The following is a 60,246-nucleotide window of genomic DNA, read 5'->3' as shown; positions in this document are numbered from 1 at the left end:
AATTTTTTTGCATAACAATGTGAATATAATTAACACTGTTGAACTGCACATTTAAAATTTATTAAGAAGGTAAAGTTTAGGGGCTGGGTTGTGGCTCAGTGGTAGAGCACTTGCCTGGCATGAATGAGGCCCTGGGTTCGATCTTCATATAAATAAATAAAAGATCCATTTACAACTAAAAAAAAAAGGGCTGGGGTTGTGGCTCAGCAATAGAGCACTCATCTAGCAGGTGCGAGGCCCTGGGTTTGATCCTCAGCACCACATAAAAATAAACAAACAAAATAAAGGTGTTGTGTACAACTAAAATAAATATTTAAAAAAAAAAAGAAGGTAAAGTTTATGGGCTGGGATGTAGTTTAGTGGTAGAGTACTTATGTGTGAGGCCCCGAGTTTTACCTCCAACGTTGTAAAAGTTGACAAATTTTATGTTTTATTTTTACCACAATTTTAAAATAAACTTAAAAGATGGGGAGAGGGGAGAGTCCATGAATAACCCCTAGAGATATTTCCTTTTTTTTTTTTTTTTTTGGTACTAGGGCTCAAACCCAAGAGTGAGCTATACCCCTCTGAGCTATACCCCCCACCTTTTTATTTTTTATTTTGCCACAGTCTTGCTAAATTGTTGAGACTGGCCTTGAACTTGCAATCCTGCCCCAGCCTCCTATGACGGTGGGATTACAAGTGCGCATCCTCAAGCCCAGCACCCCCTAGAGATCTTAAAATATTTCCACCTAAAAGGATCCACAGTTCCTTGGAAAATTTGTCATTCCAGGTTTGGGGCAGAAAATGTACAAAATGAGCCAGGAACATTTTATCTTATTAGTAACCAATTTAAAGATACTCTCCTAACCAAAGATGAGTGTTATTAGTTTCCTACTGCAGCAATAATGAATTTAGTGGCTTAAAATGATACAAATGTATTCTCTTACAGTCTGGAAATCAGAAGTCCAAAATCAGTTTCACTGGACTAAAGTCCAAGTGTTGATATTGAGCCAAGGCTGGCTATCAGAGGCACATGTAAGTCAATACTATGGCATCAGTTTTGCAAAAAGAAAACAGTTTATCGTAGGTCCTACAAGGTGACAAGAGTCGTGCTCATATCTGCTTCCCTTATTGGCCCACAGAGAAGGAATTCTAAAGGTTGGGGCCTAGTTAGTTTTAACCCTGAGTCCTGGTGGAGTCCTGGTGAAATAGTCCTCCTATATCCAGGTCCAGGAACTTGTGGATACTTTGTAACTGGAAGTTTCTGGTCTCTCCATTATTTTGGTTGATCCTGCAACTGCTGATGGCCCTGGCACGGGTCTTCTAGGTCCTGTGCTTGTTCCTCAGTTTCCGCTCACTGGAGACTTGATTCTGCCAGACTCTCAAGGTCATTTTAGATCAGGTCCTAGAGTTCAGCCCCTGGGTCCTGGAATAGTGAAGTTGCCATGTTACGGCCCTGTTTCAGTGTCAGCCGAGCTGGTTCCTTCTGGGCACTCTAGGGGGAGGATCTTTTTCTTTGCCTTTCTCAGCCTACAGTGCTGCAGTCCTTGTATACCCCTCCATCTTCAAAATTCATTCATCCTATTTGTGCTTCCATCAGGCCATTGGCTTCTCCTCTGATCCCCTGCCTCCCTCTTATAAGGACCTTGGATTCCAATGGACCCAGCAGGATGATCCAGTATAACTCAACTCAAAATCCTTAATGTCATCATATCCATAAAATTATTTATTTTATAAAATTATTTTTGTCATATAAAGTAACATTCACATTTTATGGTGATAAGGGCATGAACATCTTATGACATCATTAAATAATCAACCTGTATGACTCTAAATACACACACACAAACACACACACACACACACACACATATACCACTACATATACCATATAGTATATATGCCATAAAGTATACCTATATGAATAAATAAACACTAATGTTTATATAGATAATGTAAGTTAGATAATATAATATCTGCAATAAATTGAAATGCAATCAAATACATTTAAATCCACAACTTCATAGCATAATTGTTTTCTAATTATTATTAGATAGGAAAACAATTCTATTTTTTTAATATTTATCTTTTAGTTTTTTAGGTGGACACAATATGTTTATGTTTATTTTTATTTTTATGTGGTGTTGAGGATCGAACCCACCAGTGCCCTGTGCATGCCAGGCGAGCGCCTACCACTTGAGCCACATCCCCAGCCCAATTCTATTTTTGAAACTAGTAAATAAAGGGAGAGAATCAAGCACTTAGCCTGACTTTTCTATACAAAATGAACTACTGAGTAACCAAATAAAGAATACCAAGTTTTTCTTAGTTTCTTGTACTCTTTTCTCTACTTTTGGGGGTATTTCTACTAATACATGAAAAAAGGAATACTAGAATATAATCATTTTGGACTAGGGTTGTGCCTCAGTGGTAGAGTGCTCACCTAGCATATATGAGGCCCTGGTTCAATTCTTAGAATCGCAATAAATAAATAAATAAATAGCAGATGGATTTAAAATTTATATATATATATATATATATATATATATATATATATATATATATATTCATTCTTTTGCAACACCTTAGTGAATTAGTGCTTTTAGGCATTGAGCATCGGTGATTGCTAACAACACAGAGCAAGCTTAAAAAAAAAAGTTAATGGGGGTGGGGCTCAGTGATAGAGCACTTGCCTCACACATGTGAGGCACTGGGTTCAATTCTCAGCACCACATATATTTATATGAATATATTTATATGAATAAAATAAAGGTTCAACAACAACTAAAAAAAAATTAAAAAAAAAAAACATTAATGGAAAAACATTGTGGTAGCCAGCCTCCCAGTTGGCTCTCAATGAGCCTCACCTCCTGGTAAGCACATCAAATACTGAATAAAGTTGACTGTAACCAATAAAGTATCATGCAATGAAAATATCATGCAAGACCTTGTAGTTTCCACCTTGTGCTCTTGGTTCACTTACTCTGGAGGAAGCAAGAAGCCCTAAAGAAAGATCCATGTGATAAGAAACTGAAGTATCTTGCCAAAAAGCTAGCACCAATCAGTCATGTGAGTAAGCCAGTCCTTTCTGCTCCAGGCCAGCCCCCAGATGACAGCAGCACCTGCTATGTTGATGGCAATCTCATGAGAGAACCTCTCCGCTAAGCCACTCCCCAATTCCAGACACAGACACCAGGGCAATTTTTTGCACAAAAATAAATAACTCATACAATCATCTATGAAGTCATCCAAGCTAATCAAATCTCTCTGATGACACTTTAAGATCCAACTACCAATTTATGGAAAAAACAGAAGACAGGGAATCATACTAAAACATGCCTCCCAGGATATAATCAGAAAATCTAAACTATAAGAAGATCTAAAGGACAAATAACTTAGTTTCTTCAAGAGATAATTCACAAAGGGGAAAAAAGGAGCAAAAGAAATGAAGGGACCCATAAGAGTCTTAAAAGGCATTTCAGAAGGGCACAGTGGTGACACTTGTAATCCCAGTGATTTGGGAGGCTGAGGCAGAAGGATTATAAATTAGAAGCCAGCCTGAGCCATTTAGTGAGACCCTCAGCAAATTAGCAACACCCTGTCTCAAAATCAAAGATAACAAGGACTGGGGATATGACTCAGTAATAAAATGTCCCAATACCAACAATTGGTATGAATAAAGTATGAAACTTATTTAGATCTCAATCCAAGTAAAATGAAACAATTAGAATTTTAAATAGATTGAATATTTGACATTAGGGTTGTTTTTGTTTTATAGCTATGATAACAGCATTATGGTTATAATTTTTTAAGAAGTCCTTATTTTGTAGTTACAAAATTGAAGATTTAAGAGAAGAAATGTCAGACTTGGGGTATGGTTCAGTGGTACATATGTATATATATATATATATATATATGTGTGTGTGTGTGTGTGTGTGTGTGTGTGTGTGTGTGCAAGCACACCTGCATATCCTAATATGGCAAGTGGTCACGGTCTAGATGAGACAATACTGACTGTAAATTGGTCATTGTTAACTATGGATGATAGAACACTGCAAGTTCATTGTACACTTCTGTCTACTTTTTAAAATATTTTTTTAGTTGTAAATGGACACAATACCTTTACTTTATTCATTTATTTTTATGTGGCGCTGAGGATCAAATCCAGTGCCTCACTAGATGCTACGCAAGCACTCTACCACTGCGCTGTAACCCAGTCCCTTCTGTCTATTTTTGTATGTTTGAAATCTGCAATAGAAAGAAAAGCAACAACAAAAGTGCAAGGTATTCTGAAATAATTTGAATACTATTTTAGCAAATACATCCAAACTAAGGCTATCTTTTATATCTAATAGCCGTTTTGTTACTTTTTTTTTTTTTTTTTTTTTTGGTACTGGGGAGTGAATATAGGGGCATTTAACCACTGAGCCACATCCCAGCTCTACATTGTATTTTATTTAGAGACAGGGTCTCACTGAGTTACTTAAGGCCTCACTAAATTGCTGAGGCTGGCTTTGAACTGGTGATCCTCCTGCCTTAGCCTCCTGAGCTGCTGGGATTACAGGTATGCGCCACCACGCCTAGATCATTTTGTTACTTTTGCATCTCAAAATAGAGGGTTTTCAGTACAATGAAATCTACATTCAGGAAAAGGATTGCAATGATATATATTTTTGTGAATAGGCTTATTATCTGAAATACCCCCAGATGTTAGCTGGAATCACCCAGCCTTTTGAGATTCAAATACAACGGACTCACCACCCTTCCCCCTGGACAATAGCAGACTCTTACCTCCCCAGTCTTTCTGAGATTATTTCGCCTGGGTGAGGGTAGAAAAGTCATATAAAAAAGTACATAATATTTCTCCTTCCCTCAGCCTGAGTTCTTTCTGCTGACTTATTTTGATGAACTGTCATGCTCTTATACATACTGATCCTTTCTATGTTCTGTTCTCACTCCAGACCAGGCTCTTGAAGTCACCCATTTAGCCTAAGCTTTTTTATTTTCCCCTCCCAAACAAGTTATCTTCTTAATTATTCTGACAGCAACTAATAAAACTGTTTTTCCCTGATAGCAAAAAAAGATCACATGAGTGTAGGGTGTTTAAAGTTATATTCACACCTTGCCAGAGTGTGAGATTGTAAATCACCTATTATTTTATTGTTGTTGTTATACTGGGGATTGAACCCAGGGATGTTTTACCACTGAGCAAAAACTCCAACCCTTTTTGTTTTTATTTTGAGACAGGGTCTCACTAAGTGGCCTCAAACTTTTGATTTTCCTGCCTCAGCCTCTCCAATTCACTGGGATTACAGGCAGGTGCCTCTGCGTCCAGCTTTCATGGAGTTCTTTTGCTCAATCCAAAATAGAAAATTACAAAAAGGGGCTGGGGATGTGGCTCAAGCGGTAGCGCGCTCGCCTGGCATGCCTGTGGCCCAGGTTCGATCCTCAGCACCACATACAAACAAAGATGTTGTGTCCGCCGAAAACTGAAAAATAAATATTAAAAAATTCTCTCTCTCTCTCTAAAAAAAAAGAAAATTACAAAAAGGTAAAAGTACAGCTCTTTTTGATTTACCAGATCTTAGTTTTACCAGTTCAAAGGCTCTTTGACTCAATTTGGAAAAGAAATTGCAGAGGCAAGTAATACCATCTGAACAAGGCTTTATTGGGGTTTTGTGCTTGAGCACAAGGTAGAGAGTACATGGATTAGGGGTCCCTAGGTTGCTAGTTAAGAAATATGATATGGGGCTGGGGATGTGGCTCAAGTGGTAGCGCGCTCACCTGGCATGCGTGCGGCCCGGGTTCGATCCTCAGCACCACATACCAACAAAGATGTTGTGTCCGCCAAGAACTAAAAAATAAATATTAAAAATTCTCTCTCTCTCTCTCTCTCCTCTCTCACTCTCTCTTTAAAAAAAAAAGAAATATGATATGTCAAGAGTTTGGTAATGTTTTCAACAACAACAAAAAAAGAATACAAGGAGTAAAGTTTATCCAGACCAAAAAACAAAACAAAACAATAACAGGGAGGGGAGGTTATGCGGGCACACAGTCAGCTGTTGCACATGTCAGGATTTCTACACACCTATCTCATCAGTTCTTTGTTTGCACTTGACTTGTTGATTGACACTTCTGCATTGGGTTCCTCTGCACTAGAGGTGCTCACTACCGCCACCCCAAGAAGGTCACATACTGGTCAAGTTCAGGCTTATTTTACTGTGTGTGGACTGTGGGAAAGCTTGAGGGAATGGTCATCAGTTCCTGAACTACTGTCATTGGGAGAAACAATATTCTGAAAGTAACTTGCATTAGACAGGAAACCATGAGGGAATCAGGCCCTCCCTGTTGTCAGTTCCTTGCAGTTCACTTCATGATGGACACTTACAGAATAGTAGTGTGTCCAATGAATGTTTCCTGGTTTTGTATCTTGTGAAATGTGTCTTTGCATTTTTGTTGAGGTAAATATAAATGTTTACATTTGTATAAATTATAAATATCTTGGGTTTATTACAGTAAAGGTTTTTGTACCAATTGAGAAATTTGGTTCTCAAAACAAGTTGAGAGGAAATCAAGAAAACCTTAAAATGTTAACCAATTTTCCCCCTAGGTGGAAGTAGGAATGATTTGGGGGTTTGTTATTGTGGCAGAGGTGTGTGTTTTTGTTTGCTTTCTAGTATATTCACAATGAACATATGATGATGGCATATTTTTATAGAAAGATACCCCATTATCTGCTAGATTAAGAACAAGCATCTATCTAGGCCACAAAGGACTGAAGAACAATCAACCAGAGGCCCAATGTGAGTACAAGATGGCACAGAGGACTAGGGTGTGGGGGATTTTGAATCTGATGAGCTGGCCAATTCTAATACATGGCAGGCTCTAGGTCACAGAAGGATGACTTTTCTGCCTCAAGCTATTCATTCCCTATGAATAAGCTTCTGGCAACCTGAGATTTGAAAGAATTTTTTCTTGAACTAGTTATGCCTAGTCCTGCTGCCCCCATCAACCTCCCTCATACACATGCCAGGCATAGTTTTTTTTCCAATACTGGAAATGAAACTCAGGGGTACTTCACCACTGAGCTACATCCCTAGCCTTTTTTATTTATTTTGAAAGAGGGTCTCATTAGTTGCTGAGGCTGCAATCCTCCTGCCTCAGCCTCCTGAATCACTGTGAATAGTTGTGCACCACCACACCTGGCCAAGATTCAATTTAAATTTACTATCATGGTTGACCAAAAGACAGCTGTTAGCCAACTCCATAAAGATACACTGAGTGTTTTGCTCCTGTTACTCTAGTATCTAGCAAAGTACCAGGCACATTCTAGGCACTTAAACATCTACCTACCTAAATAGCATGGTTTGAAGCCTCTTGTTCCTTGATGAATCCTTTGCAAGAAATATCTTCCATTTTACCATTAGAGATAAAAATCTTAAAATGCAAATTCTAGATAAAGTTAGCATAAATTGCTTTTATAGAAGGTATTGTCCCTCTATTTAGTATCAATGATTTTTCCATTCTGATAGTGTGCCAAGGAAGAAGAACACATGCGGAAAGACAGATGGCACTGAAGACAGCCCTACTTAAGGTTGCGATTTGGGAGCTGACCACAAACTCAACAATTCATGGACGCTCATGATGGGCTACCATGGAAAGGGAAGCAAAAACCTGTATTCTGGACATGAACATGGAGATTCCAACATGGCGGCGGGCGCGGAGAGATCAAGTCTCTGACCTCTTCAGCTGTGCGGGCATAGGGAGTCGTAAACAATCTAAATTCTGTTTGCTCAGGATCACTAGGCAATGCTGAGCTGACATGGATCTGGGACAAACAGTCTGGGCCTCTCAGAACACACACTAAGCCCGGATCGGCTGAATTCAAGCTCCCGTTCGTCTGCTTCCCACAGACAAACAGCTGTGACTCAGCACTAATCCATCTGGCTGAAACAACTGGTCAGCCCTTCTGATCCTACGGAGGTAAATGCCAACCGAGCCTTCATAGGTAGTGGCCACAGGTTTGAAACGGGGCTTGGGAGAGACAGTAAGGACACACCCGTTGCATTGGTCACCCAGCAAAGGGAAACGAACTGTCGCCATTTGCAAGAGATACCACTATGGCAGAGAACTGACGTCACCAGACTGCGGCGGAGGAGATAACTTCATTGAAACCTGCGGCTACAGGTGTGTAATTCCCTAGCCTTCCCTCTCCACACATCGGGGAAACCTTAAGGGCCCCCCCCAGCTCTCCCTTAAGGGCCCCTCCCAGCTCTCCCGTGAGCGCGATAGCCAGACGGAGGGAATCAGACGTGGCGGGGGACCCGCGGCGCAGAACTCCCGGCTACCGCTCCCACCAGTGCTGACAACTGAGGTCTCTTGCACCAGCTACCGGGGGCGTGGCTACCGGAGGGCAAGTAAAATTCGCTGAGGATTCTCAGCCCCAAGCTCTACAAACTTAGGGTCTGAGGGAATGGCAAACAGGGAGAGTGTGCCCAGTCGTCCATGAAAACAGGGCTCCCGGGAGCAGCAGACCTGGCATGTAGCCAGTATTGTGGTGAGCGGCACCCGTGAGAGGGGCCTGGCTAGAGGAAAAGTGGGGAAGTGACTAGACGCAAGAGGAGGCCTAGGCACTCAGGATTGGAGACTCGCCCAGTCTGGGAGGAGGAGGTGCTGCACAGTGATTGGTTCCCGCGTATTGACAGGAGAAACTTGGCCTGGTGGGCACAGCGCCACCTACTGAAAGAGAAGTTAATCAAACTCTAAGACTGCATTTATTAGGTTTTTTTTCTTTTTTTTTTTTTTTTTTGATTTGGGTTTTTTCTTTCATTTTTCTTTCTTGTTGTTTTTTCAATTTTTTAAAAAATTTTTTCTTTTAATTTTAATTTTTATTTATTATTATTATTATTTTTTCTTTTTTTCTTTTCTATTTTTTTTCTTCTTTTGTCTTTTCATTTTTTTTCAATTTTCTTATTCCCCCTTCCTTGAATTCTACCTGCTTACTCTCCTTCTCTTTAGTGACTTCTTACCTTCCCTTCTAATACCTTTCCTCCCAAGCATCAAATAAATCTATAGGAGTAAACAGTAACTCAGCAGTCAAACAGAACAAGAAGTAACATGAGCAACTGGAAAAAGCAAGGAAGAAAAGGAGTACAAACAATGCAGGACAGCCTAAATATTCAGGAGGATGTAGAGTCATCAGAAAAATGGTCATATAAAGAACTCAAGGAACACCTTAGACAGATGGAATGGAACCTTAAAGAGGATACGAGACAGCAAATTCAAGCAGTGAAAGAACACATTGAGAATGAATTACATAAACAGATAAAAAGAAGAAGTTAAGCATCTTTATCAGGAGATAGAGATTATAAAAAATAATCCAACAATAATTCTAGAAATGAAGGAAACGATAAACCAAATTAAAAACTCAATTGAGAGTATCACTAACAGAGTGGAGCAAGTAGAAGCCAGAATGTCAGATAATGAAGACAAAATATATCATCATGAAAGGAGTCTTGCCAACTCAGAAAAGCTGGTAAAAATCACAAGAAAAACATCCAAGAGTTATGGGATAACATAAAAAAAACCAAACTTACGAGTCATCGGGATAGAAAAAGGTACAGAGATTCAAACCAAGGGAATGAGTAATCTGCTGAATAAAATAATTACATAAAACTTACCAGAAATAAAAAAGGAAACAGATATACAAATTGAAAATGCATACAGGACACCGAGCACACAAAATCACAGTAGACAAACGCCAAGACACATTGTTATGAAGATATCCAATATACAGAACAAAGAGAAAATATTAAAAGCTACAAGAGAAAGGAGGCAGATTACATTCAGGGGTAAACCAACAAGGTTAACAACGGATTTTTTATCACAGACGCTAAAAGCAAGAAGGTCATGGAACAATGTATTTCAAACACTGAAAGACAATGGATGCCAACCAAGAATTCTGTATCCAGCAAAATTAAGCTTCAGGTATGACAATGAAATAAAAATCTTTCATGATAAACAAAAGTTAAAAGAATTAGCATCCAGAAAACCAGCATTGCAAAGCATTTTGAGCAAAACACTACACGAGGAAGAAATGAAAAACAATAACCAAAACCATCAGTGGGAAGTGCCTCGGTAATGACAGAGGGCGGGGGGGGGGGAAGCTAATCATGGAGAAACAAACTAAATTTAAAAAAAAAAGGATAAATAATCAAACATGGCTGGAAGTACAAACCATATATCAATAGTAACTCTAAATGTTAATGGCTTAAACTCTCCAATAAAGCAACATAGGCTGGTATCATGGATTAAAAAAACAAATCCAACAATATGCTGCCTCCAGGAGACATATCTGATTGGAAAAGACATACACAGACTCAAGGTGAAAGGTTGGGAAAAAATATACCACGCACATGGTCCTCATAAGAAAGTGGGGGTGGCCATCCTCATATCGAATAAAATCGACTTCAAGAATACGTTAATCAAAAGGGATAAGGAAGGACATTATATACTGTTAAAAGGAACCATTCAACAACAAGACATAACAATTCTCAATATTTATGCACCAAATAATGGTGCTGCGACATTCATAAAACAAATTCTCCTCAAGTTCAAGAATCAAATAGACCACAACACAATAATTATGGGTGACTTCAACACACATCTCTCACCATTGGACAGATCCTCCAAACAAAAGTTGAATAAAGAAACTATAGAACTCAATACCACAATCAATAACCTAGACTTAACTGACATATATAGAATATATCAACCATCATCAAATGGATATACTTTTTTCTCAGCAGCACATGGATCCTTCTCAAAAATAGACCATATATTATGCCATATGGCAACCCTCAGTAAATATAAAGGGGTGGAGATAATACCATGCATTTTATCTGATCATAATGGAATGAAACTGGAAATCAATGATAAAAGAAGGAAGGAAAAATCCTACATCACATGAAAAATGAACAATATGTTACTGAATGATGAATGGGTTACAGAAGACATAAAGGAGGAAATAAAAAAATTCTTAGAGATAAATGAAAATACAGACACAACATATCGGAATCTATGGGACACAATGAAAGCAGTTTTAAGAGGGAAATACATAGCCTGGAGGTCATTCCTCAAAAAAAGAAAAAACCAACAAATAAATGAGCTCACACTTCATCTCAAAGCCCTAGAAAAGGAAGAGCAAAACAACAGCAAATGTAGCAGAAGGCAAGAAATAATTAAAATCAGAGCGGAAATCAATGAAATAGAAACAAAAGAAACTATTGAAAAAATTAACAAAACTAAAAGTTGGTTCTTCGAAAAAATAAATAAGATTGACAGACCTTTAGCCATGCTAACGAAGAGAAGAAGAGAGAGAACTCAAATTACTAACATACGGGATGAAAAAGACAATATCACAACAGAAGCTACAGAAATACAGAAGACAATTAGAAATTATTTTGAAAACCTATATTCCAATAAAATAGAAGATAGTGAAGACATCGATAAATTTCTTAAGTCATATGATTTGCCCAGACTGATTCAGGAGGATACACACAATTTGAACAGACCAATATCAATGGATGAAATTGAAGAAGCAATCAAAAGACTACCAACCAAGAAAAGCCCAGGACCGGATGGGTATACAGCGAAGTTTTACAAAACCTTTAAAGAAGAATTAATACCAATACTTTTCAAGTTATTTCAGGAAATAGAAAAAGAGGGAGCACTTCCAAGTTCATTCTATGAGGCCAACATCACCCTGATTCCGAAACCAGACAAAGACACCTCAAAGAAAGAAAACTACATGTTGAGAGCCACAGCCAAAGGGGCCCCAGCAAACTTCCAGCTGCCAGCAAACTTCCAGCTGCCAGCTGATGATTGGCTCACAGTGGCCCCAGCAACATCTAGCTGATTGGCTCCTCTGTGGTGATGTTCATTGGGCTGTTTCCCTGCCCTTCAGACTGCCAACTGATGATTGGCTCACAGCACACTGTGGTCCTCAAGCACCCTTCACTGTAAGCTTGGTCGAATCCATTAACAACTTGAACATGACACCAGCAGATTGGGCTAAAATGTGTAAAGCTGTGCTAAATGGAGGTCAATACCTGTTATGGAAGGTTGCCAATGAGGAATTTTGCAACGAGACGGCTAGGTGAAATGCAGCAGCTGGTTATCCTCAGAGAAATCTAGATATGTTGTTAGGAAAGGGACCTTATGAGGATCAGCAGCAACAAATTGCATATGATCCTGACGTATACTCACAAATTGCTGCAGAGGCGATTAGGGCATGGAAGACTTTACAAGGACATGGAGGTTTACAAGGTCAATTATCTAAGGTAATAGAAGGAGCTAATGAACCTTACGCTGAATGTGTAGATAGGCTTATTCAAACAGCTACCAGAATTTTTGGGAATACAGAACAAGCAATGCCACTAATAAAACAACTGGCTTATGACCAAGCGAATCGTTGGTGCAGAGATATCATTAAACCAGGGAAACAGGAAGATTTAAACACATATATTAAATTATGTAGAGACATTAATGAACAAGAGCAAGTCATGGCAGCTACAGTAAAACAGGCTTTAGATGCCAGACACATTAATGAACAAGGGCAAATTGTGGCAGCTGCAGTAAAACAGGCTTTATATACCATGCCAAGAACATGCTACAATTGTCAACAAACAGGACATTTTAAAAGGAATTGCCCCATAGGAGGAGGGTTTAACAAAACTAGGTATCAAAGGAGTAGAATACCGGGTATTTGCCCACGATGCCGTAGAGGGAGACATTGGGCTAATGAATGCCATTCTCAAACCACCATAGAGGGTACTCCATTACATTGGGCTAATGAATGCCATTCTCAAACCACCATAGAGGGGACTCCATTATCAAAAAACGAACAAGGACAAGGTGTTTATCCACAATATCGTGGACAAAGGCATCGGGCTCCGTTGCCAAAAAATGGACAGGGGGCCCCAATGCTCCGGGGCCCCAAACCACAAATATACGGAGCACTGGGGGAACCCAGCAACCCCATCAGGGTAGTGACCAGGACACATTGTCCATCAGATCCCTCATCAGACAAACCAGAGGGAGCACAGGGTTGGACATCTGCGCCTCCACCAGATCAGTACTAACTCCAGAGATGGGAGTTCAAATCATTCCCACAGGGGTAAAAGGACCTCTTCCCAAAGGAACAGTAGGCTTATTATTGGGACACAGCTCTTCTACTCTAAAAGGACTTTTGATAAGTCCTGGGGTAATTGATCCCGATTATGAAGGTGAAATAAAAATTATAGCCAGTTCTCCAAAGGGTATATCAATAATTTCACCAGGAGATAGAATAGCACAGTTACTAATAATACCAAGCCTACATGATAAATTTTCCAGTCATGCTGTAGAAAGAGGTTCCAAGGGATTAGGCTCCACAGGTGTAGATTGGGCTATGCTTTCTTTAAATTTAGATTCTCGCCCCATGCTAAAACTAAATATTCAAGGACATGAATTTAATGGGCTACTGGATACAGGTGCAGACCTTAGCATCATCTCTCCTCAAGAATGGCCAAAACATTGGCCATTACAACAAGCCACTCAAACGCTTCGAGGCCTAGGAGTGGCGACTAATCCCCATAGAAGTGCAATGGTATTAGATTGGAAGGATCCTGAAGGATGTGAAGGAACTATACAACCATATGTATTGGATCATCTTCCTGTAAATTTATGGGGACGAGATGTCTTAGATCAATTAGGTTTGACATTAACAAATAACATCAATCAAAATGCACCCACTATTATGGCTAGACAAGGTTTTAGGAAAGGAAAAAGATTAGAAAAACAAGAACAAGGTATAGCAGCACCAATACAAATAGATCAAGGAACAGATAGACATGGGTTGGATTTTCACAAAGGGCCACTGAGACAATAAAAATTACATGGAAATCAGAAAGACCAGTATGGGTTCCTCAGTGGCCCTTGACTAAAGAAAAGATACAAGTAACCCATGATCTGGTCAAACAACAATTAGCGGAAGGACATATACAACCTTCTGTATCTCCCCATAATACTCCCATTTTTGTCATCAAAAAGAAATCTGGTAAATGGGATTATTGCAAGATTTAAGAGCCATTAATAATGAAATGGTCATTATGGGACCTGCTCAATCGGGGATTCCTCAATTGTCTGCTTTGCCAAAAACTTGGTATGTTTTAGTTATAGATATTAAAGATTGTTTTTTTTCAATTCCAATTCATCCTGATGATAGTCCACGTTTTGCATTTACTATCCCTGCACTGAATCATGAAGGTCCTGATCAGAAATATGAATGGAAAGTACTCCCTCAAGGGATGGCTAACAGCCCAACTATGTGTCAAATTTATGTTAACAAAGTAATCCAGCCACTTAGAAATCAAAATCCTGAACTACAAATATTTCACTATATGGATGATGTATTATTAGCACAGAAAGCTAAAAACACATTGCTAGAATATTATGCCACACTCACAAACTTATTAAAAAATTATAATCTAGAGATAGCAATAGATAAAGTACAATTAAATTTTCCAATTAATTATTTAGGAGTTCTATTATCCTCCAACCATGGTCCATCCACCAAAAATTCAAATACGAGTAGATCAACTCAAATCACTTAATGACTTTCAAAAGTTATTAGGAGACATAAATTGGATAAGGCCTTATCTAGATATACCAACAGGAGAGTTGGGACCTTTATTTGATATCCTAAAAGGTCCATCAGATCCAAATTCACCCCGAATGTTAACGCCTGAAGCAAGAAAGGCATTAAAAATCATTGAAACATATATGGAAAATATGCATTTGGATAGAATTGATATAAGTTTCCCTTTATTATTTATTGTACTACCAACAAAAAATATTCCTACAGGAGTATTTTGGCAAGAAGGTCCATTATTGTGGATACATTTATCTTATTCTCCTAACACTATTCTTACTAGATATCCTGAGGCTGTAGGACAATTAATACTCAAAGGAATAAAAGCAGCAAAGTGAGTATTTGGAATTTCTACCAATAAAATTATTACTCCATATACTATGAATCAAATTGATGAATTAGCTAATGAGTTAAATACTTGGGCAATAATCATGTGCAACTCTAATGTTTCATTTGATAACCACTTGCCATCTAATACTTTATTGTCTTTTTGGTCATTGCATCCTATAGTTTTTCCAAAAATTACAAGAAAAACACCTATCATGAATGCTCCAAATATATTCACTGATGGGTCAAATAATGGTACAGCAGCAATAGTTACACCTGATCAAACATTTACATTTTTAGTACCCAAACAATCAGCTCAAAAGGTAGAGCTTAATGCAGTATTACAAGCTTTTGTGATGTTTAAAGATTCTGTATTTAATTTATTTTCTGATAGTCAGTATATAGTTAATGCTATAGTATCCCTTGAAGATGCTGGTAGGATTTCCCCTTATACTACTGTTTTCTCTTTGTTTTCCACTATACAAAGTTTAATCTGGGACAGAAAAGATTCATTCTTTATAGGACATATCAGGGCACATACAGGATTGCCTGGAGCCCTTAGTTTGGGCAATGATTTAGCAGATAAAACTACACATGACATACATATTTTCTCTATACTAGAAGAAGCTATAAATTTTCATAAAAGGTTCCATGTCAATGCTAATACTTTACAAAAGCGTTTTAAAATAACTAAGCAACAAGCTAGACAAATAATAAAACAATGTCAAAATTGTGTGAACTTTTTACCACAAGTTAATCTTGGAGTCAATCCTAGAGGATTGATACCTAACCGTATTTGGCAGATGGACGTCACACATTTGCCAGAAATTGGAAAATTAAAATATTTCCATGTTACAGTTGATACTTTTCTGGATTTTTGATGGGCTCCCTTCATGCCGGAGAAAAAACTAAAGATGTTATAGCTCATTGCTTACAAAATTTTGCCACTGTGGGCATTCCAAAACAGTTAAAAACAGATAATGCCCCTGGTTATACTTCTACCTCTTTTAAACAATTTTGTTCATCATTTGGCATTACTCATATAACAGGAATCCCATACAATCCACAGGGACAAGGCATAGTTGAAAGAGCTCATCAAACTATTAAAATGTACTTATTAAAGCAAAAAGACGGAATTGGGAAGGGGTATATATTCCCCAAAGATAAACTTAAAATAACCCTTTTTACTCTAACTTTTTAAATTTGGATTCATCAGGACTTAGTGCTGCAGAAAGGCATATGTGTCCAAAAAATGTACATAAGCCCAAGGTACTTTGGAAAGATATTCTAACAGGACAATGGAAAGGTCCTGACCCAGTAATTGTCTGGAGTTGGGGGTCTGTTTGTGTGTTTCCACAGGAAGAACAGCAGCCGATTTGGATTCCAGAGAGATTAACCAAGATCCTGACCCAGTGATTGTCTGGAGTCGGGGGCCTGTTTGTGTGTTTCCACAGGAAGAACAACAGCCGATTTGGATTCCGGAGAGATTAACTAAAGTCCTGACCCAGTGATTGTCTGGAGTCGGGGGCCTGTTTGTGTGTTTCCACAGGGAGAACAGCAGCCGATTTGGATTCCAGAGAGATTAACTAAAGCGATTTCTACAGACCAAAAAAAGATGATTTGGCTCAAATCCATAACAGCTGATATCCATAACTCCAATTTGGCTATCCTTACATCTGCAATAGAACCAGGATGCTTTTTTCAATATCTATTTTATTATTGCCCTTTCCCATATCATGAAGTTCTATTTTGTTTTTTGAGCTCATACAGACCTAAGTTAATGTTTTGCTGATCAGTTCTATTTTTTTTTTTTGAGTATAGTTTTTAAACATTGCAATGGAGATTTCACCTGTAAAAAGTTATAAGGCCTTTACTATTATGTGTTGTATGTATTATATGTGCACACTTGTGTTTTGTGTTATATGTTTGAATGTACGTATGTCCATATATCATATATGATGAGTGCTCATGAAAAAATGGATCCAAATATTTTTTTATTCACGTGATTTAAATGGTTTAATTTAAATTGGGTAAATAACTATTAAGAATTGTTTTAATATGTAAACAAAAAAAGGTTAACAGATCTGTTTACTTTCACCTTTCCTTTTCATTATATCTAATAATTCTCTTCAAGATAATGTAAATTGTTAAGAAAATTGTTTTCTTTTAGTGCCTTCTGGAATGTTACATAATTTTTTCTTTAGCCATTATTGCCAGAATTCCTATCTTCATCCCAGTGCCGGTGAAGACAAAGATAAAACTAATCTACAGTTTCTGCAATAGCCATCACTGAACTGCTTGCAGAACTTGCCTAAACTATGTGTCACTTGTATGCATTGTGAACTCACTTGTATGCATTGTGAACTATCTGTTGGTGCAGCGACTTGTGGTAGTGTTGGGGTATTTTTGCTGATGATGTCATCAGTGGTACAATTTTTCCAACAAGAGCCATCAATCGGCTTGGTGTATCTTCCTCCCTTCTGCTTGTCATGACAAAGACCTCTCCACAGGTGTGGCTGTATACTCGACTGGTAGTCAATGACGGGTAAGATCCAATTACAATGGTACCAACCTAAGACAGGAGGCTGACGCCCTGAGGTCAGCTCATCCGAAGACGGGTAAGGACCATATGTAGTATTGGACAAACTAAGGCAGGCACGGTCCCCAAGACACATGCTTGTTGTTTAAACAGAGAGGGGGAGATGTTGAGAGCCACAGCCAAAGGGGCCCCAGCAAACTTCCAGCTGCCAGCTGATGATTGGCTCACAGCGGCCCCAGCAACATCTAGCTGATTGGCTCCTTATTGCTTTTGACATCTGATTCCCCATTTAGAGGCAACCTCATATGATCCATGTATACATCAATAGGTACATAAATATTCACATTTTTCCCTCCATTACTGGGGACTGGACCCAGGGACAGTCTATGATTGAGCTATATCCCCAGTCTCTCTCTTTTTAAACATTCTATTACTAAATTGCCTAGGCTGGCTTTATACTTATGATCCTTCTATCTCAGCCCCCAGAGTAACTAGGATTACAGGAGTACACCACCATATCCAACAAATATTCACACTTTTTAAAACAAAAATGATACTCTGCTTTGTTTTACAAACATAGCTTATTTTATTATAAAGGAACATCATTCTCTGAAAATTAGAATCTGATAGTTCTAAATTATTTTGAATAATCACTAACAACACAAAAGTAAAGACAATCTTATCATACAATGAAACAAAAATCACACTTAAGCCCAAACATAAAACAACAAGCTCATTTCTCATCCTCAAACTGCTTCTTTTCATTGGTTTCTTCTGTGTCAAAAGTGAATGGTTTGTCATAACCCATTAGATGGTTATAGTCTTCAGGGTTTGGAAACAGCCCTGGATTAACTAACAATGATTTTGTTTTAGCATAAAATGTGGTAAAAAGATGTGTGCTGTCTGGAATCTTCACATCATTCTGGTGAAATACCATACTCTTTTCTGAAAGCACAACGCTGTAAGTAATGGCTTTGTAAGTGTCTGTCGTGGCCTCATGGTATAGCCGAATAACATAGCCTTTTGTAACAAAGTGAAGCAGCACTGGAGTGATCACTGTAAAGCTTCCTATGATGCCATAAAATAAGATTTGCAAAGGCAGACTTCCAAATATAATATTATTTTGTGCTAAAATGTATGGTAGAAATGCAAGGCTGAGCATACTTGTAGAATAAGAGAAACATTTCACACCTAAATGGAAAAAGAAAATGGGAGAGGATTAATACATTTAAATTTTATAAAAGAATCAATCTATCCTAGTAATTCTTCTACCTTTTCTTCCTATATCACCACTGAAACATCAACAAAATCAAAGTACAAACATAGTGCTTATTTTATGATGGGCTCTGTCTGAACACTTTATAGATTTTTCATTTTTTATTCATGAAATTCACAGAAAAGCCCCATAAGATGGATGTACAATTGTCATTATCAGCCCATTTAAAAAATATATTTCTGAGGTCGTAGCTCATGGTAGAGTATTTGCCTAGTGCATGTGAGGCCCTGGGTTGATCCCCAGAATTGTGAAGAAAATAAGTAAGATTTAAAAAAAATGAGAAAGATGAGCCACTTCTGCAATGATATATAGCTATGAAGTACCTGGACTGGGATTCAAACCGAATCAAGTTGACTCTATAGTCCATACCATTGGCCATTATAACGCACTGCCTCATCAGGTAAGAAATCTGCTTTAGGGTTATATAGCCTCAACCATTAAAAGATTTAATTTTCCTCAAAGAACTGTTTTACACTATAAAAGTTGATTCAGACAGCAGGTTTTCAAATAAAACTCTACTAACAAGTAACACAAAAATTTTTAACCTGGGCAATTCTATCAAGCTACCTGCCTCTTCTTCCTGTATCATAAACATATGATTACACCTGTAATCCCAGCAGACTGGAAGGTTGAGGCAGGAGGATCATGAGTTTAAAGCTAGCCTCAGCAAAAGTGAGGCACTAAGCAAGTCAGTGAGACTCTATCTCTAAATAAAACACAATATAGGTCCGGGGATGTGGCTCAGTGGTCGAGTGCCCCTGAATTCAATCCCCAGCACCAAAAATAAATAAATAAACAAACAAAAATACCACTAGGGTTTAAGAAACATATTGGCCTGAGCACCGTAATACACACCTGTAACCCCAGCTACTTGGAAGGCTGAGGCAAGAAAATTTCTAAGTTAGAGGCCAGAAACTTAGCAAGACCCTGTCGTAAGAAAAAAAAGGGCTGGATGTAGCTCAGTGTAGAGTGCCTCCAGGTTTAATTCCAAGTACTGCCAACACAAAAACAAAAATCATACAGTAAGATACTGTTTTGGGCTGGGGTTGTGTCTCAGCAGTAGAGCACTCATCTAGCATGTGCAAGGTGCTAGATTCGATCCTCAGCACTACATAAAAAATAAATAAAGGTATTGTGCCCAACTACAACTAAATATATATATATATATATATATATATATATATATATACACACACACACACACACATATACATAAATATATGTATATATATATATATATATATATATATATATATATACACATATATATATGGGTTAAACAGTTGCCCACCAACACCACCACCATATTCATGTCCACCCTGAACTTCAGAATGTGACCTTATTTGAAAATAAGGTCTTTGGAATTTTAAAGATTGAGATGAGATCGTGTTAGACAAGGGTGGGCCCTAAATCCAATGGCAGTGTCCTCCTAAGGACAGAAAATGATGAACAAGGGACAGAGAAAAGGCTGTCATGTGAAGACCAAGGCAGAGAGGAGGTATGCTGAGAGCCATTGCCAAGTACGAATGACGCATCGAACTTTCCTTGCCAGGGTACCCCATGTTGCTTAGAGGAAGGACTCGTGGAAATGGACTTGCCTTGGACAAGTGACATTGCATGTATGCTTGAGAAAGGTGACCCTGCTCAAGGACCAGGGTGGATCCGGGTTTGAGGAGGATCCTACTGGATTAGGGCAGATCAGGTTTTAGGGAGTATCCCGCTCCTTGGGTTTAGGGAGTTCCCAGTTTAGAACAATCTGGGTTTAGGGCGGTTCCAGGTTTAAGGTGATTCCTGCCGGGAATAGGGCGTATCCTGCTGCCTCAGGCACGCCCTATCCTTGAGTTCCCTTTGAGTTCTCCTGGGATTGAAAAAGTATTTGGGATTCTAAGCCTGGTGGAGTATGTGAATTTTGCAGCAGAACTTGGATTTCCCCAGAACAGGTTTGTAGAGGGCCATGTGAGTTCAGGAATAAAGAATTGCTGTTTGAATCTACAAAACTGTGAGTGGCTCGTGATTCTGTGCCCAGCCAGACTGTGGCAGAGGTACACAGCTACAAGCCAAGGTATGCTGCGATGCCAGGAGCCGCCAGGAGCCGCCAGAAGCTCGAAGAGGCAAGGAAGAATTCTTCCTTGGAGCCTTAAAGAGAGCAAGGCCCAGCCAATACCTTGATTTTATTTCTAGCCTCCAGAACTAGAAAAATAAATTCCTGCCGTTTTTAAATCATCATGGTTTTGGTAATTATGAAAGTCCAAGGAAACTAATACACATGTTTACTTTATTTTGTAGGAATGAAGTAATTGCTATTTTCTAAATATATTCTGGCTTTCCCACTTTTGTACCTTTGCTTGTAATACTTCTGAGCCTGGGATTCCCCCCTTTCACAACTCTTCATATTCAAATTTTACTTGTCTTAAAAGACCCAATTGGAATTCCATCTTGATTAAGTTCTTTCTGTTATATTCTTCTTCAGTCTTTTTTTTTTTTTTTTTTGAGTGGGGGATGGTATTAGGGATTATAGTCAGTCACTCTGTCACTGAGCTACATCCACAGCCCTTTTGTTTCATTTGTGGAACTGAGATTGAACTCAGGGGAGCTCTAGCACCGAGTTACATCTCCAGCTCATTAACAATAACTGAGAACTAAAATGTCCTTCAAGCCAGGCATAGTGGCACACGCCTGTAATCCCAGCGACTTGGGAGGCTGAGGCAGTAGGATCAAGAGTTCCAAGGCTTGCAAGGCCCTAAGAAACTAAGCGAGACTCTCTTTCTAAATAAAATACAAAAAAGGGCTGGAGATGGCTCAGTGGTTAAGTGCCTCTGGGTTCAATTCCCAGTTCCAAAACTAAATAAATTAAATAAAGGTATTGTGCCCTTCAAGTGTCTACATTTAGAAGTTTAGGAAACCTTCAAGAATGGTACCGCAACCTGGCATGATGGTGCATGCCTATAATCCCAGTGACATGGAACACAGAAGCAAGAGGATCACAAGTTAGAAGCCAGCCTCAGCAATTTAGTGCGACCCTGTCTCAAAATTAAATAAATAAAAAGGGGCAAGTTAGTGATGAAGCACCCCTAGGTTTAATCCCCAGTACCAAAAAAGAAAAAAGAATGGTATTACTATCTTAATGTCTCTCCCTCAATTTCCATATAATATTAATCTCAGAGGGACTTCCTACTAATCATAATATTGAAAGAACTCAAATTACAATTCTAATGGATAGTTACACTCTTCCACAAATATTACAACCTACACATACCAAAATTAACTACTGTTTTATTGTTTACAAAAAAGGAGTCAAGTGGGAACAAAATATAAGTTAATAAACCTTCCTATATTTGAAGAAACAGCATTTGTATTCAGAAAGATAACACAGGGATCACTGTTAAAACATATCTCAATGACATCAATGTAGGTATCCCGAGACAAGACACTAGACTCAATGATCTATTTATGAATTAACTTCAGAAGAAACTACATAACACTGATTGTTCTACTAACTTTAGAATACTACTCAATTGTGATTATAATCAGTTCTTATTCCTAAAAAGTTTTAAATAATGCAAACTATACTTTGACACCATCATCAAATGTGGGTACTGAAATCTTGTGACCACACTAGGCTATAAATCAATCCTACAGATATTTCTGATTGTACTTTAAATCATAATATTACTAAGTTTTTCCCACCTGTATTTTGTGCTAAATTATGATCCAAGGAAAGTGCTTTAAACCTGTAGTTATTTAATAGTCTTTTCCTCCTCCACAAGTACTCTCTACCACTTGGGAAAACCACTAAATAAATGTCTCTGTTGCCAATTCTAAGATAATCTGAACAAATGCATAATTTATATAATTTCAATTATAAAAGCATTAAATAGGCTGAGGTTATGGCTCAGTGGTAGAGTGCTGGCCTAGCATGTATGAGGCACCAGGTTTGATTCTCAGCACCACATATAAATTAATTAATTAGTTAATTAATTAAAGGCCCATCAACAACTAAAAAGTATAAAAAATAAATTTAAAAAAAGAGCATTACATGCTTCCTCCACCAGCACCACCTCCAATGCTGGGGATTAAACCAAAGGCCTAAAGCATGGTAAGCAAGCATTCTACCACTGAGGTATGCCCCCCACACCCATGCTCATTTTAAATGTTAAACTTAGCCACAAAACAAAAATGGAAAGTTTCCCTATTATACTCCCCCCCAAAAAAAATTCTTAGCAGTAATCTTCCACTTTTCTTTGCACATTCAAACATTACTTTTTGTTATTTGTTAAACATCTTAAGAGATGACCAAAGAATGGAAGTGTGAATGTCATAAGATCACAAAGTTATAAAAAAGCCTTCAAACATATTTTTTAAATCTCTCTAAAATGCAGAGATTTCAACCTCTACATCTTATCAACAGGCTTTAAGGGAAAAATTATCTAATTTTTATGGTTTGTAATTAAGAGATGCTAAAATAATACCCAACATATAGTAAAAATGTTCTTTATAATAAAAGAAAAAAAAAAGAAACTCCCTCAGTTTTGATTACCCACCAAATACTGCACGAGCCAGATTCCCAGTATAAATCAGCCTTCCATCTTCTGATTTGTCAGGTTGTGTATGTAAGTATCGAACATACCTATCCCAACAAACAGGTATCTATTGAAACAAGAGACCATTATGAGTACAGATTAAATTGCATCTTGAATCAACTTCTAATTTTTTAAAGGTTATTTTAATAAAAATAATGAAGATTAGATGAGAATTTGTCAATAAGTTGACAAGAATAATTCTCCCATATAGTCTACAGAGCTAAAGAAATCAAATTGGTTATCAGCACGACTTTGCTTAATTTCAGTCAAAAGGAGAAGGGTGCTGAGTTGAGAGCTTGGTAGGCTTGCATCCAGTTCTCAGTTTGACCTTAAACAAGTAAAAAGTTAAACGGGATAGTTTCTTAATGAAAACATCATTTTCATTTGATTTAAATGCATTGGTTTTTCAAAAACAAAATAAGTAAAATTATTCGGGCACGGTGTGGCACTGCTGTAATCCCAGAGGCTAAGGCAAAAGGATCGCAAGTTCAAAGTAAGCCTCAGCATCTTAGTGAGACCTTGTCTCAAAATAAAAAATAAATGTGGCTCAGTGGTAGGAAGGGAGGGAGGGAGGGACGGAAGAGGAGGGGAGGGGAAGAAGGAAGAAAAAGAAGGAAAAGAAATTAATTTTAATACAATAATCTAAGTAAAACACTGCAAATTCTACAGTATACATAATATTTTTTAAGAGCAAGTCTTTTCCTAAAGGCCTTGTAAATACTTTGCATTTCTTGTTTCTTAACCTGGAAAACATTTGCGAAATCCTTCATCAAATATCACCGAACACAAGAGTTCCCCACACAGTGCCCACACTTCAAAATGTAAGACATGCCCAATTCCTTTATGCTAAAATTCTATTTGATTCTAATTTCTTAAGTAGTTCTACGTTTCAACCAGGCTTGCCAATCTTGACATTTTATAAGGGAAGGAGACAATTTATTTAGATTAAAATTAAAGAATTAATGTACACACCTCATCTTTCTCCTGAGATAAAAGGGGTCTCGTAAAAATGGAGCCACCTATGGGGTCTGGGGTTGTGGCTCAGTGGTAAAGCTCTCGCCTACCACATGCTGGGTTCGAGCCTCAGCACCACATGAAAAATAAATAAATAAAAAGTATATTTATTTAAAAAGAAAAAATGAAGCCACCTAGCCTGGGGATGCAGCTTAGTGGTGGTAGAGCACCCGCGAAAGTAAGGTCCTGGGGTTCGATCCCCCATGGGTAGGGGTGAGAGTGGTCAAGCCACTTAATCTAGAAAATAGAACACAGGTTATTCGAATTCATTCATTTCAATTCCTAGGTGCTGCATCCAGTTTCTTTACAAATTAACTCTTTCCAGCTTCTGCTTATGAGCAGAAAGGGAGCTAATACCAAATTGTCATCAGAAACCGTCTGGATCAGCAATCACGGGTAGAGAGTTTTGGAACCACCCAGAAAAGAATCCACTCTCCACTTCCCAAGGTGCTCCCAGACTCGAGGAGGCAGCTAACCGCAGGACTGAGCCCCGCACAGGGAGGGCTCCTGCCACACTCTAGCCAGCAACAGTCAGGACACCGAGGTCACGGAGAGCCGCGAAAGTTCCCCGGTCCGAACTCTACGTCGCCCGAGCCCTCGGACAGCCGACCTGTACTGGCCCAAGACGCCGGAGAAGGGGGTAGGCTCCTTGCAGCCCCGCGCTCCCGCTGACGACCCGCCCCAAGGGCCTGCTGCAGGAGATCGCTCGCGAGACCGCCACACTGGGCCTTCGGAGCGCGGCAGCCGCCCACCATGCCATCCTCTTCCCGCCAGGCCTCAGCCCGGCCGCCCACTGGCCGCCCACTGATAGCAGCAGCATCCCGCGAACGGGAACTGGCGGCGGATTGCTCCGGGGGCGACCAGACGCTGCTCTTTACAGACTACAACTTCGGTTCGCGGAGCACGCCTCAACGCGTCGGGACCGACCGGCATCCGCGCGTGCGCAGAATATGAGTCCGGCTTGCAACCTTACCCGCCCCAAAGGTTCCGGCCAATTGAGCTGAGAGCTGGGCGCGCTCTCCCGGGCTCGAGATCTACAAAGCCAATCTGTGACCTGCGTCCCTTTCTTGGGGTTTGGCCCTTATTAGAGTAGTGCCGAAGGACAGAGGGGAGAGCCGCGTAAGAATGACAAAGCCTGTCCTTCATTCTTTCGGACGTGGTTTTCTAGGTCCTAAAAAAATTGTTTGCTTTGAGGAAATGATTCTAGCCTATCCCAACGGAAGGCATATGAGACGATTTGAACAAAAGTGAATAATTTGATTTAGCCATTGAAATGATAGAAAAACGAGGCATGCTCATGTGATATTGATACTTGTTATCAAAATTTTTGTCAGAATTCACACCATATACACAATTGTTCATGACCCATTACATAGACACACATAAATAAATAAATGATTTAATAATATTATTTACAGGATTTAGGTAGGAACAGAGGATGAACTCAGGAATCCACGATGTTAACAGTGTAACATAATATGATTGAGATATACTGGTATATAAATTGCTACAGAAAAAGGAGCTCATGATTAATTTGACCTCATAATGTCTTCAAATCGACTTCACATTCAGCTTTCTTTAAGAAGGATCTGGTAGAGATAACGGTTTACCACTATTTTTAGCCTGGCGGGGCACAGGCCTGTAATCCCAGCAGTTTGGGAGATTGAGGTAGGATTGCAAGTTTGGGGTCAGCTTCCACTATTTAGCGGGACCCTCGGCAATTTGAGATCATATTTTAAAAAGTAAAAAGAACTGGGGATGTAGCTCAGTAGTAAAGTGCCCTCGGTTTCATTCCCAAGTACAGGGGAAAAAGGAGAAATGTTTTTGATTCAGCATCTTGTTTGCGTAAGAGAGGAACAAATTCACAGTCAAAAATAAAATGTGATCTCCGTGACAACTCCAAAAATATTTGGGGGTGGGGAGTGGAGAGGATCTCTAGAGGGATAAAATGATGCTACTTTGTGATAAATTTTCCTATAGTTATTTTTTTCCTCCTCCTCCTCCTCCTCCTCCTCCTCGACAAACCCTCCCACATGCTTAGTGAGCACTCTGCCACTGAGCTATACCCACAATCCTGCCACTTAAAAAAAAATTTAGTGTTATTCATATTCATTATCCAATATCTTACTGATACATATTTAATTTTTTTCATACAAAAAGTGTTTTCAATGTTATTGAATTTGAATTCATATCATTTGTCAAGCTTACTTTCTTCCTACAGATACTGTTGGGTGAAAATACTTGTTCTATTTCTCAAGGTTTCTAGTTAGCTAAAATGAGATTATATTCTGAAAACTGTGCTATACAGTTACATAGGGTTGTTATTTATGGTCACACAGATTTTCCATTCTTATAATTTAGAGATATTTGTTGAATATAAGCTATTTGAATGGAATTTTAGACTGATTCTAAGGTTGCTTAAAAAGAAAATAGCCTCTAGGCTTTGTGTGGTGGCACACACCTTTAATCCCAGCTACTCAAGAAGCTGAGGCAGAAGGATTATAAATTCAAGGCCAAACTGGGCAATTTAGTGAGACTCTGACTCAAAAAGTTGAGCCAGGAACAGTGGTATGCGCCTGTAATCCCAGCAACTCTGGAGGCTGAGACAAGAGGATCAAGAGTTCAAAGCCAGCCTCAGCAAAAAACTAGGCGCTAAGCAACTCAGAGAGACCTTGTCTCTAAATAAAATACAAAATAGGCCTGGTGATGTGGCTCAGTGGTCCAGTGCCCCTGAATTCAATCCCCGGTACCCCCCAAAAATGGAAAATAAAAATAAAAAGTTGAAAGGGCTGGGGATATAGTTCAGTGATAGAACTCTCACCTAGCATGCAGGAGGATCTGGATTCAATCCTCAGTACTTGAAGCAATTAAAAAGAAGATGGAAACCTATGGAAAAATTGAAAATGGACCTAACTTTTAGAAGGTATGACCTCCACTGTTGTAACATATGTAATGTTTGTGAGGTTTTGTTTGTTTGCTTGTTTCTTCTAAACTAAAAGAGGAAATACAATTGAAAATGAGCCCATGGAACCCACAGCCTTCTCTTTGTTACTGAGCCAAGCCCATTTTGCCTGATGGTCAGTATAACCCAAATACAATGGGTTTCCTCTTGGTGAATACAAAGCCAATAAGCACAACCAAGAGATAAAAGAGAGAAGAAAGACTTATTACTTGCAGCAAGTAAGAAGAGCACAGGGGATACTTCCTAAAGCAATGTCTTTCTCAAGACAGAGGGCAAGACTTTATGGGAAAGACTTACTTGTTTTCATCTTGAAAGGACTTATCATCAGCTGTAGAGGCAGGCACATTCCTGAACAAACTTAGTTGGTGTAATAGTTTGGATCGAGAAATGTTCTTTGAAAAAAATCATGTGATAGGCAATGAAGCAATGTTCAGAGGTGAAAAGACTAAATTACAAGAGCTGTAATCTCCTGAGGGGATTAATGCATTCGATGGATTAATAATTTGAATGCAGTACCAGCTAGTAACTGTAGGCAGGTGGGGCATGGCTGAAAGAAGCAGATTACTGGGATGTGCTCTGACTTCTTTATTTATATATCTCTATCTCTATGTCCTTCTCCTTCCGAACTGACGAGCTGTGCAGCTTTCCACCAAGATGTTTCTGCCTTGCAGTCAGCCAGCCATGGACTGAATTTCTGAAACTGTGAGCCAAAATAAACCTTTCCTCCTTTAAGTTGTTCTTGTCAAGTATATTTTGGCCACAATCATGAAAAACTGACTAGCACCGTGGAGATTATGCTTCATACACTGCATGTTCAAAGATGGCAGATCAGATCCCCAACTACTCAGTAGAGAATTTATCATCATGGGCTGGGTATACAGCTCAGTTGGTGGAATGCTTGCCTCACATGTACAAACCCTGGTTTCAATCCTCATGCACGAGAGAGAGAGAGAAAGAGAGAGAGAGAGAGAGAGAGAGAGTTAGTTTAGCATCATAATCATAATGAGAACTTTTTTTTTTTTGTACCAAGGATTAAACCACCCAGGGGTACTTTACCACTAAGCCACATCTCCCAGTTCTTTTTAAAATATTTTACTTAGAAATAGGATCTCACTGAGATTGCCTAGGACCTCACTAAATTGCTAAGGCTGACTTTGAACTTTCAATCCTCCTGCCTCAGCCTCCCAAACCACTGGGATTACAGGCATAAGCCACTCTGCCTAGTTACAATGAGATTATGATGACCAAGTTTATTCTAGGTCACCTAAAAGAATGACTCAGTGATTTTGGCTAGTTTAAGTAGGTTCCTTGTGGTTTTCTCTGGAGGGCATTTTCTGAAACAAAACAAAACAACTTTTAGTGAATGTTAGCAGTCATTTAAAGGTAGCAGCTTCTTCCCTTGCAAGCACAGGTTCTTGCCCCTAAAATTTCCTGCCTAGGGCTGAGTGCAGTGGCACAGGCTTGTAATCCCAACAGCTCTGGAGGCTGAGGCTGGAGGATCACAAGTTCAAAGTCAGCTTCACCAAAAGCAAAGTACTAAGCAACTCACTGAGATCCTGTCTAAATAAAATACAAAATAGGACAGTCGGGGATGTGGCTCAGTGGTCAAAGGCCCCAGAGTTCAATCCCTGGTACTTCTCAAAAAAACAACGTTCCTGCTTAGCAGCTAACAAAACAATTTTGCAAAAGAGTTTATTCACTAGGTGCCAATCATGTGGAAAGAGGAAAATTAGACTCAAATCTTCCTTTCCAAGGATAAGATCTAGAATTGTGTTAGTCAGTTTGTTGTCACTGTGACAAAAATACCTGGGAAAAACAACTTAAAGGAGTAAAGATTTCTCTTGGTTCATGGTTTCAGATATATCCTTCCATGATACACCCCAGTAATCTATTTCCTCCAACTAGGCCTTACCTCTTACAGTTTCCACTACCCTCCAATAAATCCATTCAGCTATGAATCCATCATGATGAAGTTAGAGCTCTTATGATCCAATCACTTCTCAAAAGCTCCACCATTGATCATTAGGGACCAAGTCTTCAATACATGAGCTTTTGGGGGTCATTTCCTATCCAAACAATGAGAAAGGTATTTATAGGTTCAAGAAACAGAGTGGTCATGAGGCTGGGGTTGTGGCTCAGCGGTGAAGTGCTCGCCTAGCATGCATGGGGCACTGGGTTTGATCCTCAGCACCACATAAGTGTAAAAGAAAGATATTGTGTCCACCTAAACTTTAAAAAATAAATATTAGAAAAAAAAAAAAGAAACAGGGTGGTCTTAGACATGGGGAAAGGCAATTATGGGCAGGGAAAAGTGAAGTAATCAGTGGTCTATGCACATGTAATCAAACTCCATAACTCTTCATTCTGGAGAACAGCAGCATTCAGGTGATCTGTGAGTGCTACCCCTCTGTTATCAAACGTCACCCTTGGACACCTGCACAGGCCTAAACAAAGGGTTAGTGGTTTTAACCAGTTGGAGATAGACAAAGGCATCTTTACAAGTTCCTGGAAAACAATTTAGGCAATTATTATCATTAAGACCCTTGTATGGGGGGGGGGGCTGGGGGCTGGGTTGTGGCTCAGTGGTAGAGCCCTTGCCTAGCATGTGTGAGGCTGTGGGTTCCATTCTCAGCACCACATATAAACAAATAAATAAATAAAGGTCCATCAATAACTAACAAAAATGTTTTTTTAAAAACCATGTATCAGAGGTGTTATTTATAACAAAGCTAATGGGAATATACTGTTTAGTTATGGGACCTATAAAATTGATGATTAAAAGCAAGTAACTAAATTTTTAAAACTTCAAAAAAAAAAAGCAAGTAACTAAAAAGCAGTGAAGCTAGATTGTTTATTATAGTTTTCCCTCAGTTTCATCTGCACCCCAATGCCCCTCCCCCCCACCCTCATGAAACTCCATCTTGAGCTACTAACACGGCCAAAATCTTTATTATTTCTGCAAAGGCTTTGAAAAGTTAATATAGGGCAGCATGTTCTATTCTGGAGATTAATTCTAAAAATACAATATCTTTTTCTGACCAAAATAAATTTTAAAAAGCCTTTTAGGGCTGGGGATGTAGCTCAGTGATAGAATGCTGGCCTGCATGCATAAAGCCCTGGATTTGTTACCCAGCACTGACACTTAAAAAAAAAAAAAAAAAAAAGCCTTTCAGGCAAAAGTCATTAATCAGTTCAAAAAGAAACTGAGTCGCCCGTGTATCTAGTTTCCTTTTGTGGGTATTATTACAGAACAGTGCCTCGCTGAGTAACTTGCAACGTTGAGTGCCTTAGCCCCTAACATCCTCTTCATGCCACACTCCATAAAAGCAGTAGAGGGTGAACTTAATTTAGCTGTTTCAGCCTTCTTGGAAAGGTGCCTATATCTAACCACAGGAAAGCAAGTAAAAAGGAAAGGCTGTTCGAAAGAATGCAAGATGAGGGCATTCGGAGACCGGGTGGGCAAAGCCCGGGGGTAGGGGGCGGGGATGGGAAATATGGTTCCTAAATTGAGCATCAAAGCGCCTGGACTTTCCGTGAGTGAGCTCAAAATCTACAAACCCAGGAGACTAGACTTGGGGGCGGAGAACGGCTCCCAGAGTGGGAGTGGGGGTGTGGCTAGTTTTCAGTAAACACAGAGCGATACCCGGAAAAAAGGAAATGAAGCTAGCGATTAAGCGAGCCATTGAGATGCTCGTCAACACGCCCTGCAACTTTTCAAAAGGCAGCTGCTGCTTCATTAAGAGCACGATTTTATTAGCATGGGAAACCCACTCCCACGTCTCAATCTCCGTCACACTATCTTCCACTTCTAAGTGTACCCACAAACCAGAGGCAAACAAAACCTCTACCACTACCGAAATCCTAACGTGCAGCACAAGAAACTACAAGTTCCAGGATGCACCGCTGCCTGGGGCCAAACACCAACAACAGCAACCCTCCAGAAAAACTACAAGTCCCAAGGTGCAGTTCTGCCTAAGATTCCCGAGAGCCTTTGCAGAAATTGGATTAGGTTGGCGCGGCATGCTGGGAATCCAAAATATCTAGAATCGGACTGGTGGAGATTTGCCAGTGACGTCTCTTTGGAGGGCCTGAGTTATTGAAGGGGAAGGGAAGGGCCGCTACGCACTTCCTGCAGACCCGTGGGCGAAGGACGGCGTCTCAAGCCTCACCAGGTACTAATCTCCCGCCCATCGCAGAAAGCGGCATTGACCCGCCGGAAGTAATTCCTTCGACTGCCCCGGAACCCTCTGGGGCAGGCAGCTGGGGGTGGGGGGGTGGCCCTGGAGTAGGGGCTGTGGCGGTACGAGGGGACTCGGCTGCGGTGGCTGCGAGGCTGACGAGTGAGTGTCGGGTTGGGGCGGGAACCGAGCTGCGGGTACGCGTGGAGAGTGAGGGAGGCTGGAACTGGGTGGTTTCACAGTCCCACTTCTCACCCCTTCCCATCTGGGCGGGGAAGGAACGGAAGCTCTTAACCTCCCGGGCCTCCCCTGCTCTTGGTTTGGGGGAGGGGAGAGGAGGTTGGCGGGACCTTTACTGGCGCCCCTCGGTGGGCTTGGAAAGATGTTGAAGGAGGAGAGGCTGCCGGCGAGATTGGGCCTTCGCTGGGCTGAGCGCGGGGAGGGTGGAGTTAGGAGTATGGATCCCTCTCGTCTTTTTCTTTTTTCTTTAATCATGTGCGTTCAGTTCGTTCTTGTCTTGAAGTCAGTCTCTAGTCCAGGAGTGGGTCCTCACTCTTCCAGCAGCGGGACCCCGAAAAAAGTTTACCTTCCAGGCAACTCCTTGGATGATCTGATCTCTGCCTGACTTGGTTGGTTGGGGTTTTCGTGCATCTACATCCATTCTTGACTGAAAGAAGGTATCAAATATAGTGTCCAATTGATTTCTTACTGAAATCTCTTTAGTAGCATTTAACTGTGGAATTTGGGTCATTTAGTGTGAACATTTCTATTGAGCATCTCTTTCAGTGTAGAAAGTAACTGAACTCTTTAGTCTTTTTTAAAATATACGTTTATTTATTTATATTCGGTTCTCAGGATCGAACCCAGTGCCTCACACATGTGCTCCACCACTGAGCCACAACCCCAACCCAATCTTTAGTCTTTATAAAAAGCAAACAAACAAAAACTTGTTTTTAAAGTTCCAAATTTGCTTTTTGATCTCCAGTTATTTCCTTTTTCCTTTTTAAGTGGCCTAAAATGACAAATATCTAATCTAACCTACGTTATAATCATGTGAAAAATCACAGTTCACATGTGTTTAAAAAATTATTGTTATATAATAATTATGTATATTAGTGGGTTTCATTGTGACATATTTGTACGTGTACATAACATGATTTGGTTAATTTCATTTCCCAGTACCTCTCTTTGCCCTGCCTTTTTCCTCCTGGTGGTCCTTGTCCTCTGTCTTACTGGTCTCCTTTCTATTTTTACCAGATTCCTTTTTTCCTCTCTAATATCTATGATATAACATAACAGCTCTTGACTTTCTTGAGTCTGGTTAGTTTGCTTAACGTGATGTTCTGAAATTCCATCCATTTATCAGCAAATGACATAATTTACTTATTTTTTAAAGCTAAATAAAACTCCATGATGTGTATGCAGAGAATATATGCCACATTTTCTTTATCCATTCATCTGTTGAGCCTGGTTACTGTGAGTTGCACTCCTATTGCTATAAACATAGGTATGCATGTATTGCTTTAGTTGACTTTAATTCTTTTGGATAAAAACCAAGAAGTCACAAGTGGATTTATTCTTTCTAGAGATATAATGGCAAGGAAACAGCTGTGATTCTTCCCATCATGGATATTTGTTGTGATGATTCAGGATTCTACTTCATTTTTATCTTGGGTTGATTTATGTATTTATTTTTATTTAATTTTTTGCAGTTTGGGGGATGGAACCCAGGGTTTTCCATGTGCTAGGCAAGTGCTCTACTACACTGCCAGCTTCCTATTTAAATTTTTAAAAACTGTTTTTTGTTAAATGTGAAGGTTTAGCCAAGTGTGGTGGCACATACTTGTAATCCCAGCATCTTAGGAGACTGAGGCAAGAGAATTGCAAGTTTGAGGCTAGCCTTTACAACTTAGTGAGGCCCTGCCTTAAATGATAAAGGGGTTGGTGATGGCAGGCACAGTGGTACATACCTATAATCCCAGCAACTCCAGAGCCTGAGTTAGGAGTATTATAATTTCAAGGCCAGCTTTAGTAACTTAGGGAGGTCCTAACCAATTTAGTGAGACCCTGTCTCAAAAGATGAAAAGGGCTGGAGATATAGCTCAGCAGAGAACTCCCAGTTTCAATCTCAGTACCATGGGCATAGGGAGTAAAGTTTTGTCTAATTAAACTATTATTCAAAAAATTACACATTTATTTCAAAAGGAGAGAATCTTTATCACTACTAGATGGTACTTCTGTAAGAAAATTAAGCAGTAGTTGACACCCAGAAATTATAGTCAGCCCCATATATCGAGTTCTAAAGTAATATTAGTTTAGTGCGCTTTTTTGGTATAATTTTCAAATGCTACAAATTAAATTTATGCTCTTATGTGTTTATGCATTTCAGCTAACCTGCCATCCTAAATGATTTATTGTTCCATTATTATATAAGGTCAGACATAGCTCATCCAGTGGTGCCTCAAATTTTAAAAAAATATTTATTGAGAATCTACTATTATTGTCACTGTTTCAGGCCTGCCCTCAAAGAACTTGAGAAAAGAGAGTATATGTATAAGTAATCAAATAATAGTTTCAGGTAGTGCTTAAAGGAAATATATCAAGATTAGGGGTTAGTGTAACTGGGATGGGAATGTCTAATTTTGATAGACTAATCAGGGAAGACCTCTCTGAGGAGTTGATGTTTTAGCTGTCTTAAGGAAGACTTAAAGGAAGAATTTTTCAGACAGCAGCAACTGCAAATGCAAAGACCTTGAGATGTGAGTAAACTTGACCTATTCAAAGAATACTAAGAAGATCAAGGTGAGTGGAACATAGTAAAGGAGAAGTAGTGCAAGATGAGGTGAGAGAAGTTAACAAGAAATAAATAAGATTGGGGCCTTATAGTCCTCTTTCTATCTGTAATGAGAAGTCAAAGCATTAGAGGGTTTTGGCAGGAAAGTGATACTGATTTATGCTTGAGATGGTAGTTTGCTGGGTGGAGAACAGACCAGCTGGGAAGAAAATGGGGAAACAATCTCATGAGTAGGCTTTTTAGTATTCTATTTGAGATATGGTAGCTTGAACTAGAGGTATAGAGTTAGAAATAAATGAGAAATGGTCTGATTTGGAATGTAATTTGAAGCTGGAGTCAAATCAGTTCACCCTGGGACAAAAGAAAAAAAAAAACTGAATGATCATATGTTTTGCCTGAGCATGTTTTGAGTACCATTTACCAAAATGGGGAAGATTGGAAAGGGACCATGGTTTCTGAGAGAAGTCTCGGGAGTTCTATATGGGACTTGTTGAGTTTGAATATTAAGATAGCTGAGAATATGTGAGAAGGCATGTTAGAGGTTCATAACTTGCACTTAACAGAGAAGCCAGTCTAGGAAGTTAATCTGGAAATCCTGTTTTATAGGTGATATTTAAATCTGTGTACTGGAGGACATCAAGCGAATGTTAATAGAGAATAAGGCAGAAAACTACAAGTGATAAAAGTCAAAAAAACAGGAGAGTATAGCATTAGCAGCACTAAGGGAAAAAAATATCTCAAGGAAGGGAGTAGGCAGTTATGTAAAGTTGAAACAAATAAGGTGAGGATTAAAAATTGGCCACATGACCATGCAAAATTTGATATGATGAGACTCTTGAGCAAATTGATAGGCCAAAAGTCAGATTGGAGTGGGTTTAGGAGTGGATGGCAGCCTAGGGGTATAGTTTAGTGGTAGAGCACATTTTCCAGGCCCTGGATTCAGTCCCCAGAACCAAATGAAAAAAGTGCATGGTGGGTTGGAGGGCGAGAGGGTGTGAATAATGACAAGAGCAAGTCCTTAGGGGAAAAGGTATAGGACTTAGTGCTTAATGGAAGAGCTGACTGTGGACAAGATCTATATTTTTTATTCAACTTTTGAAACAAAAACATGAATAGTATATGGTATATAGATGCAGGTAAGTTGTAGGTAGGAAGATAAGGAATTGAAGTGATTTATCTCAGTGTATTTTTAGCTCATCATTCTAAAGGTTCTTCTAAATGATTTTATAATGGACAGAATCTATGATTAGATGTACACAATATATTGGAAATAACTGCTCATACTTTTTGCAAACTGAAACAAAGGAATCTGGAGATGTTTAAAAAGGTGATTAGGCAGATTACAGGGTGAGGCAAACACTCAGAGGGAACATGCAGTGCTCTGTAAATTCTGTATTGTAGCTGGGCTCACACACGCCTGTAATCTCAGCAGCTTGGGAGGCTGAGGCAAGAGAATCAAGAGTTCAAAGCGAGGCTCTAAGCAATTCAATGAGACCCTGTCTCTAATAAAATACAAAATAGGGCTGGGGATGTGACTCAATGGTTGAGTTCAATCCCCAGTACCCTCTCACCCCCACCTGCCCCCCCCCAAAAAAAATCTGTGTTGTGTGGGGATAAATGCTTAATAAAGATGGGAAATTGAGTTATAGGCAGTTGTAAGGGCAAGGGGAACTTAAGATGGACTCAGGCATTAAAATGGTAGCACTAGAAGGGACTTGTTGACACACATCTAGTTTATTTCCTTCATTTGGGAGACAAGAATCAGAAGTCCTGTCTCTTAACCTAATATGGTCTCAAGATAGAAATTAAGGATTTAGGATTCCTTTGCTTCTTATCCATGAGCCTCTAGGACTGAGGGATTTAAGATTAAGAACTAGAAATGGTTGTTACATTTTTTAACAGTTGAACAAAAATTCAAAGAAAATTTTTATAACTCATAATAAAAATTATGTGAAATTCAAAATTCTCTGCCGTAAATAAAACTTTGTGGAAACACAACCATACTCATTTGTTTACATCTGTCTTGCTGCTTTTGCCTTCTACTCACAGAGTTGGAGTAGTTGTGACAGAGAGCTTATGACCTGGCCTGCTAAGTATAAAATATTTACTTATCTGTCCCCTTACAGAAAAAGATTCCTATCTCCCACACTAAAATGTAATTTCCAGACTGGGAAATAAATAAAATAACGTGTCTTTATTTTTGTCCACAGATTATCTGAAGCATCTAGAAGAGTGTGTGTGTGCCTATACACATATATACATACGTGTTCATATGTAGATATGCATAGATGAATGAGCCTCTGGTTTGGAAATAATCATAGAAGTTAGTGTTTCGATGTGTTTGCTCTGTGCTAGGCACCATTCTAAGTGCTTTTAACATAAACTCATTCTTTAAGGCTCTGGGGTAGACTCTGTATTCCCATGATATAGAAACTTAGGCACAGAAAGGTTATATAATTTCCTCCAAGGTGACATAGCTAGGAATCTGCAAAGGTCAATTGCGATTAAGCACTATTTTATGTGAAGGGCTAAAATCAAGTCTTCAGGGATGATAGAAAACAATACTAGAATGGTTAGGTAGGAGAAATGAAAGAGGATAGTGTTACAAAGGACTATGTATCTTCCCCTGTGTTCTTAAATTAGGCATTAAAAATCTGTATCTCAGCCTGTGTTCCTTTTCAGTCACTCTTTTGTTTCATAAGGCCCAACTCCCCAATCTCTGACCTCTTTTCCTGCATTCTCTCCTTGACTCACTCCTCTGGCAAAACTGGTGTCTTGGTGTTCTCTTCTTTCAAAGATTCATTCTTTCAGGCCTCAGATAACCATATCTTACTCCCTACTTTGTACAGGTCTCTGTCAAGTGTTGGTGAAGCCTGTCTTTACCACCCTGAATGCAATGCCAGCCTCATCTCCTCTCTGCCCATTCCCTACTTACCTTACCCTGCTTTACTTTTCCCCATAGCTCTTTTTCTATCTCACACGTTATTTTAATCTTCTGTCCTCACCTTTCTTTTCATGAGAATCTTCTGTTAATGTTTTTCTCTGTGTCCCCAATGCCTAGGATAGCACTTGGCATGCTAACCCTCAGTAACTATTTGTTGAAGGAGCTGGGTGTGGTGGTGCATGCCTATAATCCTAGTGACCCAAGAGGCTGAGGCAGGAGGATCCCAAACCTGAGACTAGGCTTAACAACTTAGACCCTGTTTCTAAAAATAAAAATAAAAAGGGCTGGAAAATAGCTCAGGGATAAAGGGCCTCTGGCGCAATCTCCTGTACCACTAAAAAGTCCTGGTGGGAGGAATAGAATTTAGTGGTAGAAAGTGAAAAGCACTTAGAATGGTCCCTAGCATGCATGAGGTCCTGGGTTCCATATCCAGGAAAGGAAAGGGGAAAAAATTTCAATAAGTTGAATAAGCATTTGTATGAGCCTAAGAACCCTTAAATATGAGTCCAAGAGGATTCATCTTTGACACCCAGGCCAGTATTTGAGCTATTCTGTACCATAAAAGTTCCCAGGCCCTATCTACCCCACCCAACTCACCTGTATGATCTGGGGCCACATTAATGAGTCTTAATTTGGAGTCAAATCAGGCATCACAGATGAGGATAGAGTGGGGACCTAGCAATGTTTTCTGTGATAGGTTAGTGTCACCTTATACTGAGCTGTGGAAAATTCTAACGTATATGTTTAGACACTGAAGGTCTTAGGGGAGAATCCAGATAAGGGTAAATGTTCGAGAGTTTATTTTCCAGTTCTCAGGAAACAAAACAGTATAAACCCTGAGTTGTTGTAGAACAAACTTGTTCATCTTTAGCTCAATAGAATGATTTCTTATCCTTCGAATTATGAGTTGTAATAGGTTAAATGGAAAATGTTTGGAGCCTGCTTCAAAGATCTTTAACAATGGTAAGTACTAATTAGTAATTAAAGGCAACTGATATCTAGTTATTAAGGTAGAAAATTCTAAGGTATAGTTTTAGTCAACCTCGGACAACTTAACCCAGATATCTCTGCAATGGTGTATTATTAAATGTTCATACCAACCCATGTGGTAGGTATTAATATTCTTATTCTTTAAGCTGAGATGGAACAATTTAAGTCTACAGAGTGGCACTGTGGGGATCTAAACATGCAGCCACCTGGTCTCCCTTAACTAAGGGCAGAAGAGTGGACCCAGGCGAGCACAGGAGTGGGGATCCAATTTATGCTATAAGGTTTCAGTAAGAAATCCTCTAGCCTGGCATGGTGGCACACACCTAAATCCAGGCTACTGGGGAGACTGAGGCAGGAGGATTGCAAGTTCAAGGCTAGCCTGGGCAATTTAGTGTCTTAAAATAAAAAGGGCTGGGGAGATAGCTCAGTGGTAGAACACTTCTGGGTTCAATCCCCAATATAGCAAAAAGAAAAATAATATCTGTTGAAGGAATGAATTTGTAAACTGGTTTCCAACAACACTGAGTTATGCTGTATGCCCTCCATCCAAGCTGTTTGACTTTGCTCATTACTCTGCCTGGATTACTCTCCCCTTACAGTCTAGCCTGATAAAACATCTTCATCCATTGAGACTCATCAAAAGCTATTTTCCTTTTATGGCTGTTCACTTAACAAATTTTCTATTGCAGCCTTGTACCTCAGAATTACTTGCTTTGAAACAAACTCCCCATCCTCCTCTGGTAGAATCTACATTTCTATTAAATCTGGGTTAATGTCAGTATGTCTTTGGAAAGGTTAATCAGACAGAAAACCTTCCTGGATTGAAGACATCTTTGGAGTTAAGAGACTGCAGCTTCAGGGGCTGGAGTCGGGGCTCAGTGGTAGAGCACTTGCCTAGCACATGTGAGGCACTGGGTTCAATTCCCAGCACCACATAAAAATGAACAAATAAAATAAAGGTATTGTGTCCGCCTACTAAAAAATTAAAAAAGAGGGAGAGAGAGATTGCAACTTCAGTGGGCTAGGTGGCCCATGCCTGTAATCCCTGTAGCTCAGGAGGCTGAGACAGGTGGATCTTGAGTTCAAAGCCAGCCTCAGCAATGGCGAGGCTCTAAGCAAATCAGTGAGACCCTGTCTCAAAAAAAAAAAAAAAAAAAAAAAATACAAAATTAGGGCTGGAGATATAGCTCAGTGGTCGAGTGCCCCTGAGTTCAATTCCCCATAACCCTCCCACCCCCTCCCCCCAAAAGATATACAACTTCAGAAAAGCCATCAATAATTTTTTTAAACTTTTACTTTCACCTTATATTTTTTAAATTGAGGTATAATGTACATATAGGGAAATGCTCATTTTCTCCCAGTTTGTGAGTTTGCTTTTTGATTTCTTCATGGCTTGTGGGTTTCTTGTTTTGTTTTTTTCTATTTTTTGTTTTTTTAATGGGTGTTTTTGCTATTTTTTTTTTTTTAAGGAATCCAGTTTTTAAAATTTGTGCTTTCTGTATCTTTTATGAGAAATCTTTGCCTACATGAATATTATGAAAATGCTCTGTTTTCTTCTAGTAGCTTTATTATTTTGCCTTTTACATTTAGCTCTGTGAAATATCTCAGATAGATTTTTATGTATGGGGAGAATAACAGTTCTTTTCCAGATTGCTATCTAGTTGTTCCGGAATCATATGTTGAAGAGATTTTCCTTTCTAGCCATGTTTTTTTTGTTTTTGTTTTTTCCTATACATATACTTGATTTACTTACTGGTATAAGGATTCAGAAAAACCATACTTATTTTTGCCATTTGCAATTTGCTGTGAAACAGATGTAACCCACCAAAACATAGATAATTAGTGACCATCACATCATTCACATTATATCTAAGGACTACTTAACATGACTGTGTCTGTTATAGGGTTCATACTTTGCTTCTTTTTATTTTTTGAGACTGATCTTGCTCAGTTGCTGAGGCTGGCCTCAAACTTGTGATCCTCTTGCTTCAGTCTCCTGAGTGAGTGGAATTGCAAGCGTGTGACTCCAGATCATTACATTCTCACATCAAGTTAAGAATCATCAGGTCAGCCATTTATCAGCTTTTCATTGCTGTGACAAAATACCTAAAAGAAAATCAACTTTAAAGGAGGAAAATTTTATTGTGGCTCATGGTTTCAGTCTTCGGTCATTTGGCCCCATCTCTCTGGGCCTGTTTTGAAGCAGTGCATCATGGCAAAGGAGTGGTAAAGCATTGCTGCTCACCTCATGGCATCCAAGACCAGGGGGAGAGAGCAAGAGAGGAGCTAAAGACAATCCCAAACTTAATGAAAAGCCATCTCCAAAAGTGTCCACAACCTCCCAATAGTGCCACCAACTGGGGAATCAAAGCATTAAAGACATGAGCTTTTGCGGGGCATTTAAAAAATCAATTTTAAGTCATAGATGAAATACATGAATAGATACTCCGTTTAGAAGAATATTTCAGACAAGCCTACATTCTCTATTGGCTATGTCTCTCTTTACCAGTCTTTATGCCAGTGATAAGGATTATTATCAGTTTAGAGAATATCTTTCAAGACCTTTTTCTAGTCATATACACTTTAGAGCATGTATTCACACACTTTTTTTTTTTTTTAAGAGAGAATTTTGGGGCTGGGGATGTGGCTCAAGCGGTAGCGCGCTCGCCTGACATGCGTGCGGCCCGGGTTCGATCCTCAGCACCACATACCAACAAGGATGTTGTGTCCGCTGAGAACTAAAAAATAAATATTAAAAATTCTCTCTCTCTCTCTCCTCTCTGCTCCTCCTACCACTCTACCTCTTCTTCCTCTTTAAAAAAAAAAGAGAGAGAATTTTAATATTTATTTTTTTAGTTTTCGGCGGATACAACATCTTTTTTTTGTATGTGGTGCTGAGGATCAAACCTGTGCTGCATGCATGCCAGGCGAGCGTGCTACCGCTTGAGCCACATCCCCAGCCCCAACACATTCTTATTTATCTGCAAATTAGAAGATTAGAAGGTGAGAAGCCACTTCTGTTACCTAAGGGACATCAAACTGTATTTATCATTCTAACATACCTTTTAAAAAGTCAGTGGTTTATTTTGTGGGCCTTTTGTGTCATTATATGTAGACTTTTACCTTATTCACAGCCCCACAATATTTCAAACTATGGGTATAATATTTTCATTTAGCTCATTCCCTAATTGATGAACCTTTTAAAGCATTTTAGTTTTCTCATGTGTACATATTGTGGTAACTATTCTCCTTGCCTTTGCACACAGTGCTAGTGTTTCTGTAATGTAAATGCCAAGATAAATTCCACAAAGTTTTTTAATTGATACTATTGATGCTTTCCAAAGACTGTATAGCCATTTCTTTAGTGTTATCCATCCCTGCCTCCTCCACTTAATTTTAGATGGTTTTAAAAGTAAACTTTGCATTTTTTTGTGATTAGTATTGGAACCAAGCAATTTTTCTTATTTATTTATTTTGTGATGGTGCTGGGGATTGGACCAAGGGTTTTACACATGCTAGGCAAGCAAGTGCTTTACCACTGTGATACATCCCCACGCCTGACCTCCATCTTTAACCTGTTCAGTTCATATTCCCAGAACTCAGCTTAGTTATCCAACAAATATTCAAACTGAATTTTTTTTTCCTCTCCAAACTTAAATTTCTACAAGTAATTCATGGGTCACAAACTTAATTACGTTTCACATATTTTTAAATTCTCTCTAAGAATTAGGAAATTTTAATTCTTAATGTTGATTTAGTCTTTTCTCTGTTAGTGACCGTGAACCTTTTCCTCCCTTCTTAATCTCTGTTGTATAAATGGTAAAACTGATTTACTATATTAAGTCTGTAGAGAAACTGTTGCTACCCAAAGGGCTTCTAAAATGACTGCATGGTTGCTTAGCTACTGCTAGTTAAATAAACATTTTAGATGTTTTACTCTGGAAATTGTCCAGATAGAAAAGTTGAAACTTGAAATTCTTGTACTTCAAGTCTTTCTAGAATTTTTTTCTTTTTAAAAGAAGGATTACAAAGTACTGTAAAAAGAAGAAAATGACATTGATGAATATTTTAATTGCCTATTATTATAACATGGCATAGTACTATTTTTAAAGCTTAGAGAACTACCTAAGGATTTATATCAGCAGCTCTCAAGAGAAGTAGAAGATAAGCTTAACTGGAGCCAGCATTTTTTATCTTGGAGGTGTAGAACAATGGAAGAGAAGTAGAATATGAGGAATATGAGCTGTGAAGTCAAACTTACCAAGGTTTAAATCTTGTTGCTTAAGTTGTAGAAGTCTTTGAGTAAGTGGTAGCCTCTTCATTGTTTCCCAGTCTCTAAATTAAGAACAATAATTCTGTAGAAGAGCTGTTATTTAAATAAGATACTGTCTGTAAAGCATTTATTGCAATATTTACCAATTATTAAAGATCCACAATTTGTTGGTTAAAATATAATATGCCAGTTTTGCCCTTTTTCTCTGTTTTAGCTCACATTAAAACTAGTGCTTTAAATATGTTCCTGTTTAGAGTGTTCAAGGCTAAGGTAGGTTTGATTGGGGGGTTAAGGTCTTACAATGTAGTCAAAGCTGGCCTCAGATTCCTGGGTTCAAGTGATTCTTCTGCCTCAAACACCCCCCCCCCCCCAAGTAACTAGTACAACAGACATATGCTCCCACCAGTTCAGCTCAAGAGATTTGATTTCTACCACTATGTCACTATGGGAGCAAATCACTCAAGCTTTCTGAACATCTTCTTTCCTAAACTGAGGGATTTGATTGGATATCTCCCAAGTTCTTATACTAAAATGTGACGTTTCATTTTCTTGATTCCTTAAGGCTAGAATTAAAATATTGCTCAGTAAGTTCTTAGAATATGTGTGTGTACATGCGTGCATGTGCTAGGGATCAAACCCAGGGCCTTATGGCATTCTAGGTAAGCACTCTGCCACTGAGCCACAAACCCAGCTCCAGGATATGCTATTTTCCTATTGGTGACAAATAATATTTGTATAAAAAAGACCCTTTCAAGAAATGCTGTCATGTTGTTAAAATACAAATTATTGGGCTGCGGGTGTAGCTCAGTGGTAAGGTACTTTTCTAATATGTGTGGGGCCCTGGGTTCACTTCCCAGTACCACAAAGTATAAATTACTTGAAGGGCGGGTGCTGGGATACCGACCTTTCTTTCTTATTTTTTTTTTTTTTTTTTTTTTTTTAGGAATCTGTTATTTTGGAAATATTAAGATTTTTCAAATTATATATATTTTGGAGGGGGTGGGTACTGGGGATTGAACTTCGGGGCCCTCAACCACTGAGCCACATCCCCAGCCCTATTTTGTATTTTATTTATAGACAGAGTCTCACTGAGTTGCTTAGTGCCTCAGCCTCCCGAGCCGCTGGGATTACAAGCATGTGCCACCATGCCCAGCTTCAAACTGTATATTTTTACCATTTTGTTGTTAAATTTCAGATCTTGGGTAGCCTATAAACAGAAAGAATGGAAGACTAAGATTATGTAGATGTACACACTTAATATAAGTAGAAGACAAGTCTTTTTTTTAATATTTTTTTTTAGTTATAGTTTGACACAATACCTTTATTCCATTCATTCATTTTTACGTGTGTTGAGGATCAAATCTAGGGCCACGCATGTGCTAGGCGAGTGCTCTACCACTGAGTGACAGCCCCAGACCCCAAGTCTTGTCTTTTTAAATTTTTGTGGAAGCTTCTTCCTATTGGGTATATCATGTTGTCATTCATTGAAACCAATATTTGCTTACTTTCTACCACTATATAGTAAATACAGGATACAGAGCTTCTGGTATCCTTACCGTGTTGAGTAAGGAGTCATTGCTTGGCTGGCACATGGACATGTAAGAAAGCACAAGGTTCGGTATCCAGGGTATTTATTGAGTTCCCAATATGTAGAAATGATTGATGGAATCATGACCAAAAAGGTTGAACTCAATCCTCAGCTCCCTCCGTCTGAAGTCTTTTTCCAAGGTCCTCAAATTCCTCCAGCCTGAGTCCTCTAGTTAGCTTACAATATTTAGAAGCCTTCCAGTCAATTGGTTAGCATAAAGTAGGTGAATAATGAATAACAAAGACACTGTTATCATTAGGGAAATTTTAAGGGTTTAGAGGCTACTTTCCAGAAAGGAGGGACAATGGCCTGCCAAATCCTTCTGTTCTACAATAGACCCATAGGTTTTCTTTAGATTATTGGCTGAGACCTTTACTCAAAAATAATAATAATAATAATAAGGAGGAGGAGGAGGAAACACTGCCTTATCTCAGTGTAGCATTTTTCTTTATCATTATGATGCATGTTTGCATTTTAATATGCTATACTTTTTTGCATGTCTATTAACTCAACATGGCACATACTTTACAACCTCCCCTTAGTACCACCAACCCCCAATTTAGAATGGTTATTTATTATACTTTATTTTAAATAATCTTCCTACAATTCAGAATCCCCATCTGATCAATTCACAAAGCATTTTGATATCCTTCACTTGGTTGATAGAAGTGTATGTTGGAGTTATGACCCCCATGCATAAGGAGAGTCCTTAAACTGTTAACACCAAGAATGTGTTAAATAACAGTGAGCAAAAACATTAATCTTATTGTGGTGTTGTTAAATTTTCAGGAAACTACTCACGTTCCTGTGGAACCAAACTAGAATTTATAAGAACATAATGGGTAAGTTATGTAGAGATAATTTTGTGTTTCAATTAGTAGAAGCTATTTTTTCTTCTCAAAGACAGACCTTCAGAGTCATTGAATGCAAGTAAGAAAATGGTTAGAGTAAACTGAAATTAGTTGTTTAAGTTAAGACTTGTGTTTATTGTATGTTCCTGAAAGGCACATCAGTAACAATATTGTGCCAGATCAAATTGGTAAAATGCAGTGAGTAATTGTACCTTAAGAAATTTGAGGGCTCATGGGGTTGTGGCGTGGCTCAGTGGTAGAGCGCTCAGTGGTAGAATGTTTACCTGGCATGTGTGAAGCCCTGGGTTGAAAACCCAGCACTGCAAAAAAAAAAAAAAGGAAAAGGAAAAGAAATTTGAAACTTGCCCAATAAATATAAAATGGTTTAACTTGGGGGTGGGAATCAGAAGCATAAATTGAAATAACTGATAGCTTTTTAGTTTTGTTCTTAGACATTGACAATAACTGTTAAAATTCTGTATGCTTGAATAGTCTTATCATTTAAAAGTTATTTACATCTTTATAAGTCCCCCAGACTTTATTACTAAAAATTAATTACACTATCATAGCTTTCATTGGATGCTTAATCTTTTGCCTCAATTTGCTTTCTCTGCATGTTTGTTTGTGTTTTTCTGTACTCATCTAAGACTTATAAAATAACACTTCACACCTAAACATTTAAGCATTTATCTCCTAATTTAGTCCGTATTCGGAATTTCCCAACAGTTTTAGTAGTATTCTTCACAGCTGGTTTGCCTATTTTAATCTATTAATCCAGTCAGGGATCACTTATTGCATTACCTTGTCTCTCTCGTTCTTTTAAACAATTCCCTACTTTTTGAGGGGTGGGGAGAAGGACTTTTCATGACTTTGTTTTGAAGAGTAAGCCAATAGTTTAAAAGACTATTCTTCAATTTAAATTTGTCTGTTTCCCTGTGATTATATTCAGAGTAAATATTTTTTGCAGCAATAGGTGATTTTAATATTTATTAATCTTAGTTTTAGGGCTTTCTGAGTTAACTATTAACAAATCGGTAAGTGGATTTTTTAAAGATTTTTTTTTTAAGATTTTTTAAAAGTTGTAGATGGACACAATACCTTTATTTTATTTATTTTTATATGGTGTTGGGGATCGAACCCAGTGCCTCACACATGCTAGGCAAGCGCTCTATCACTGAGCCACAACCCTAGCCCTCCTATGTTTTTAAAGTAAGCTTTAAGATATGTTAGTAACCGTAAAAGATAAAGTTCTGGGATAGTACAGAATTGTAAAAGGTATGTATGTGAGAAAAGATCTTAAGGGGATGTACCAAAAATATGTATATATGTACCACAAAAAAGTTAAATTGAGTGGACTACTGTGGCTGAAACCAGTGCAGTAGCAATGGGGATAACTGGTAGTATGCATTCTCTGTTTTCATCTCTACTTCGAATTTTTTTCTTTTCTTTTCTTTTTGCTGTGTATGGGACCAAACCCAGGGCTTTTGAGCATGGAAAGTAGGCATTTTATCACTGAGCTACAACACCCAGTTCCCTCTACTTTGAATTTTTAAAGACTGATTCTGTCTAAATTCATTATGTTAAACCATGCAATAATTTAAATTGGTCAGTAAATGTCTTTAAGATTGTTTGTATGGGGACAGGGGTTGTTGCTCAGTGGTAGAGCACTTGCCTCACATGTGTGACGCCCTGGGTTCAATCCTCAGGACCACATATAAATAAACAAATAAAATAAAAGTATTGTGTCCATCTACAACTAAAAATATTAAAAAAAAAAAGATTGCTTTTATGTATCAGGAATAAAATGCCAAGTAAAAGAAGGCTTAACTTATAGAATTTGGGACTTGGCATATAAACACTATGCATCTTATTTCTAGAAAAGTATATCAGGAAATAGGGTTAAGTCATTTATTTAATATTTTATCTTTATCTTCACATTTGATTGTGCTGCTTTGGCAACCAAAAAAAATTTTTTTGTCAGTACCTCCTTGAAAAAGATTGGTAAGTTTTCATCTAATATATCCTTTGATCTAGAGTTTATGCTGACAGTGGAAAATATTTAGAGAATGATAAAACAAGGTGCTAAAAACTTTAAAGTTGGAGCTGAGGGTGTGGTTTAGTAGTAGAGTGCCTACCTAGTATGAGCAAGGCCCTGGGTTCAACCCCCAGCACTGAAAAAAAGGAAAAAAACTTTGAAGTCTCAGTGGCTGTTACCTTCCAGAAATGTTTATTGTCTTGAATTTCTCAAATATTAGCCTTAGTAAAACTGTTTGGTTTTAGTATACTAGTGTGATTCAAGAATCATTGCAATTAAGTTTAAAAAAATAATCATTTTACTACCAACTTTAGATGGAGAAGAGAAAACCTATGGTGGCTGTGAAGGCCCTGATGCCATGTATGTCAAATTGATATCTTCTGATGGTCATGAATTTATTGTAAAAAGAGAACATGCACTAACATCAGGAACAATAAAAGCCATGTTGAGTGGCCCAGGTAAGTAGTTCTTTTCCTTAATGTTTGATAAATGTATTTTTTTTTTAAGTTTAATCAAATGAGTCCTATTTAAAGAAAAAGTCTTCTAATGTTATTTCCTGGTTGTGTTGTATTGGGAAAAAAATTGGTGTGTGCCATTTTCTGTTTTCATTTATTTACCCTATAAATTTCCACAAAACAAATTGATTACGTGGTAATAGGAAGGTTTGGTTTTTTTACATTTAGTTTCCATTGTCAACTTTTTAACTGTAGATTCTAGTGATTTTGTTCTAGTTTGATAGAAAGGTTATTTCTAGAAGTTCAATATCTACCAGATCTCTATTTTTAACATTTTTTCTTAAAAATAAATTTAAAATTAAAAAAATACATAGTATAGAATTAACTGTTTTAAAGTGTACAGTTCATTGCCATTTACTATGTTCACAATATTGTGGAGCCTAGTTGCAGAACATTTTCATCACTCTAAAACAAAACCCCATACTCATTAAGGTATCGCTACATATCATTCTTCTCCTCTCACCTTTCCACATTTGACAACCAATATGCTTTCTAATTTTCTTATTCTGGACATTTCATATAAATGTAATCATGCTATGTGACCTTTTGTATCTGGCTTTTTTTCACTTGACATTAATGCTCTCAAGGTTCATATATGTGGTAACATATATATTACTTTAGTCCTTTTTATGGCTGAATAATATTCTATTGTGTGAATATAGAACTTTTTAAAATCTGTTAGTCTTAGTTGATTAATATTTGGGTTGTTTCCACCTTTTGGCTACTATGAATAGTGCTGCCTTAAACATTTGTATGCAGGTCATTTGTTTGAATACTTGGTTTCCGTTCTTTTGCATGTATATATAAGAGTAGAACTGTATGATCATATAGTAATTCTACATTTAACTTTTGGAGGAACTATCAGATTCCTTTCACAGAAGCTGAATCATTTCACATTTCTACCAATAGTATACTAGAGTTCCAGTTTTTATGTATCCTGGCCAATATGAATTATTGCCTATATTATTATGTATTATTGCCTTTTTGGTTGTCGGTTTTTCTAGTGAGTATGAAGGGATATTTCACTGTGGTTCTGATTTGCATTCCTTAATAATTAATGATGTTGTATTTTTTTCATATATATCTTCTTTGGAGGAATGTCAATGTCTGTTCAAGCCTTTTTCCATTTTTGGTGTTGAGTTTTAAGAGTTGTTTGTTTGTTTTTAAGTTTTTATTGGTTTTGTTTTGTTCGACCAGGGCCTCTCCACCACCAAGTAGCATCCCCGGTCCCTTTTTATTTATTTTTAAGACAGGGTCTGGATAAGTGCCCAGCCTGGCTTTTAATTGCAATCTTTCTGCCTCAGTCTACCAAGTAGCTGGGATTATAGATGTGCACCACACTCAGCCTGTAAGAGTTGGCTTTTTGTTGGTTTTTGTACCGAGGACTAAACTCAGGGGCACTTGACCACTGAGCCACATCCCCGGCCTTTTTTTTCCTATTTTATTTAGAGACAGAGTCTCACTGAATTGCTTAATGCCTTGCTTTTTGCTGAGGCTGGCTTTGAACTCTTGATCCTTCTGCCTCAGCCCCTCAAGCTGCTGGGATTACAGGCGTGCACCCATGTGCCCAGCTGTTTTGGTTTTCTTTTTTTGTTTGTTTGTTTAGTACCAAGGGTTTAACACAGGGGAACTTTATACAGAGCCATATCCTTGGTCTTTTTTTTATTTTTTATTTTGAGATAGGGTCTCATTAAGTTGCTGAGGTTGGCCTCTTAACCTCCTGCATTTGCTGGGATTATAGGCCTATGCCACCATGCCCAGCTTTGTTAGAGTTCTTTATACATTCTTGATATTAGTCCCTTATCTAATACATGATTTGCAAATAAATATTTTGTTCTGTTCCATGGGTTGCTTGCCTGCCTTCCTGCCTTCCCCCTATTTTCTTCTTCCTTCCTTCATTTTCCAGTCTCGCACATGCCAGGCAAGCTTTCTACCACTAAACTCTAGCAAATCTTTAGTTTTTTTTTTTTTTTTAATAGTGTCATTTGAAGCGTATGTTTTATTTTATTTTGATGAAGTATAATTGTTTGATTTTTGTTTTTATGTCCTTTCTGCAACCATATCCAACAACATGAAGATTTAATTAAGTTAGATTTCCCCTGCATTTTCTTCTAGGAGTTTTATGAATTCAGCTCTTATAATACTTAGGTTTTTTGTTTTAGATTAATTTTTGTGTATGGTGTTGGGTGAGAGTTAAACTTCATTCTTTTGCATGAGGATATCTACTATCGTGTATTGAAGAAACCATTCTTTTCCCTCTTGAATGTTCTTGGTACCCTTGATAAAAATTGGTTAGCCAGAGATGTGCATGTTTATTTCTGGGTTCTCTATTCTGTTTATCTATATGAAAATTGTTTCAGTTGCTTGAATCCCTTATTCCTTATCTATATTTTTTTACTATGAAAATTTTAAAGCAAAACCAGAAATGCAATGGTGTAATATACCTCCATGTGCCAAACTTCGGTAGTTATTAATATTTTGCCCATCATATCTTGTTTTACCTACTATCCCTATTTTGGGAGTATTTCAAGAAATTCCCTGACATTGTGTCATTTCACTTGCAAACTCTTGTGGCCTTTTTTTGTTTGTTTTTGTGTTTTTTTGTGGTGCAGTACTGGGGTTTGAATCCAGGGCTTCTCACATGCAAAGCATATGCTCTACCACTAAGCTACATCCTTGGGCCCCGCGAGCGCCCACCCCCCTTTTTTTCCCTTTTGTACCAGGTTACACTAAATTGTACTGGCTGGCCTTGAACTTTTAATCCTCTTCCCCTAGCCTCCTGAGTAGCTGGGATTATGTATGCGCCACCATTCCAGCTATATCACATCTTTTACAAGTCAGGATTGACTGGTGGGTTCCAGGGTTGTCAAGCTGATTCATGCATAAAAATTCCCTCATCTGACTTTCATATAATGGCTTTAGAATTCATTGTGATTATTATTGAGGTTTACTTCATTTGGGATTAAAAATAGTGATTTACTAATTCTGTGATTTCTTCTGCATTTATTAGCTAGAATTTTCCTATTAAAAAAATTATTCAGCTACCTTGAAATAAAGTCTGTGTGGGAAAAGCAAGATAATTGCTTGGATTTTTTTCATTGTACATAAAATTTTTCATTAATCAATGAATTGATTCTCCTTCACCTTCCAAATAGTATAGTGTTTTGTTCTTATTTTTGAGTTTTGATATATCATTGTGAACTTTTGACTTATTATATCTGATGTTTTCTTTTGGATGTAGGGTGATGAAGCCTTATCATGTTGTCCAGGCTGGCCTCAAACTCCTGGGCCCAAACGATCTCACTAACTCAGCCTCTCAAGAGCTGGGTCTACAGACATATGCCACTGTGCCTGGTTCAGTCTTTCTCACTGATTCTAAAATTCCTTCATTTTTGTGCCAGAAAGAGCTACCTCAGTTTGACTTACAATAGTGTTTTGTTGTTTGTTCTGTTTTTCAGTGCTCTGGGGCTCAATCAAAACCAAGGCGTTGTGTGTGCTAGGCAACCACTTTACCACTGAACCATATCCCAGCCCAGTTCCTATGTCCTTTGGACATGGTGTACTTAGTCTTAGATAGCTATATTATTTTTTGTAATATTTCCCACGTTTGTCATATACAGTATTTCCCAGTCCTGAATGCGCTATTTTCCCCAAGAGCCATGTTTTCTTCAGCTAGAAAATGGTATTTAGGGACCGCAGTCTAGCTTTTAGGGGTACTTAATGCTCCTGGGTTGAATCAATTTTAGGCTTCCTACTGGACAATGCTAAGAAATAGTTTAGGGGGTAAGAAATCATAAATGCCAACAAAATTTTATTTTAAAATTATGATGAGAAAGCTTTTGCTTTTGTTAAGCTTTATTTTCTTTAATTTAAAAACACGAGTTTTAATCTTTGAGGGAGCAGGAAAATATTTAGCCCAAAATTAATATTTGTATAAAAAGGAATGAAGTATTGATGCATGCTACAATGGGAACATACATCTAAAACTTGCTCGATGAAAGAAACGAAAAGGGTCACATTATATGTAATGATTTCATTTATATGAAATGTCCAGACTAGGTAAATACAAAGACAGAAAGCAGATTGGTGTTTGCTAGATGTTGGGGGTATGGGGAATGAATATTTTGAACTAGATGGAGGGTACAGTTGCATAACATGAATGTATAAATGCCACTGAATAGTACACTTTAAGATGTTTGATTTTAAGTTATATGAATTTCACCTTTAAAAAATTATCTGGTATCAAAAAGTTAATAAGTACCTATTGATAATATATTCAAAAGATGGAATTTAAATTTTTGACACACCAAAATTTATTTTGCTGAGTCCTACTCTCTTTCTTCTTACCTCACTCCAACCAGTAGAAACCTACTGGAAACTTTTTAAAATACTACATTCTCAGAAAATGTATTTTTTTAAATATTTATTTTTTAATTATAGGTGGACATAATATCTTTATTTTATTTTTATGTGGTGCTGAAAATCGAACACAGTGCTTCACTCATGCTAGGCAAGTGCTTTACCTCTGAGCCACGACCCCAGCCCTCAGAAAGTGCATTTTGAGATTTAAATGCTTTTTATATTCAATATACATGATAGTGCAAAATCATTAAAAATCTTGTCCCTATCAGTAAAGACTAAATGGTGTGACTTTCATGTGGCTAAAAATTCTGTAAGGAATGGGACTTGAAAGGTAGCTCAATTGGTGGAGTGCTTACCTGCCATGCACAAAGGTGTTCAGCCCCCAGCACTACCAAAATTTTTTTTGAGGAATGACTGAAAACTGATAATGAATTATTAGTAAATACTCACAAAGAAAATGATTAGTAAATACAGAGAAGTGTCTTACGAGGAAATCCCATTACATGATCATATTTTTAAAAAAACTAAAAGAGGAAACAATTTTCTTGCCTGAAGTTTTTTTTCGAATATATATTTCTCAGGCTAAGGTGTAGCTCAGTGTTAGAGCATGTGCTTAGCATGCACAAGGCTAAAAAACATCTATCTTATGATTTTATTCTTTATGTGCTCGCTCATTACCAAAAGAGCCAAATTAGAAAATCGATGATTTGCCCTGACTTTATTTTTACATGGCAATTCAATACTGCATAGGACTCCTGATGACCTGTAAAGACTTGACTCCTGATTTAGCTTTTTCTTTCTTTTTCCCCCTTCAGTAATCAGACCACCAAGATTTTAGGAAAAGCTATTTTAAGTCTCTAACCCATGAGGACAGAATTAGAATCTTAAAATTCAGTCTTATGAATCTCAAAACTCTATCTTTAATAGATTTTTGTTATTTATATTCAAATCAGAGTTAAATAATTTGATGGCAATTAGGATTTTTTATTATTATTCTTTTAATAATTATTAGCTTGCTAGGACTGCCACAACAAAGTACCACAGACTAGATAGATGGCTTAAACAACAGAACTTAATTCTCTGACAATTCTGGAGTATAGAAGTTGAAATTAAATTCTCAGCAGACAGGGTTGAATTCTACTAAGACCTCTTTCTTTGCCTTGTTAGATGGTCATCTCCCTATGTCTTTACATGATCTTCTCTCAGTGTCTGTCTGTGTCCTTATCTCTTGTGAGGATACCAGTTATTGGTTTACCACCAATTTTAATTTAATCACCTCTTTAAAGACCCTATCTCCAAATATATTCACATTCTGAGGTACTAGGAGGTCTAAGACTCCAACATAGGAATTTGAGGGGGAACACTATTCACAGCCCATAACATACACAATCCTTTTGTTTTACAGGTCAGTTTGCCGAAAATGAAACTAATGAGGTCAATTTTAGAGAAATTCCATCTCATGTGCTATCAAAAGTATGCATGTATTTTACCTACAAGGTTCGCTACACTAACAGCTCTACCGAGATTCCCGAATTCCCAATTGCACCTGAAATCGCATTGGAACTACTGATGGCTGCGAACTTCCTAGATTGTTAAATAAAATAAATTATAATAAACTGTTAATTTTTTTTCAGTATTTAATATTTGTAGTTCAGTTAGTAATTTTTTCATATATAGCATGTTGCCTGTATGCAATTGAACTACAAATTTAATTGCAAAGCAGATTTTCTTCTGTTCTTTTGCATAGCAATCAAAGTTAAAATTTGTTTCATACATCAACAAATTAAGGACATTTTCACAAAGTGAGAAATAAACAATTATGCCAATTTGTAGGTGGTTTTGTTTATCCTTTGGATGTGACTTTTAAAATTAGAACGATGATACAATAAATGCTGAAATATAGGCATAAACGAACATGTTCTACAGGTAAATAATGGGGCTATGTATTTTTGTTTTTAGTGTTTTTTTAAAAAAAAACTTATTCTGATCTATAGCCACTGATAGCATTACTAGAGTTATGCAAATAATTACATAATAAACATGTTTATAACTTAGCCAAAAGTTGATTTTTATAATTCAAAGAATGAGAGTTGAAATTTCTTATGTGTTTTTTGATAAACCGCAGTATTATTTAAGTGTATCTTGTGTTTTGTTTATTGCTACAATTTAAGAACTTTATTTTAAAACAATTTGGAAGATCACTAGGTACAACTAGTAACTGTTTGAACTGTAAGCCATGGTCAACAAGTTAAACTTCGACTTAGATCCTGTTCATTGTGCATTTGGGGCAATCCAAAGTACTGTACTTTGATTAACTTTCAAGCTTCCTTTGCAATTTTCATTCTTCATAGATCCCCGTGAATATACTTCTTGTTTAAGTATGTTTTAAAATACTTACTATAAGTTTTATCTAGATCTTAAAGCGAGATTTTTTTAACAATACCAGTCTTCCTCCATCAAATGTTATAAAGTATGAAAAATGTTGAGCAGTGTAGTAAAAAAATCTTATAATACACTTAGATATAGTACATGAATTATCTTCTATTAATTAAAGTATGTTCCTATAAATATGGTACCTTAATCAGTGGGTTTTATGAAGTCAGACTTATGAGGAAGCATTCAGCTTTTAAGCAAACAAAGAACATGAGAAACTGACAGCATTTTGTGTAGGCTTAGGAGAAGAATTACTGAAGTTGGGGGTAGTATTGTCTGTTTTAGTACAACAAAACTGATTTTGAGGCCTATAAACGTAAGTCTTCACCTTATTGTTAAGACTAGCTAAATATAGTCCAGTTTTTCTGGAAAACTGCAAAAAGCGTAAAATAATTTTTTCTCTTAGAAAACCTAAACATTGTACCTTACAATTTATTAAATGCAGTTAAAAAACACGTATTTTTAGTAATCTAAAACATACATACATACTTTAGAAGATATGTATCAAGTATAAGATCATCTGGGGCTAGGAATATAGCTCAGTGATAAGAGTGCTTTGAGGCACTAGGTTTGATCCCCAGCAAGGTGGGAGGCTGGTACTTAGTAGCCAATAATACCAATCATAAACCTATATAATGGTTTCTAAAGGTGAGAGCTGGAAATAAAGTTTGACCAGTTTTTGTAGGTTACTTTGTGTTAGATCCAGAAGTAACCTGAAGTTTAGAACATTAAAATAAAACTGGAATGAAGACTAGACAAATCTGTGTATCTTGCAGCAAATGGTACTTGCATGTTAATAAAGACTGATTGACTAAAAGGTATGATAAACACTTGATGTTTGATCTTTTTAGCCTTGATGTCTCTTTTTTTTGTGAAAGATTCACAAGATTCTGCAATGAAACCTTAATAGTTTCCTGAAACAGTAATTAACTTCATATTATGTGCAAATCTCCCCAATGTTTTTTTTGCACAAAAGATATTACTATAAAATGTTTTATTCAATTTTTATTTGATTTTTTTTCTGTCTAGGTTATGCTTTTTATTTTTCATGGAGTTATTATCAAGTTAATTTCCTTACTTTTGAAAGATATGCCTACATATTGAGACATAGAATTTATTATATGCAGTAAATTCAGTTCATGCTAATAGAGAAACACATTGAGGCATCTTGTTCTGCATAGGCCTGTCATCTTGGTGCAAGTCATTTGCTAAGCTTATTCATTTATTTAGAAAGTACAAATATTCTAAGCAATAATATAAATTTGCTATTAAAAATTGAAGTGTTAACTCAAGTAATATCTAAATAGAACAAATTTCATACAAATTAACAAAGCTAGAAAGTATTTAGATATAACAATTCTAAGTTGAGCTCTGATTCACTGTAAATTTGATTAAATAAGGTCTTATACTCGATGCCATTGGCTTTATATGTACATTTTGTGTTTTATTTGCAATATATAAATCTGGTTTATTATCAAACCAATCATATTTTATATTCCTGTTAAACTTAATGGTTTGTTGTTTACTTAATGGTTTGTTGGTTTAAACAAATATTTAATAGTATACAACTATTTTGGTATATTAGAGCACCAACCTGGGAGTTAAAAAAGTCTAGATCCTGTGCTGATTAGTCACTTGAGTTTCAACAAGTCTCTAGGCCTCTGTTTCACATCTGTAAAATTAGGAGGTTGTACATCTATAGAGTGATGTTTTACCACCTTATTTTTCTAATAAACAAGACTATTGTATAAAACCAAGACTATAACATTATAGATGCAGATTGGAAGAATTTTGAACTAGAGAGAAAAAAATTTGAGTTTTTGCTACTTCTAGATTATGCATAAAATATTACACATTAGTACTAAAACTAAGGGCTAAAGATGAGGCTCAGTGGTGGAAGGCTTTATTAGCATGTGTGAGATCTTAGATTCAATCCACAGAACCACTAGTAACAAAAGTACTGTAACTAGATTAATTTAGAATATTTGTGGGGTTTTTTCTAGCCTGCTATATGTAAAAAAAAAAAATCTAGTTTTAGCTCTGGTTATCAGTAATTTTCTAATATGAAGGAAAAGTATGTTCTGTGACTTTCATACCAGTATAATTAATGCCAAGATCAATCTGAATTCAATTTTCTTTTTTCTTTCATTGTTTATTTTTGCAGTGCTGAGGATTGAATAGGGCCTGGCACATGCTTGGCAATATTACTGAGCCACATCCCCAGCCCTTTTCCGTCCTTCCTTTCTTCCATTCATTCATTCATTCATTTTAATACTGGGAATTGAGCCCAGGGTACTGCTACCAGTGACCAACATCTACAGACCTTTTTTAAACTTTATTTTGAGATAGGTAACTTGTGATCCTTCTGCCTCAACCTCTCCATAGCTGGGATTACAGCCTGTGCCTCCTTGCTTGCTTTAACTATTCTTTCTATTTGCCTATGAACTACAAAAGAGAGAAAAATGTTTTTTCACTCACGTACTAATTTATCCCGAATTGGGTACATCATGTATGATATCTGTGTCTATTTCATATATCTCTTGCTGAGCCCATTAGACCTTCCCCTCTCCCTCTCCTCCCTCCCCCCCCTCTTTTTGAATGCCCAAGTCCTCACCCATGCTAGCACACAAACTCTACTACCAAGCTACACCCTCCAGCTCCCCCAAATTTTTTATTTTTGTATATTGTTCTCATACAGAACATGGGTAAATCACACTTTTTCTCTTTCTAGTACTAATACTTGGAATTGCTTTCATATTTAGAATTTTTTTTAAATATTTATTTTTTTAGTTCTCAGCAGACACAACATCTTTTTTTGTATGTGGTGCTGAGGATCGAACCTGGGCCGCACGCATGCCAGGCGAGCGCGCTACCCCCTTGAGCCACATCCCCAGCCCCTAGAATTTTTTTTTTTTTTTTTTTTTTTTATCTTGCTGTGTTGCCCAGTCTGGCTTCTGACCCAGAGTTCTCTCCTTAGCCTCCCAAGTAGCTGGGATTACAGGTATGCATCATTTTTGTTGTCTGTGTTTTGTTTATTTTGAAATGGAATCTCAATATGTTGCCCAGGCTGGTCTTGAATTCCTGATTTCAGTTGATCTTCCTGCTTTAGCCTCCCAGTGCTGGGATTATAGGTGTGCACCACCACACCAGGCTTTTCAGTTATTATTAATACAAAAATGTTTTATTACATTTGAACTCAATATATTTTATATACTAAGTCCTTTATGATAGGCCCTATTGCTTCATTATTTAGAAAAGCATATATAAAATGGCAGATTAGGATAAGAAAATCAAATTTAATGACTCCTTGGTGCTGGAGATTGAACACAGGGCCTCACACATGCTAAGCAGCTTTCTACCACTAAGCTACATGCCCATCCCTTGTGGTGTTTTTGTGTTTTATTTGAGACAGGGTCTCCCTTAATTGTTCAGCCTGACCCTGAACTGGATCCTCCTAGTAGCTGGGATTACAGTTGTGCACCATTACACCCAGGTAAATTTGGTGACTTTTTAAAATCAGAGTTGTCTAAAATTATTTTATCAGAGCCTTTAAATTTTTTGGCATCATAAGGTAAAGCTTGTGGTTAATCCTGCCTATGCATGCCAGCTGGCCCAGATCTGTGATTAATTTTTTTTTAAGTAGTAGGATTTTAATTCGATGTGTACTTATCAAATTTATATTTTTTAAGTCAGTGTATTGTCATTTCTGCTTTAGAAAACTCGAGTCTATCAATCTCCAGTATGATTTTGAATTGGAATGTATAGTTTTTTAAGATCATCAAAGGCAAAGTTTATCATTCCATAATTTCATTTGTTTTTGAAATGCAAGCTTCATTAGTTTATTGCCACCATCCAAATCAGCCATTATTTTTTCTTCTGATTTTTGACTTAAAAAAAAAAGGATCTAAGAAAATATTTAATGATGATCCAAGATCACAAACTGATTTGCAGTAAGATTTTAGATTCAGATTATCATTTGAGTTAATTAGAACAAATATGGTGCTTAGATTCTAAAGAATTACACTCAGTAAAAGTCTTGGAAGTATTGAAGAACGCAACATGCAAAATACTGAAATGTAATTGAGGTATAGGGAGTTGATACATGACGTATGCCTATAATATAAATGCTTTAAAAGTTACATTTCTCTACACATGAACATCATCCTTCATTTAGTAGGGCTGTTGAAAATGTTTCTGGAATTGCCCTGCTTTTAGGATTTATAATAAATATTCTTATAATAAATGATTCCCCCTCCTTTTTATTTTTTTAGTTTTTTGAGGTACTGGGGATTAAACCCAGGACCAGGAAAATGCATACCACTAAACTACAACCCCCTGCCCATTCTTTTGAAAAGTATATAACTAAAGGAATTAGAGTAGTTTTCTCATGTAGGCAGTAACCTGGTCATATCAGAACCAAATTTAAAGCTGTAAGCTTGACCTGGGAAATAAAAGGAGTTAACCAAATTTAATTATTATTTATTTTATTTTTTTGGCATCATGGATTGAACCCAGGGGCACTTAACCACTGAGCTATATCCCCAGCCCTTTTTCTATTTTATTTACAGACAAGGATTCACTGAGTGTTATTTAGGGCCTCGTTAACTTGCTGAAACTGGCTTTGAACTCCAGATCCTCCTGCCTCAGCCTCCTGAGGCACTGGGATAGTGGGTGTGCGACACTGCATCTGGCCCAAGTTGTTTTTAACATCTTCAGATATTTATAGCATACTTGTGGAAACACTAATTTCACAGGGCAAACTTGACCCAATATTTTTTGTTCAATTCAGTTACCAAACATTTGCTTTTTTAATAAAGTAGCTGCATCAAAGTTGCAATTCAGGGCTGGGGATTTAGCTTAGTTGGTAGAGTGTTTGCCTTGCATGCACAAGGCCATGGATTTAATCCCCAGCACCAAAAAAAAAAAAAAAAAAGTTACAATTCAAATTAGTTTTTATCTTGTACTATATCATGTCTTGTTACTTTGCTCAGAGTAAGTTAAGGTTTAAATGTTGTGCTTCAAGTATATTTGGTTTTTATTGTTTTTGTTTGTTTGTTTTTTGCAACACCACATTGAAAGACAACTTTCTTGTTCTGGGCAAGAATAGAACCTGATAAACTATCACCTTAAATACTAAAGATTCTGTCCATTGAGAACCTATCCTTAAATAATTGTGTCCATAAACCTACATGGACTGTTGGAATGGCTATACTAGAGTCATAAAATATCATCTAAAGACTAGACTGTAAGATAACAGGAATAGGGATGGGATGTTTGTTGTTGTTGTTGTTGTTTTTTAGGCAGTGCTTATCTCATTCTCCTAGTGTGTCTAGCATAGCACTATACACATGGTGAGCATTCAATAAGTATTTGTTGGAACTAAATCAAGCTCATTAGTATATAAAGGTAGTGTCTTAATTATATTCAGTTGGGTCTTTAAGTTTTACATCTTAATTATCCATGTGTAAATACTGAAAAAAATATTTGGCCCTCAATCGCCAAACTAGGATATCTGCACATCATCCAGTCCCCCCACTTGCAGGGAAAAGTACTAAATTGGCAGACAGGAAAGCCATGCTCTAGATTGTTGGTTGCCAATCTAGATTCTTGGTGTTCTTTCTTGAAAAATGATAGTGGTCTCCGAACAGACATTTTTTCAAAGAAGATACTGAGCTGACTCACAACATATGAAAACACGCTCAAGTCATTGTTCATCAGGGAAATGCTAATAAAAGCAACAATGAGTTAGTACTTTATATGCACTAGGATTGCTACAATAACCAATGTTGTCCAGGATGTGTAAAAACTGCATTGCTGATGGGAGTGTAAAATGGTTAGGTCAGCTGCTGTGGAAAAGTTTTGCAGTTCTTCAAAAAAGAAAATAGAGCCTCATGTGTGCATGACCCTAGGT

General features: G+C 37.7%; 2 protein-coding genes across 4 annotated transcripts; one reads left to right on the top strand and one right to left on the bottom strand.

Annotated features, from left to right (window-relative positions):
* Positions 1 to 18,089: 18,089 nt before the first annotated feature.
* TMEM70 (transmembrane protein 70) lies at positions 18,090 to 25,365 on the bottom strand. The gene is made up of 3 exons (XM_081265769.1): positions 25,021 to 25,365; positions 23,358 to 23,463; positions 18,090 to 18,731 (listed from the first exon to the last, which is right to left on the bottom strand). The coding sequence occupies exons 1-3, from the start codon at positions 25,228 to 25,230 to the stop codon at positions 18,274 to 18,276; spliced, it is 774 nt and encodes a 257-aa protein (XP_081121895.1). The 5' UTR covers positions 25,231 to 25,365; the 3' UTR covers positions 18,090 to 18,273.
* A 6,075-nt stretch (positions 25,366 to 31,440) lies between these two features.
* On the top strand, positions 31,441 to 53,525 carry ELOC (elongin C). 3 transcript variants are annotated; one of them, XM_081265693.1, is made up of 4 exons: positions 31,441 to 31,544; positions 44,929 to 44,981; positions 47,340 to 47,483; positions 53,308 to 53,525. In XM_081265693.1, exons 2-4 carry the CDS (start codon positions 44,978 to 44,980, stop codon positions 53,496 to 53,498), a joined length of 339 nt encoding a protein of 112 aa, XP_081121819.1. In that variant the 5' UTR covers positions 31,441 to 31,544; positions 44,929 to 44,977; the 3' UTR covers positions 53,499 to 53,525. The 3 variants fall into 3 exon arrangements, with proteins under 3 accessions (XP_081121819.1, XP_081121818.1, XP_081121820.1); XM_081265692.1 differs by lacking the exon at positions 31,441 to 31,544 and adding an exon at positions 31,608 to 31,712; XM_081265694.1 differs by lacking the exon at positions 31,441 to 31,544 and adding an exon at positions 38,226 to 38,251.
* Positions 53,526 to 60,246: the final 6,721 nt, after the last annotated feature.

The sequence above is a fragment of the Spermophilus citellus genome (assembly GCF_964194105.1).
Source record: "Spermophilus citellus genome assembly, chromosome: 14".
Classification (NCBI taxonomy): Eukaryota; Metazoa; Chordata; class Mammalia; order Rodentia; family Sciuridae; genus Spermophilus; species Spermophilus citellus.
The sequence above is the reverse complement of the archived record's forward strand: the minus strand, read 5'-3'. Positions and strand labels throughout refer to the sequence as shown.

Coding starts and splice junctions, on each gene's coding strand:
- TMEM70 (XM_081265769.1), bottom strand. CDS start 25,230: ATGCTGCTGCTATCAGTGGGCGGCCAGTGGGCGGCCGGGCTGAGGCCT. Junction 23,464..25,020: donor GGCGTCTTGGGCCAGTACAG/GTCGGCTGTCCG, acceptor TTGTTTCAATAG/ATACCTGTTTGTTGGGATAG. Junction 18,732..23,357: donor TCTGGCTCGTGCAGTATTTG/GTGGGTAATCAA, acceptor TTTTCCATTTAG/GTGTGAAATGTTTCTCTTAT.
- ELOC (XM_081265693.1), top strand. Junction 47,484..53,307: donor AGCCATGTTGAGTGGCCCAG/GTAAGTAGTTCT, acceptor TTTGTTTTACAG/GTCAGTTTGCCGAAAATGAA.